Raw genomic sequence first — 70,452 nt, 5'->3', positions numbered from 1 at the left:
CAAAATTGGGTGGGCGAACCCCCAAATTGGGGGGAAGAAGACTTAAATGGAAGTGTGAAATTCCAGAATTGAATGTGGACCCCCCCCAGACCTGGGGAGGAATCCCCAAACTTGGGGGGGACCCCCAAAATTGGGGTTAAAGCCCCAGATCCCGGGGAGCTAAGCCCCAAATTAAGGGAAGGAACCTCAAACATGTGGTGAGAACCCCAACATTGGGGGAAAGAACCTTAATATTAGGGTGGCAGGCCAAGAAAGGATGGTGGGGGCCTCCAAAATTGTGGGGGGCTTGGAACTGGGGGGAATCTCCAAAATGGAGGGGGAACCCCAAAAGTGGGGGGGGGGCGAAGCACCAAATTAGGGGAAGGAACCCCAAAGTTGCGGGGAAGAACTCTGAAATGGAGAGCTGAAAACCCGAAATTGAGGGGAAACCCCCCAAAACGGCGGGAAAACCCTCCATAAACACGAAACCGGTAATGTAACAGAGCAAAAAATGGCGTCCTACGGCACGCTGCGAGGCTCAATTTTCTGGGGAGTGCTGGGAAATGTAGTTCTTGGCCACCGGGTTTCCGGGAGTCCATATTGTTTTCCCAGAGCATGCCGGGAGATGTAGTTCTCGGACACTGGGCTTCCGGGAGGCCATGTTGGTTTCCCATCTTTGCTAGACTCCGGGTGCTCTGGCTTCACAGAGAAACCCCCAAACTGAAAAATGTACCTGCTAATATATTGGGCTCTAAATGTAGCCCTGGGTTAATTGAATAACAATCCCTGGGTAAGATTGAAGTGCAGGAGGGGTTGGCTACGGTTTTAAGAGCCGGTTTGCAGAAAAGGGATTTCCCGTTAAGAAATGGCATATACTGATTGTTCTCTTCCTTGCTCTGCCAAGACCTGAAGCACATCTTGGAAGCCAGGCAGAATCCGTGGAGCCAATGGAGTTCTCAAGCTCGACTTCAGCTTCTTCCCAGCTAGAAGAAGCAAGGACACGCCGGCTGAGTTCCACAGGCAACGCGCCCGTATCTGTAGACGAGGATTTAGAGATGCTACTTTGGGAACTCTCAGACGGCGTACTGGAAGCCGAGCTCGACTTGGACCCAGGGAAGGATGAGGATGACCTCCTCCTTGAGCTTTCCAAGATGATTGATGATTGAACTGCATAGTCCTATGGTATATTAAAAAAAAAAAAAAAAAAAAAAAAGAAAACAACTCTTCTTCTTGTTGGATACCCTGAGGTGATCCTTTTTCTAACTGAGGCTTTGCAATGAGACTTAAAGCACAGTTGGAACTGGTAGAAATTGGCAGGATCTGCACTCAGTTGTCCTAAGTTTTCCTGCTGGTCAGAGTTAAGGTCTTGTGCATGGTTCCGTAACTATAGGTGGCTACCTTTGATATCAAGAGGACAAAGCACTTGTTTCTTTTGGCACAGAAAGATGTCCATCGGCACGCTGTGGTGGCTGTGAATTGACGTAGTGATGGAGCGATGCTCTGAAGGCTTAAACGGAAAGCTTCTTCCTTCCGCCCCCCTTGGCACAGCTCGATGTTGGGCACATTGTGAAGCCTGGGTGTTCTGATTTCTCGGACAGTTGATACCCAAATCCCGGAGTTACTATGTCAACTCTTGACTTTTATTTGTGTATGCCATTGTTTTGACTGTAATCTTTTCAGATGATGAAGCTGTAGGGGCGGGAGGGAGCAAAATAATTATTCTAGTGTTGTGGACCAAACATGCTGCCAGGAGTGGTGGTGGTGGGGTCAGCCCACCCGGCCTTACTTTCAATTATCAGGGATGATAAAATGGTGTGAAAAGCAGCAGCTCTGCGATACGGCTACGCTACCCCCACTCCCTTCTCTTGTGCTGTACCAAAGTTCCCCCAAGCTTTGGTTGGTGCTTTTTGCTGGTGACAGTAGGACTCCAGGGCGAGTAGTCGGGACTCTCCTGCAGTAACTGGGTCAATTAAGGGTTGGTTTAAGTGCCTCCTGGTTTTTAAAATTGCTCCCCTGAGCTGCTGGCTCTGCTGCCTGCTACAGCAAATGTTCGGGTGCCATCAGCGTCGCACTTGGGCGTGGGCACTGACCCTGCGGAGGAGAGCTGAGACTCGCGTGTATTGTGTACCCTGCCGCCAGTGATCGTTTTCCCCTAGCAGATCTATTTTGAATCATTTCCCTAAATTTTAGAGGAACTTTAGGCTCTTTGTGCTATGATTTGTGAAGCTGTAGGGGCCCTCAGGCATTTGCTGCTGGCAGAGGAAAACCGCTTGTCGAATTTGTTGTAAATACTTTCTGTTTGGACAACAACGCCTGTGTGTGTGTGTGTGTGTGTGTGTGTGTGTGTGTGCGCGTGCTTTGACGACCCCCTGCGACGCCCCAGCTCCGCGAGGGAAGCTTTGAAGCGGCTCTGGGAAAACCTCTGCGGAAGAAACCGCTGCTAGTGACTTGCGGAAAAGGGACTCCACAATCAGTGAGATTGTAAAGTAGGTATGTTTATTCAGCGCTGGGCAGCACGGGAGGTCGTGGGCATGAAGATTGATGACTCTTCCTCGTCACCGCTAGTTGACCTCTTGTCTTTGCACAGACTCAGTTGCTCCTTGGCTCTTGTCCATCTGCAGGACCAGTTTCTCCCAGTTTCTTAAGACAGGCTCACTCTCTTATGAGGAGACTGACCTTGGTAAGGGGCCCAAGGCTTCTTGCTTTAGTTAATTGGCACAATGCACCATAGTTAGCAAAGACGCTAAGTAGCATCCTAGTTTAACGCTGTCAGCGCTCTATCTCTACTTGATAAGATTCTCCTAACTCCCTCTCTCACTGGAGCCCACGCAGCCCTCCGTCCTGCCGAAGGACTTCACGGAGACTTCTGCCGGCTCCGGGTGCCCGCACACAGACAGAAATGGCTTTGAGAGAAAACAATCAGGAGGAGGAGAGCTCAGAGACTGCGGCCGGCTTCGGCCACCTTCCCCTCGCTTTCCCTCTCCGTGTTCAAACCGAGCACTGTTCTGCCGTCAACCTTCGCTGCCTCTGCCCGCGGCGCTGGGCTTTCGCGTGTGCCATTGCTCCTCTACATATTTTATCCTTCCTTTTGTAAGGAATGGTCCAGCAATTCGTGTCACTAAGGGATTTGAAGGGTTAACATCGAGGCCCGGGTCTAGGTGATAAGAGAACAAAGGGGTTTTTAGGGAAAAGTGCTGACTACTGCAGGGGATGTTGCTAGAGTTTCTGAAATCCGGCGCAGAGGCTCCCAAACGAGGAGGAAGGGGGAGCTGAAGGACAATTGAAGGACAAAAGCCTGGGAGGAAGACAACCAGCATTCAGCCCGAGCAAGCCCCGAGAGACCACCAGAGACTGGTACGCAGGCGCCCCTGGGAGGGGTTTCGGATTCCGGAAACCAATTCTAATAACCCTGCCTCTTCTCGAAGTAGTAATGAATATGTATTAGCCTGGGAGCATCAAAACCAGCCGCCTTACGTAACAGGTGTGCGTCCTGGGGGAGCAGAGACTCCCGGCGCATCCAGCGCTGCTTGCTTGCCTCTATTCGTTTAATAAATTGTAAACTTTGATTGTAATCCTATTTGGATTTATAACAGCCATTTATAACACTTTTTATATTTGTATTTTATTTAAGGCTGTCTTGCCCCCCTCCCCCCCCAGCCTCGCTGCTCGCCAATAAAGCTGGCGCAGGGGCTAAGGGATTTGAAGGGCCTGCTTGTACACCTAAGGGATTTGAGGGCCTGCTTGTACACCTTTGGGGACTGCCTCTTTTAGGGGGGGGGGGGGTGGTGTTAGGAGCTGCTTGTATACTTTTTTAGGCATTCCTCTGAGAGGGGGTTGGGAGCTTCGTGTATACTGGGGGGGGAGGGCCTCCCTCGAGGTGGAAGGGGGGGGGGGTTGGAGCGTTTCTACACTGTAGGGGCCTGCCTGTACACTTTTGGGGCCTGCCTTGGAGGGGTTGGGAACTGCTTGTACACCTTTGGGGCCTGCGTCTGCGCGGGGCGGGGGGGGTTGGGGGGTTGGAGCTGGTTTTAACCTTTCGGGCTTGCATCTGGAGGGGGTTGGGGCCTGCCTTTGCGGGGGTGGCTGTGAGCTGCTTGTATACTGTAGGGGCCTGCTTGTACACCTTTGGGGCCTGCGTCTGGGGGGGGGGTGGGAGCTGCTTGTACACTGTTAGGGCCTGCCTTGGGGGAGGGGTTGGGGCATGTGCCTTGGGGGCATGGGGTTGGGAGCTGCTTCTACGCTGTAGGGGTCTGGGTCTTGGGGGGTTGGGGCTGTTTGTACACCTTTGGGGTGTGCCTCTGGGGAGGATGGGGAGTTGCTTGTACACCTTTGGGGCCTGTGTCTGGGGGGGGGTTGGGGCCTGTGCCGGGGGGGTTGGGAGCTGCTTGTACACTCTAGGGTCCTCTGGCAGGCTTTGGGGCCTCCCTTTGAGGGGGGCAGTTGGGAGCTGGTTGTACACCTTTGGGGCCTGAGTCTGGGGTGTGGGGGCTGGGGCTGAGGCCTGGGGCCTGGGGCATGCATCTGGGTGGTGGTGGTGGGGGGTCCAGTTCATGGGGGGGGTGGGTTGGGAGCTGCTTGTGGACAGTTGGGGTCTGCATCCGGGTGTGGCTGGGGCCTGCTTGTAGACTTCTGCAGCCTGTGTCTGGTGTTTGGGGGCTTTTCTGTAGTGTTTGGGGATTGCATTTTGGCTTTGGGATGTGTCTAGAGCTTCTGGGGCCTAGCTGTAGTGCTTGGGGCCTGCGTCTGGGGCTTTTCTGTAGCATTTTGGTAGCGTGTTTGTGATTTGGGGTCTGTATCCAGGGTTTTGCCTTTTTTGTAGTTTTCAGCTTTGTGTCTGTTTCTTTGTTGGTTGCCTGGGGTTTGGGGTTTGGATCATTAGTCAGTGTCATTAGCGTCGGGGGGTTGATATGAAGGGTTAGGGTTGTGGTTAGAGTTGTTAGGGTTAAAGAGAATAAGGATTTTAGGGTAAGGGGATCAAGGTTGTGGGAATAAAAATGTTTTTGCACAGAGTTACATCGTTTAGAGGGAAGGAAGGTGGTATTGATATATGCTTGCAGTGATAAGAAAGCTTAACAGACAACCTTGTAAAATGCAGACAACCAGAATCCTTAGAGCAATTGGGTGGAAATCACGGTGTAAGAAACATTACCACCTCAAAGAGGAAAACAGTCAAGAAAAAAATAAAATTGACTAGTAACAGGCCAGCAGCTGTGTATTTTCTGTGAAGCACTGGATAGATTGTGAACATGGATTACCCAGTCAATGGGGAAACTGGGGAGGGTCCTGGTCACCGAGAGGAAAAAAAAAATTATATAAACTGTGTTATGGAACTAGTAGGTGGCTTGTGGGACGCCTGCCATTGCAATCGTGAATAAAAATGCTACCTCACTGAGATACTTGCCTGAGCCTATGGTATTGGTTACAGAGTGTTTCTAATAAGGTGTTAGGGTTTTAAGGTTTCAGGGCTAAGGCACTAGGGTTGGGTTTCAGGGTTAGGGTTTCCAGGGTTTAGGGTTAGGATTTTAAGGTTGTTAGGGTTGGAGTTATAAGGGTTAGGGTTTGGGGGTTAGTGTGTTAAGGTTTTAAAGTATTTTGTGGTTTTAGTGTTGATAGGGTTTTTAGGGTTAGGGTCTTAGGGTTTTAGTTATGGTCAGGTATTTAGGGTTAGGGTTTTAAGGTCTTATTTTTTTTTTTTTAAGGTTAGGGTCTCCAGCGTTAGGGCTTTGAGAATCTTTACGTTTTGGGTTAGGGTTTAGAGGGTCTTAATTTTTAGGGTTAGGGCTTTTAGGCGTAGGTCTAGTGTGGTAAATTTTATCGGGTTAGGACTGTAAGGGTTTTTAGGGTTAGGGTTTCTAGGGTTTTTTGGGGTAGGGCTTAGGGTTAGATCCGTGGGAGCCGTAGTGTTAGGGGTCAGGGTTCTTAGGGCTAAGGCCCAATATTAGGGTGGAAGGCCAAACTAAGGGGGGAGCCCCCCCCAAAATTGAAGGGTCGAAGCCCCAATTTAGGGGAAGAAACGTCAAAATTGTGGGGTCCCCCAAAATTGGGCGGAAGAGCTCTTAATATTGGGGGAAACCCAAAAAAGGAGGGTGGGGGACTCTAAAATTGGTTGTGTCCCCCCCAAAATTGGTTGTGTCCCCCCCCAAATTGGTTGTGTCCCCCCCAATTAGGGGAGGAACCCCCAAAATTGGGTGGGCGGACCCCCATATTGGGGGGGCAGAACACTTAAATGGAAGTGTGAAATTCCAGAATTGAATGTGGACCCCCCAGAACAGTCTTCAGGGGTTTAGTGTGGTAAATTTTATCGGGTTAGGGCTGTAAGGGTTTTTAGGGTTAGGGTTTCTAGGGTTTGTTGGGGTAGGGGTTAGGGTTAGATCCGTGGTTGCCATAGCGTTAGGGGTCAAGGTTCTTAGGGGTTAGGCCTAATATTAGGGTGGAAGGCCAAAATAAGAGGGTGGGAGCCCCCCCCAAAATTGAAGGGTTGAAGCCCCAAGTTAGGGGAAGGAACGTCAAAATTGTGGGGTCCCCCAAAATTGGGCGGAAGAACTTTTAATATTAGGGGGGAACCCAAAAAAGGAGGGTGGGGGACTCTACAATCGGTTGTGTCCCCCCCAAATTAGGGGAGGAACCCCCAAAATTGGGTGGGCGAACCCCCAAATTGGGGGGAAGAAGACTTAAATGGAAGTGTGAAATTCCAGAATTGAATGTGGACCCCCCCCAGACCTGGGGAGGAATCCCCAAACTTGGGGGGGACCCCCAAAATTGGGGTTAAAGCCCCAGATCCCGGGGAGCTAAGCCCCAAATTAAGGGAAGGAACCTCAAACATGTGGTGAGAACCCCAACATTGGGGGAAAGAACCTTAATATTAGGGTGGCAGGCCAAGAAAGGATGGTGGGGGCCTCCAAAATTGTGGGGGGCTTGGAACTGGGGGGAATCCCCAAAATGGAGGGGGAACCCCAAAAGTGGGGGGGGGGCGAAGCACCAAATTAGGGGAAGGAACCCCAAAATTGCGGGGAAGAACTCTGAAATGGAGAGCTGAAAACCCGAAATTGAGGGGAAACCCCCCAAAACGGCGGGAAAACCCTCCATAAACACGAAACCGGTAATGTAACAGAGCAAAAAATGGCGTCCTACGGCACGCTGCGAGGCTCAATTTTCTGGGGAGTGCTGGGAAATGTAGTTCTTGGCCACCGGGTTTCCGGGAGTCCATATTGTTTTCCCAGAGCATGCCGGGAGATGTAGTTCTCGGACACTGGGCTTCCGGGAGGCCATGTTGGTTTCCCATCTTTGCTAGACTCCGGGTGCTCTGGCTTCACAGAGAAACCCCCAAACTGAAAAATGTACCTGCTAATATATTGGGCTCTAAATGTAGCCCTGGGTTAATTGAATAACAATCCCTGGGTAAGATTGAAGTGCAGGAGGGGTTGGCTACGGTTTTAAGAGCCGGTTTGCAGAAAAGGGATTTCCCGTTAAGAAATGGCATATACTGATTGTTCTCTTCCTTGCTCTGCCAAGACCTGAAGCACATCTTGGAAGCCAGGCAGAATCCGTGGAGCCAATGGAGTTCTCAAGCTCGACTTCAGCTTCTTCCCAGCTAGAAGAAGCAAGGACACGCCGGCTGAGTTCCACAGGCAACGCGCCCGTATCTGTAGACGAGGATTTAGAGATGCTACTTTGGGAACTCTCAGACGGCATACTGGAAGCCGAGCTCGACTTGGACCCAGGGAAGGATGAGGATGACCTCCTCCTTGAGCTTTCCAAGATGATTGATGATTGAACTGCATAGTCCTATGGTATATTAAAAAAAAAAAAAAAAAAAAAAGAAAACAACTCTTCTTCTTGTTGGATACCCTGAGGTGATCCTTTTTCTAACTGAGGCTTTGCAATGAGACTTAAAGCACAGTTGGAACTGGTAGAAATTGGCAGGATCTGCACTCAGTTGTCCTAAGTTTTCCTGCTGGTCAGAGTTAAGGTCTTGTGCATGGTTCCGTAACTATAGGTGGCTACCTTTGATATCAAGAGGACAAAGCACTTGTTTCTTTTGGCACAGAAAGATGTCCATCGGCACGCTGTGGTGGCTGTGAATTGACGTAGTGATGGAGCGATGCTCTGAAGGCTTAAACGGAAAGCTTCTTCCTTCCGCCCCCCTTGGCACAGCTCGATGTTGGGCACATTGTGAAGCCTGGGTGTTCTGATTTCTCGGACAGTTGATACCCAAATCCCGGAGTTACTATGTCAACTCTTGACTTTTATTTGTGTATGCCATTGTTTTGACTGTAATCTTTTCAGATGATGAAGCTGTAGGGGCGGGAGGGAGCAAAATAATTATTCTAGCGTTGTGGACCAAACATGCTGCCAGGAGTGGTGGTGGTGGGGTCAGCCCACCCGGCCTTACTTTCAATTATCAGGGATGATAAAATGGTGTGAAAAGCAGCAGCTCTGCGATACGGCTACGCTACCCCCACTCCCTTCTCTTGTGCTGTACCAAAGTTCCCCCAAGCTTTGGTTGGTGCTTTTTGCTGGTGACAGTAGGACTCCAGGGCGAGTAGTCGGGACTCTCCTGCAGTAACTGGGTCAATTAAGGGTTGGTTTAAGTGCCTCCTGGTTTTTAAAATTGCTCCCCTGAGCTGCTGGCTCTGCTGCCTGCTACAGCAAATGTTCGGGTGCCATCAGCGTCGCACTTGGGCGTGGGCACTGACCCTGCGGAGGAGAGCTGAGACTCGCGTGTATTGTGTACCCTGCCGCCAGTGATCGTTTTCCCCTAGCAGATCTATTTTGAATCATTTCCCTAAATTTTAGAGGAACTTTAGGCTCTTTGTGCTATGATTTGTGAAGCTGTAGGGGCCCTCAGGCATTTGCTGCTGGCAGAGGAAAACCGCTTGTCGAATTTGTTGTAAATACTTTCTGTTTGGACAACAACGCCTGTGTGTGTGTGTGTGTGTGTGTGTGTGTGTGTGTGCGCGTGCTTTGACGACCCCCTGCGACGCCCCAGCTCCGCGAGGGAAGCTTTGAAGCGGCTCTGGGAAAACCTCTGCGGAAGAAACCGCTGCTAGTGACTTGCGGAAAAGGGACTCCACAATCAGTGAGATTGTAAAGTAGGTATGTTTATTCAGCGCTGGGCAGCACGGGAGGTCGTGGGCATGAAGATTGATGACTCTTCCTCGTCACCGCTAGTTGACCTCTTGTCTTTGCACAGACTCAGTTGCTCCTTGGCTCTTGTCCATCTGCAGGACCAGTTTCTCCCAGTTTCTTAAGACAGGCTCACTCTCTTATGAGGAGACTGACCTTGGTAAGGGGCCCAAGGCTTCTTGCTTTAGTTAATTGGCACAATGCACCATAGTTAGCAAAGACGCTAAGTAGCATCCTAGTTTAACGCTGTCAGCGCTCTATCTCTACTTGATAAGATTCTCCTAACTCCCTCTCTCACTGGAGCCCACGCAGCCCTCCGTCCTGCCGAAGGACTTCACGGAGACTTCTGCCGGCTCCGGGTGCCCGCACACAGACAGAAATGGCTTTGAGAGAAAACAATCAGGAGGAGGAGAGCTCAGAGACTGCGGCCGGCTTCGGCCACCTTCCCCTCGCTTTCCCTCTCCGTGTTCAAACCGAGCACTGTTCTGCCGTCAACCTTCGCTGCCTCTGCCCGCGGCGCTGGGCTTTCGCGTGTGCCATTGCTCCTCTACATATTTTATCCTTCCTTTTGTAAGGAATGGTCCAGCAATTCGTGTCACTAAGGGATTTGAAGGGTTAACATCGAGGCCCGGGTCTAGGTGATAAGAGAACAAAGGGGTTTTTAGGGAAAAGTGCTGACTACTGCAGGGGATGTTGCTAGAGTTTCTGAAATCCGGCGCAGAGGCTCCCAAACGAGGAGGAAGGGGGAGCTGAAGGACAATTGAAGGACAAAAGCCTGGGAGGAAGACAACCAGCATTCAGCCCGAGCAAGCCCCGAGAGACCACCAGAGACTGGTACGCAGGCGCCCCTGGGAGGGGTTTCGGATTCCGGAAACCAATTCTAATAACCCTGCCTCTTCTCGAAGTAGTAATGAATATGTATTAGCCTGGGAGCATCAAAACCAGCCGCCTTACGTAACAGGTGTGCGTCCTGGGGGAGCAGAGACTCCCGGCGCATCCAGCGCTGCTTGCTTGCCTCTATTCGTTTAATAAATTGTAAACTTTGATTGTAATCCTATTTGGATTTATAACAGCCATTTATAACACTTTTTATATTTGTATTTTATTTAAGGCTGTCTTGCCCCCCTCCCCCCCCAGCCTCGCTGCTCGCCAATAAAGCTGGCGCAGGGGCTAAGGGATTTGAAGGGCCTGCTTGTACACCTAAGGGATTTGAGGGCCTGCTTGTACACCTTTGGGGACTGCCTCTTTTAGGGGGGGGGGGGTGGTGTTAGGAGCTGCTTGTATACTTTTTTAGGCATTCCTCTGAGAGGGGGTTGGGAGCTTCGTGTATACTGGGGGGGGAGGGCCTCCCTCGAGGTGGAAGGGGGGGGGGGTTGGAGCGTTTCTACACTGTAGGGGCCTGCCTGTACACTTTTGGGGCCTGCCTTGGAGGGGTTGGGAACTGCTTGTACACCTTTGGGGCCTGCGTCTGCGCGGGGCGGGGGGGGTTGGGGGGTTGGAGCTGGTTTTAACCTTTCGGGCTTGCATCTGGAGGGGGTTGGGGCCTGCCTTTGCGGGGGTGGCTGTGAGCTGCTTGTATACTGTAGGGGCCTGCTTGTACACCTTTGGGGCCTGCGTCTGGGGGGGGGGTGGGAGCTGCTTGTACACTGTTAGGGCCTGCCTTGGGGGAGGGGTTGGGGCATGTGCCTTGGGGGCATGGGGTTGGGAGCTGCTTCTACGCTGTAGGGGTCTGGGTCTTGGGGGGTTGGGGCTGTTTGTACACCTTTGGGGTGTGCCTCTGGGGAGGATGGGGAGTTGCTTGTACACCTTTGGGGCCTGTGTCTGGGGGGGGGTTGGGGCCTGTGCCGGGGGGGTTGGGAGCTGCTTGTACGCTCTAGGGTCCTCTGGCAGGCTTTGGGGCCTCCCTTTGAGGGGGGCAGTTGGGAGCTGGTTGTACACCTTTGGGGCCTGAGTCTGGGGTGTGGGGGCTGGGGCTGAGGCCTGGGGCCTGGGGCATGCATCTGGGTGGTGGTGGTGGGGGGTCCAGTTCATGGGGGGGGTGGGTTGGGAGCTGCTTGTGGACAGTTGGGGTCTGCATCCGGGTGTGGCTGGGGCCTGCTTGTAGACTTCTGCAGCCTGTGTCTGGTGTTTGGGGGCTTTTCTGTAGTGTTTGGGGATTGCATTTTGGCTTTGGGATGTGTCTAGAGCTTCTGGGGCCTAGCTGTAGTGCTTGGGGCCTGCGTCTGGGGCTTTTCTGTAGCATTTTGGTAGCGTGTTTGTGATTTGGGGTCTGTATCCAGGGTTTTGCCTTTTTTGTAGTTTTCAGCTTTGTGTCTGTTTCTTTGTTGGTTGCCTGGGGTTTGGGGTTTGGATCATTAGTCAGTGTCATTAGCGTCGGGGGGTTGATATGAAGGGTTAGGGTTGTGGTTAGAGTTGTTAGGGTTAAAGAGAATAAGGATTTTAGGGTAAGGGGATCAAGGTTGTGGGAATAAAAATGTTTTTGCACAGAGTTACATCGTTTAGAGGGAAGGAAGGTGGTATTGATATATGCTTGCAGTGATAAGAAAGCTTAACAGACAACCTTGTAAAATGCAGACAACCAGAATCCTTAGAGCAATTGGGTGGAAATCACGGTGTAAGAAACATTACCACCTCAAAGAGGAAAACAGTCAAGAAAAAAATAAAATTGACTAGTAACAGGCCAGCAGCTGTGTATTTTCTGTGAAGCACTGGATAGATTGTGAACATGGATTACCCAGTCAATGGGGAAACTGGGGAGGGTCCTGGTCACCGAGAGGAAAAAAAAAATTATATAAACTGTGTTATGGAACTAGTAGGTGGCTTGTGGGACGCCTGCCATTGCAATCGTGAATAAAAATGCTACCTCACTGAGATACTTGCCTGAGCCTATGGTATTGGTTACAGAGTGTTTCTAATAAGGTGTTAGGGTTTTAAGGTTTCAGGGCTAAGGCACTAGGGTTGGGTTTCAGGGTTAGGGTTTCCAGGGTTTAGGGTTAGGATTTTAAGGTTGTTAGGGTTGGAGTTATAAGGGTTAGGGTTTGGGGGTTAGTGTGTTAAGGTTTTAAAGTATTTTGTGGTTTTAGTGTTGATAGGGTTTTTAGGGTTAGGGTCTTAGGGTTTTAGTTATGGTCAGGTATTTAGGGTTAGGGTTTTAAGGTCTTATTTTTTTTTTTTTAAGGTTAGGGTCTCCAGCGTTAGGGCTTTGAGAATCTTTACGTTTTGGGTTAGGGTTTAGAGGGTCTTAATTTTTAGGGTTAGGGCTTTTAGGCGTAGGTCTAGTGTGGTAAATTTTATCGGGTTAGGACTGTAAGGGTTTTTAGGGTTAGGGTTTCTAGGGTTTTTTGGGGTAGGGCTTAGGGTTAGATCCGTGGGAGCCGTAGTGTTAGGGGTCAGGGTTCTTAGGGCTAAGGCCCAATATTAGGGTGGAAGGCCAAACTAAGGGGGGAGCCCCCCCCAAAATTGAAGGGTCGAAGCCCCAATTTAGGGGAAGAAACGTCAAAATTGTGGGGTCCCCCAAAATTGGGCGGAAGAGCTCTTAATATTGGGGGAAACCCAAAAAAGGAGGGTGGGGGACTCTAAAATTGGTTGTGTCCCCCCCAAAATTGGTTGTGTCCCCCCCCAAATTGGTTGTGTCCCCCCCAATTAGGGGAGGAACCCCCAAAATTGGGTGGGCGGACCCCCATATTGGGGGGGCAGAACACTTAAATGGAAGTGTGAAATTCCAGAATTGAATGTGGACCCCCCAGAACAGTCTTCAGGGGTTTAGTGTGGTAAATTTTATCGGGTTAGGGCTGTAAGGGTTTTTAGGGTTAGGGTTTCTAGGGTTTGTTGGGGTAGGGGTTAGGGTTAGATCCGTGGTTGCCATAGCGTTAGGGGTCAAGGTTCTTAGGGGTTAGGCCTAATATTAGGGTGGAAGGCCAAAATAAGAGGGTGGGAGCCCCCCCCAAAATTGAAGGGTTGAAGCCCCAAGTTAGGGGAAGGAACGTCAAAATTGTGGGGTCCCCCAAAATTGGGCGGAAGAACTTTTAATATTAGGGGGGAACCCAAAAAAGGAGGGTGGGGGACTCTACAATCGGTTGTGTCCCCCCCAAATTAGGGGAGGAACCCCCAAAATTGGGTGGGCGAACCCCCAAATTGGGGGGAAGAAGACTTAAATGGAAGTGTGAAATTCCAGAATTGAATGTGGACCCCCCCCAGACCTGGGGAGGAATCCCCAAACTTGGGGGGGACCCCCAAAATTGGGGTTAAAGCCCCAGATCCCGGGGAGCTAAGCCCCAAATTAAGGGAAGGAACCTCAAACATGTGGTGAGAACCCCAACATTGGGGGAAAGAACCTTAATATTAGGGTGGCAGGCCAAGAAAGGATGGTGGGGGCCTCCAAAATTGTGGGGGGCTTGGAACTGGGGGGAATCCCCAAAATGGAGGGGGAACCCCAAAAGTGGGGGGGGGGCGAAGCACCAAATTAGGGGAAGGAACCCCAAAATTGCGGGGAAGAACTCTGAAATGGAGAGCTGAAAACCCGAAATTGAGGGGAAACCCCCCAAAACGGCGGGAAAACCCTCCATAAACACGAAACCGGTAATGTAACAGAGCAAAAAATGGCGTCCTACGGCACGCTGCGAGGCTCAATTTTCTGGGGAGTGCTGGGAAATGTAGTTCTTGGCCACTGGGTTTCCGGGAGTCCATATTGTTTTCCCAGAGCATGCCGGGAGATGTAGTTCTCGGACACTGGGCTTCCGGGAGGCCATGTTGGTTTCCCATCTTTGCTAGACTCCGGGTGCTCTGGCTTCACAGAGAAACCCCCAAACTGAAAAATGTACCTGCTAATATATTGGGCTCTAAATGTAGCCCTGGGTTAATTGAATAACAATCCCTGGGTAAGATTGAAGTGCAGGAGGGGTTGGCTACGGTTTTAAGAGCCGGTTTGCAGAAAAGGGATTTCCCGTTAAGAAATGGCATATACTGATTGTTCTCTTCCTTGCTCTGCCAAGACCTGAAGCACATCTTGGAAGCCAGGCAGAATCCATGGAGCCAATGGAGTTCTCAAGCTCGACTTCAGCTTCTTCCCAGCTAGAAGAAGCAAGGACACGCCGGCTGAGTTCCACAGGCAACGCGCCCGTATCTGTAGACGAGGATTTAGAGATGCTACTTTGGGAACTCTCAGACGGCATACTGGAAGCCGAGCTCGACTTGGACCCAGGGAAGGATGAGGATGACCTCCTCCTTGAGCTTTCCAAGATGATTGATGATTGAACTGCATAGTCCTATGGTATATTAAAAAAAAAAAAAAAAAAAAAAGAAAACAACTCTTCTTCTTGTTGGATACCCTGAGGTGATCCTTTTTCTAACTGAGGCTTTGCAATGAGACTTAAAGCACAGTTGGAACTGGTAGAAATTGGCAGGATCTGCACTCAGTTGTCCTAAGTTTTCCTGCTGGTCAGAGTTAAGGTCTTGTGCATGGTTCCGTAACTATAGGTGGCTACCTTTGATATCAAGAGGACAAAGCACTTGTTTCTTTTGGCACAGAAAGATGTCCATCGGCACGCTGTGGTGGCTGTGAATTGACGTAGTGATGGAGCGATGCTCTGAAGGCTTAAACGGAAAGCTTCTTCCTTCCGCCCCCCTTGGCACAGCTCGATGTTGGGCACATTGTGAAGCCTGGGTGTTCTGATTTCTCGGACAGTTGATACCCAAATCCCGGAGTTACTATGTCAACTCTTGACTTTTATTTGTGTATGCCATTGTTTTGACTGTAATCTTTTCAGATGATGAAGCTGTAGGGGCGGGAGGGAGCAAAATAATTATTCTAGCGTTGTGGACCAAACATGCTGCCAGGAGTGGTGGTGGTGGGGTCAGCCCACCCGGCCTTACTTTCAATTATCAGGGATGATAAAATGGTGTGAAAAGCAGCAGCTCTGCGATACGGCTACGCTACCCCCACTCCCTTCTCTTGTGCTGTACCAAAGTTCCCCCAAGCTTTGGTTGGTGCTTTTTGCTGGTGACAGTAGGACTCCAGGGCGAGTAGTCGGGACTCTCCTGCAGTAACTGGGTCAATTAAGGGTTGGTTTAAGTGCCTCCTGGTTTTTAAAATTGCTCCCCTGAGCTGCTGGCTCTGCTGCCTGCTACAGCAAATGTTCGGGTGCCATCAGCGTTGCACTTGGGCGTGGGCACTGACCCTGCGGAGGAGAGCTGAGACTCGCGTGTATTGTGTACCCTGCCGCCAGTGATCGTTTTCCCCTAGCAGATCTATTTTGAATCATTTCCCTAAATTTTAGAGGAACTTTAGGCTCTTTGTGCTATGATTTGTGAAGCTGTAGGGGCCCTCAGGCATTTGCTGCTGGCAGAGGAAAACCGCTTGTCGAATTTGTTGTAAATACTTTCTGTTTGGACAACAACGCCTGTGTGTGTGTGTGTGTGTGTGTGTGTGTGTGCGCGTGCTTTGACGACCCCCTGCGACGCCCCAGCTCCGCGAGGGAAGCTTTGAAGCGGCTCTGGGAAAACCTCTGCGGAAGAAACCGCTGCTAGTGACTTGCGGAAAAGGGACTCCACAATCAGTGAGATTGTAAAGTAGGTATGTTTATTCAGCGCTGGGCAGCACGGGAGGTCGTGGGCATGAAGATTGATGACTCTTCCTCGTCACCGCTAGTTGACCTCTTGTCTTTGCACAGACTCAGTTGCTCCTTGGCTCTTGTCCATCTGCAGGACCAGTTTCTCCCAGTTTCTTAAGACAGGCTCACTCTCTTATTAGGAGACTGACCTTGGTAAGGGGCCCAAGGCTTCTTGCTTTAGTTAATTGGCACAATGCACCATAGTTAGCAAAGACGCTAAGTAGCATCCTAGTTTAACGCTGTCAGCGCTCTATCTCTACTTGATAAGATTCTCCTAACTCCCTCTCTCACTGGAGCCCACGCAGCCCTCCGTCCTGCCGAAGGACTTCACGGGGACTTCTGCCGGCTCCGGGTGCCCGCACACAGACAGAAATGGCTTTGAGAGAAAACAATCAGGAGGAGGAGAGCTCAGAGACTGCGGCCGGCTTCGGCCACCTTCCCCTCGCTTTCCCTCTCCGTGTTCAAACCGAGCACTGTTCTGCCGTCAACCTTCGCTGCCTCTGCCCGCGGCGCTGGGCTTTCGCGTGTGCCATTGCTCCTCTACATATTTTATCCTTCCTTTTGTAAGGAATGGTCCAGCAATTCGTGTCACTAAGGGATTTGAAGGGTTAACATCGAGGCCCGGGTCTAGGTGATAAGAGAACAAAGGGGTTTTTAGGGAAAAGTGCTGACTACTGCAGGGGATGTTGCTAGAGTTTCTGAAATCCGGCGCAGAGGCTCCCAAACGAGGAGGAAGGGGGAGCTGAAGGACAATTGAAGGACAAAAGCCTAGGAGGAAGACAACCAGCATTCAGCCCGAGCAAGCCCCGAGAGACCACCAGAGACTGGTACGCAGGCGCCCCTGGGAGGGGTTTCGGATTCCGGAAACCAATTCTAATAACCCTGCCTCTTCTCGAAGTAGTAATGAATATGTATTAGCCTGGGAGCATCAAAACCAGCCGCCTTACGTAACAGGTGTGCGTCCTGGGGGAGCAGAGACTCCCGGCGCACCCAGCGCTGCTTGCTTGCCTCTATTCGTTTAATAAATTGTAAACTTTGATTGTAATCCTATTTGGATTTATAACAGCCATTTATAACACTTTTTATATTTGTATTTTATTTAAGGCTGTCTTGCCCCCCTCCCCCCCCAGCCTCGCTGCTCGCCAATAAAGCTGGCGCAGGGGCTAAGGGATTTGAAGGGCCTGCTTGTACACCTAAGGGATTTGAGGGCCTGCTTGTACACCTTTGGGGACTGCCTCTTTTGGGGGGGGGGGGGGGTGTTAGGAGCTGCTTGTATACTTTTTTAGGCATTCCTCTGAGAGGGGGTTGGGAGCTTCGTGTATACTGGGGGGGGAGGGCCTCCCTCGAGGTGGAAGGGGGGGGGTTGGAGCGTTTCTACACTGTAGGGGCCTGCCTGTACACTTTTGGGGCCTGCCTTGGAGGGGTTGGGAACTGCTTGTACACCTTTGGGGCCTGCGTCTGCGCGGGGCGGGGCGGGGGGGGTTGGGGGGTTGGAGCTGTTTTTAACCTTTCGGGCTTGCATCTGGAGGGGGTTGGGGCCTGCCTTTGGGGGGGTGGTTGTGAGCTGCTTGTATACTGTAGGGGCCTGCTTGTACACCTTTGGGGCCTGCGTCTGGGGGGGGGGGTGGGAGCTGCTTGTACACTTTTAGGGCCTGCCTTGGGGGAGGGGTTGGGGCATGTGCCTTGGGGGCATGGGGTTGGGAGCTGCTTCTACGCTGTAGGGGTCTGGGTCTTGGGGGGTTGGGGCTGTTTGTACACCTTTGGGGCGTGCCTCTGGGGAGGATGGGGAGTTGCTTGTACACCTTTGGGGCCTGTGTCTGGGGGGGGGTTGGGGCCTGTGCCGGGGGGGTTGGGAGCTGCTTGTACGCTCTAGGGTCCTCTGGCAGGCTTTGGGGCCTCCCTTTGAGGGGGGCAGTTGGGAGCTGGTTGTACACCTTTGGGGCCTGAGTCTGGGGTGTGGGGGCTGGGGCTGAGGCCTGGGGCCTGGGGCATGCATCTGGGTGGTGGTGGTGGGGGGTCCAGTTCATGGGGGGGGTGGGTTGGGAGCTGCTTGTGGACAGTTGGGGTCTGCATCCGGGTGTGGCTGGGGCCTGCTTGTAGACTTCTGCAGCCTGTGTCTGGTGTTTGGGGGCTTTTCTGTAGTGTTTGGGGATTGCATTTTGGCTTTGGGATGTGTCTAGAGCTTCTGGGGCCTAGCTGTAGTGCTTGGGGCCTGCGTCTGGGGCTTTTCTGTAGCATTTTGGTAGCGTGTTTGTGATTTGGGGTCTGTATCCAGGGTTTTGCCTTTTTTGTAGTTTTCAGCTTTGTGTCTGTTTCTTTGTTGGTTGCCTGGGGTTTGGGGTTTGGATCATTAGTCAGTGTCATTAGCGTCGGGGGGTTGATATGAAGGGTTAGGGTTGTGGTTAGAGTTGTTAGGGTTAAAGAGAATAAGGATTTTAGGGTAAGGGGATCAAGGTTGTGGGAATAAAAATGTTTTTGCACAGAGTTACATCGTTTAGAGGGAAGGAAGGTGGTATTGATATATGCTTGCAGTGATAAGAAAGCTTAACAGACAACCTTGTAAAATGCAGACAACCAGAATCCTTAGAGCAATTGGGTGGAAATCACGGTGTAAGAAACATTACCACCTCAAAGAGGAAAACAGTCAAGAAAAAAATAAAATTGACTAGTAACAGGCCAGCAGCTGTGTATTTTCTGTGAAGCACTGGATAGATTGTGAACATGGATTACCCAGTCAATGGGGAAACTGGGGAGGGTCCTGGTCACCGAGAGGAAAAAAAAAATTATATAAACTGTGTTATGGAACTAGTAGGTGGCTTGTGGGACGCCTGCCATTGCAATCGTGAATAAAAATGCTACCTCACTGAGATACTTGCCTGAGCCTATGGTATTGGTTACAGAGTGTTTCTAATAAGGTGTTATGGTTTTAAGGTTTCAGGGCTAAGGCACTAGGGTTGGGTTTCAGGGTTAGGGTTTCCAGGGTTTAGGGTTAGGATTTTAAGGTTGTTAGGGTTGGAGTTATAAGGGTTAGGGTTTGGGGGTTAGTGTGTTAAGGTTTTAAAGTATTTTGTGGTTTTAGTGTTGATAGGGTTTTTAGGGTTAGGGTCTTAGGGTTTTAGTTATGGTCAGGTATTTAGGGTTAGGGTTTTAAGGTCTTATTTTTTTTTTTTTTAAGGTTAGGGTCTCCAGCGTTAGGGCTTTGAGAATCTTTACGTTTTGGGTTAGGGTTTAGAGGGTCTTAATTTTTAGGGTTAGGGCTTTTAGGCGTAGGTCTAGTGTGGTAAATTTTATCGGGTTAGGACTGTAAGGGTTTTTAGGGTTAGGGTTTCTAGGGTTTTTTGGGGTAGGGGTTAGGGTTAGATCCGTGGGAGCCGTAGTGTTAGGGGTCAGGGTTCTTAGGGCTAAGGCCCAATACTAGGGTGGAAGGCCAAACTAAGGGGGGAGCCCCCCCCAAAATTGAAGGGTCGAAGCCCCAATTTAGGGGAAGAAACATCAAAATTGTGGGGTCCCCCAAAATTGGGCGGAAGAGCTCTTAATATTGGGGGAAACCCAAAAAAGGAGGGTGGGGGACTCTAAAATTGGGGGGACCCCCCAAATTGGTTGTGTCCCCCCCCAAATTGGTTGTGTCCCCCCCAAAATTGGTTGTGTCCCCCCCAATTAGGGGAGGAACCCCCAAAATTGGGTGGGCGAACCCCCATATTGGGGGGGCAGAACACTTAAATGGAAGTGTGAAATTCCAGAATTGAATGTGGACCCCCCCCAGACCTGGGGAGGAATCCCCAAACTTGGGGGGGACCCCCAAAATTGGGGTTAAAGCCCCAGATCCCGGGGAGCTAAGCCCCAAATTAAGGGAAGGAACCTCAAACATGTGGTGAGAACCCCAACATTGGGGGAAAGAACCTTAATATTAGGGTGGCAGGCCAAGAAAGGATGGTGGGGGCCTCCAAAATTGTGGGGGGCTTGGAACTGGGGGGAATCCCCAAAATGGAGGGGGAACCCCAAAAGTGGGGGGGGGGCGAAGCACCAAATTAGGGGAAGGAACCCCAAAATTGCGGGGAAGAACTCTGAAATGGAGAGCTGAAAACCCGAAATTGAGGGGAAACCCCCCAAAACGGCGGGAAAACCCTCCATAAACACGAAACCGGTAATGTAACAGAGCAAAAAATGGCGTCCTACGGCACGCTGCGAGGCTCAATTTTCTGGGGAGTGCTGGGAAATGTAGTTCTTGGCCACCGGGTTTCCGGGAGTCCATATTGTTTTCCCAGAGCATGCCGGGAGATGTAGTTCTCGGACACTGGGCTTCCGGGAGGCCATGTTGGTTTCCCATCTTTGCTAGACTCCGGGTGCTCTGGCTTCACAGAGAAACCCCCAAACTGAAAAATGTACCTGCTAATATATTGGGCTCTAAATGTAGCCCTGGGTTAATTGAATAACAATCCCTGGGTAAGATTGAAGTGCAGGAGGGGTTGGCTACGGTTTTAAGAGCCGGTTTGCAGAAAAGGGATTTCCCGTTAAGAAATGGCATATACTGATTGTTCTCTTCCTTGCTCTGCCAAGACCTGAAGCACATCTTGGAAGCCAGGCAGAATCCGTGGAGCCAATGGAGTTCTCAAGCTCGACTTCAGCTTCTTCCCAGCTAGAAGAAGCAAGGACACGCCGGCTGAGTTCCACAGGCAACGCGCCCGTATCTGTAGACGAGGATTTAGAGATGCTACTTTGGGAACTCTCAGACGGCATACTGGAAGCCGAGCTCGACTTGGACCCAGGGAAGGATGAGGATGACCTCCTCCTTGAGCTTTCCAAGATGATTGATGATTGAACTGCATAGTCCTATGGTATATTAAAAAAAAAAAAAAAAAAAAAAAAAGAAAACAACTCTTCTTCTTGTTGGATACCCTGAGGTGATCCTTTTTCTAACTGAGGCTTTGCAATGAGACTTAAAGCACAGTTGGAACTGGTAGAAATTGGCAGGATCTGCACTCAGTTGTCCTAAGTTTTCCTGCTGGTCAGAGTTAAGGTCTTGTGCATGGTTCCGTAACTATAGGTGGCTACCTTTGATATCAAGAGGACAAAGCACTTGTTTCTTTTGGCACAGAAAGATGTCCATCGGCACGCTGTGGTGGCTGTGAATTGACGTAGTGATGGAGCGATGCTCTGAAGGCTTAAACGGAAAGCTTCTTCCTTCCGCCCCCCTTGGCACAGCTCGATGTTGGGCACATTGTGAAGCCTGGGTGTTCTGATTTCTCGGACAGTTGATACCCAAATCCCGGAGTTACTATGTCAACTCTTGACTTTTATTTGTGTATGCCATTGTTTTGACTGTAATCTTTTCAGATGATGAAGCTGTAGGGGCGGGAGGGAGCAAAATAATTATTCTAGCGTTGTGGACCAAACATGCTGCCAGGAGTGGTGGTGGTGGGGTCAGCCCACCCGGCCTTACTTTCAATTATCAGGGATGATAAAATGGTGTGAAAAGCAGCAGCTCTGCGATACGGCTACGCTACCCCCACTCCCTTCTCTTGTGCTGTACCAAAGTTCCCCCAAGCTTTGGTTGGTGCTTTTTGCTGGTGACAGTAGGACTCCAGGGCGAGTAGTCGGGACTCTCCTGCAGTAACTGGGTCAATTAAGGGTTGGTTTAAGTGCCTCCTGGTTTTTAAAATTGCTCCCCTGAGCTGCTGGCTCTGCTGCCTGCTACAGCAAATGTTCGGGTGCCATCAGCGTTGCACTTGGGCGTGGGCACTGACCCTGCGGAGGAGAGCTGAGACTCGCGTGTATTGTGTACCCTGCCGCCAGTGATCGTTTTCCCCTAGCAGATCTATTTTGAATCATTTCCCTAAATTTTAGAGGAACTTTAGGCTCTTTGTGCTATGATTTGTGAAGCTGTAGGGGCCCTCAGACATTTGCTGCTGGCAGAGGAAAACCGCTTGTCGAATTTGTTGTAAATACTTTCTGTTTGGACAACAACGCCTGTGTGTGTGTGTGTGTGTGTGTGTGTGTGTGCGCGTGCTTTGACGACCCCCTGCGACGCCCCAGCTCCGCGAGGGAAGCTTTGAAGCGGCTCTGGGAAAACCTCTGCGGAAGAAACCGCTGCTAGTGACTTGCGGAAAAGGGACTCCACAATCAGTGAGATTGTAAAGTAGGTATGTTTATTCAGCGCTGGGCAGCACGGGAGGTCGTGGGCATGAAGATTGATGACTCTTCCTCGTCACCGCTAGTTGACCTCTTGTCTTTGCACAGACTCAGTTGCTCCTTGGCTCTTGTCCATCTGCAGGACCAGTTTCTCCCAGTTTCTTAAGACAGGCTCACTCTCTTATTAGGAGACTGACCTTGGTAAGGGGCCCAAGGCTTCTTGCTTTAGTTAATTGGCACAATGCACCATAGTTAGCAAAGACGCTAAGTAGCATCCTAGTTTAACGCTGTCAGCGCTCTATCTCTACTTGATAAGATTCTCCTAACTCCCTCTCTCACTGGAGCCCACGCAGCCCTCCGTCCTGCCGAAGGACTTCACGGGGACTTCTGCCGGCTCCGGGTGCCCGCACACAGACAGAAATGGCTTTGAGAGAAAACAATCAGGAGGAGGAGAGCTCAGAGACTGCGGCCGGCTTCGGCCACCTTCCCCTCGCTTTCCCTCTCCGTGTTCAAACCGAGCACTGTTCTGCCGTCAACCTTCGCTGCCTCTGCCCGCGGCGCCGGGCTTTCGCGTGTGCCATTGCTCCTCTACATATTTTATCCTTCCTTTTGTAAGGAATGGTCCAGCAATTCGTGTCACTAAGGGATTTGAAGGGTTAACATCGAGGCCCGGGTCTAGGTGATAAGAGAACAAAGGGGTTTTTAGGGAAAAGTGCTGACTACTGCAGGGGATGTTGCTAGAGTTTCTGAAATCCGGCGCAGAGGCTCCCAAACGAGGAGGAAGGGGGAGCTGAAGGACAATTGAAGGACAAAAGCCTGGGAGGAAGACAACCAGCATTCAGCCCGAGCAAGCCCCGAGAGACCACCAGAGACTGGTACGCAGGCGCCCCTGGGAGGGGTTTCGGATTCCGGAAACCAATTCTAATAACCCTGCCTCTTCTCGAAGTAGTAATGAATATGTATTAGCCTGGGAGCATCAAAACCAGCCGCCTTACGTAACAGGTGTGCGTCCTGGGGGAGCAGAGACTCCCGGCGCATCCAGCGCTGCTTGCTTGCCTCTATTCGTTTAATAAATTGTAAACTTTGATTGTAATCCTATTTGGATTTATAACAGCCATTTATAACACTTTTTATATTTGTATTTTATTTAAGGCTGTCTTGCCCCCCTCCCCCCCCAGCCTCGCTGCTCGCCAATAAAGCTGGCGCAGGGGCTAAGGGATTTGAAGGGCCTGCTTGTACACCTAAGGGATTTGAGGGCCTGCTTGTACACCTTTGGGGACTGCCTCTTTTGGGGGGGGGGGGTGGTGTTAGGAGCTGCTTGTATACTTTTTTAGGCATTCCTCTGAGAGGGGGTTGGGAGCTTCGTGTATACTGGGGGGGGAGGGCCTCCCTCGAGGTGGAAGGGGGGGGGTTGGAGCGTTTCTACACTGTAGGGGCCTGCCTGTACACTTTTGGGGCCTGCCTTGGAGGGGTTGGGAACTGCTTGTACACCTTTGGGGCCTGCGTCTGCGCGGGGCGGGGGGGGTTGGGGGGTTGGAGCTGGTTTTAACCTTTCGGGCTTGCATCTGGAGGGGGTTGGGGCCTGCCTTTGCGGGGGTGGTTGTGAGCTGCTTGTATACTGTAGGGGCCTGCTTGTACACCTTTGGGGCCTGCGTCTGGGGGGGGGGGTGGGAGCTGCTTGTACACTGTTAGGGCCTGCCTTGGGGGAGGGGTTGGGGCATGTGCCTTGGGGGCATGGGGTTGGGAGCTGCTTCTACGCTGTAGGGGTCTGGGTCTTGGGGGGTTGGGGCTGTTTGTACACCTTTGGGGTGTGCCTCTGGGGCGGATGGGGAGTTGCTTGTACACCTTTGGGGCCTGTGTCTGGGGGGGGGTTGGGGCCTGTGCCGGGGGGGTTGGGAGCTGCTTGTACGCTCTAGGGTCCTCTGGCAGGCTTTGGGGCCTCCCTTTGAGGGGGGCAGTTGGGAGCTGGTTGTACACCTTTGGGGCCTGAGTCTGGGGTGTGGGGGCTGGGGCTGAGGCCTGGGGCCTGGGGCATGCATCTGGGTGGTGGTGGTGGGGGGTCCAGTTCATGGGGGGGGTGGGTTGGGAGCTGCTTGTGGACAGTTGGGGTCTGCATCCGGGTGTGGCTGGGGCCTGCTTGTAGACTTCTGCAGCCTGTGTCTGGTGTTTGGGGGCTTTTCTGTAGTGTTTGGGGATTGCATTTTGGCTTTGGGATGTGTCTAGAGCTTCTGGGGCCTAGCTGTAGTGCTTGGGGCCTGCGTCTGGGGCTTTTCTGTAGCATTTTGGTAGCGTGTTTGTGATTTGGGGTCTGTATCCAGGGTTTTGCCTTTTTTGTAGTTTTCAGCTTTGTGTCTGTTTCTTTGTTGGTTGCCTGGGGTTTGGGGTTTGGATCATTAGTCAGTGTCATTAGCGTCGGGGGGTTGATATGAAGGGTTAGGGTTGTGGTTAGAGTTGTTAGGGTTAAAGAGAATAAGGATTTTAGGGTAAGGGGATCAAGGTTGTGGGAATAAAAATGTTTTTGCACAGAGTTACATCGTTTAGAGGGAAGGAAGGTGGTATTGATATATGCTTGCAGTGATAAGAAAGCTTAACAGACAACCTTGTAAAATGCAGACAACCAGAATCCTTAGAGCAATTGGGTGGAAATCACGGTGTAAGAAACATTACCACCTCAAAGAGGAAAACAGTCAAGAAAAAAATAAAATTGACTAGTAACAGGCCAGCAGCTGTGTATTTTCTGTGAAGCACTGGATAGATTGTGAACATGGATTACCCAGTCAATGGGGAAACTGGGGAGGGTCCTGGTCACCGAGAGGAAAAAAAAAATTATATAAACTGTGTTATGGAACTAGTAGGTGGCTTGTGGGACGCCTGCCATTGCAATCGTGAATAAAAATGCTACCTCACTGAGATACTTGCCTGAGCCTATGGTATTGGTTACAGAGTGTTTCTAATAAGGTGTTAGGGTTTTAAGGTTTCAGGGCTAAGGCACTAGGGTTGGGTTTCAGGGTTAGGGTTTCCAGGGTTTAGGGTTAGGATTTTAAGGTTGTTAGGGTTGGAGTTATAAGGGTTAGGGTTTGGGGGTTAGTGTGTTAAGGTTTTAAAGTATTTTGTGGTTTTAGTGTTGATAGGGTTTTTAGGGTTAGGGTCTTAGGGTTTTAGTTATGGTCAGGTATTTAGGGTTAGGGTTTTAAGGTCTTATTTTTTTTTTTTTAAGGTTAGGGTCTCCAGCGTTAGGGCTTTGAGAATCTTTACGTTTTGGGTTAGGGTTTAGAGGGTCTTAATTTTTAGGGTTAGGGCTTTTAGGCGTAGGTCTAGTGTGGTAAATTTTATCGGGTTAGGACTGTAAGGGTTTTTAGGGTTAGGGTTTCTAGGGTTTTTTGGGGTAGGGCTTAGGGTTAGATCCGTGGGAGCCGTAGTGTTAGGGGTCAGGGTTCTTAGGGCTAAGGCCCAATATTAGGGTGGAAGGCCAAACTAAGGGGGGAGCCCCCCCCAAAATTGAAGGGTCGAAGCCCCAATTTAGGGGAAGAAACGTCAAAATTGTGGGGTCCCCCAAAATTGGGCGGAAGAGCTCTTAATATTGGGGGAAACCCAAAAAAGGAGGGTGGGGGACTCTAAAATTGGTTGTGTCCCCCCCAAAATTGGTTGTGTCCCCCCCCAAATTGGTTGTGTCCCCCCCAATTAGGGGAGGAACCCCCAAAATTGGGTGGGCGAACCCCCATATTGGGGGGGCAGAACACTTAAATGGAAGTGTGAAATTCCAGAATTGAATGTGGACCCCCCAGAACAGTCTTCAGGGGTTTAGTGTGGTAAATTTTATCGGGTTAGGGCTGTAAGGGTTTTTAGGGTTAGGGTTTCTAGGGTTTGTTGGGGTAGGGGTTAGGGTTAGATCCGTGGTTGCCATAGCGTTAGGGGTCAAGGTTCTTAGGGGTTAGGCCTAATATTAGGGCGGAAGGCCAAAATAAGAGGGTGGGAGCCCCCCCCAAAATTGAAGGGTTGAAGCCCCAAGTTAGGGGAAGGAACGTCAAAATTGTGGGGTCCCCCAAAATTGGGCGGAAGAACTTTTAATATTAGGGGGGAACCCAAAAAAGGAGGGTGGGGGACTCTACAATCGGTTGTGTCCCCCCCAAATTAGGGGAGGAACCCCCAAAATTGGGTGGGTGAACCCCCAAATTGGGGGGAAGAAGACTTAAATGGAAGTGTGAAATTCCAGAATTGAATGTGGACCCCCCCCAGACCTGGGGAGGAATCCCCAAACTTGGGGGGGACCCTCAAAATTGGAGTTAAAGCCCCCGATCCCGGGGAGCTAAGCCCCAAATTAAGGGAAGGAACCTCAAACATGTGGTGAGAACCCCAACATTGGGGGAAAGAACCTTAATATTAGGGTGGCAGGCCAAGAAAGGATGGTGGGGGCCTCCAAAATTGTGGGGGGCTTGGAACTGGGGGGAATCCCCAAAATGGAGGGGGAACCCCAAAAGTGGGGGGGGGGCGAAGCACCAAATTAGGGGAAGGAACCCCAAAATTGCGGGGAAGAACTCTGAAATGGAGAGCTGAAAACCCGAAATTGAGGGGAAACCCCCCAAAACGGCGGGAAAACCCTCCATAAACACGAAACCGGTAATGTAACAGAGCAAAAAATGGCGTCCTACGGCACGCTGCGAGGCTCAATTTTCTGGGGAGTGCTGGGAAATGTAGTTCTTGGCCACCGGGTTTCCGGGAGTCCATATTGTTTTCCCAGAGCATGCCGGGAGATGTAGTTCTCGGACACTGGGCTTCCGGGAGGCCATGTTGGTTTCCCATCTTTGCTAGACTCCGGGTGCTCTGGCTTCACAGAGAAACCCCCAAACTGAAAAATGTACCTGCTAATATATTGGGCTCTAAATGTAGCCCTGGGTTAATTGAATAACAATCCCTGGGTAAGATTGAAGTGCAGGAGGGGTTGGCTACGGTTTTAAGAGCCGGTTTGCAGAAAAGGGATTTCCCGTTAAGAAATGGCATATACTGATTGTTCTCTTCCTTGCTCTGCCAAGACCTGAAGCACATCTTGGAAGCCAGGCAGAATCCGTGGAGCCAATGGAGTTCTCAAGCTCGACTTCAGCTTCTTCCCAGCTAGAAGAAGCAAGGACACGCCGGCTGAGTTCCACAGGCAACGCGCCCGTATCTGTAGACGAGGATTTAGAGATGCTACTTTGGGAACTCTCAGACGGCATACTGGAAGCCGAGCTCGACTTGGACCCAGGGAAGGATGAGGATGACCTCCTCCTTGAGCTTTCCAAGATGATTGATGATTGAACTGCATAGTCCTATGGTATATTAAAAAAAAAAAAAAAAAAAAAAAAGAAAACAACTCTTCTTCTTGTTGGATACCCTGAGGTGATCCTTTTTCTAACTGAGGCTTTGCAATGAGACTTAAAGCACAGTTGGAACTGGTAGAAATTGGCAGGATCTGCACTCAGTTGTCCTAAGTTTTCCTGCTGGTCAGAGTTAAGGTCTTGTGCATGGTTCCGTAACTATAGGTGGCTACCTTTGATATCAAGAGGACAAAGCACTTGTTTCTTTTGGCACAGAAAGATGTCCATCGGCACGCTGTGGTGGCTGTGAATTGACGTAGTGATGGAGCGATGCTCTGAAGGCTTAAACGGAAAGCTTCTTCCTTCCGCCCCCCTTGGCACAGCTCGATGTTGGGCACATTGTGAAGCCTGGGTGTTCTGATTTCTCGGACAGTTGATACCCAAATCCCGGAGTTACTATGTCAACTCTTGACTTTTATTTGTGTATGCCATTGTTTTGACTGTAATCTTTTCAGATGATGAAGCTGTAGGGGCGGGAGGGAGCAAAATAATTATTCTAGCGTTGTGGACCAAACATGCTGCCAGGAGTGGTGGTGGTGGGGTCAGCCCACCCGGCCTTACTTTCAATTATCAGGGATGATAAAATGGTGTGAAAAGCAGCAGCTCTGCGATACGGCTACGCTACCCCCACTCCCTTCTCTTGTGCTGTACCAAAGTTCCCCCAAGCTTTGGTTGGTGCTTTTTGCTGGTGACAGTAGGACTCCAGGGCGAGTAGTCGGGACTCTCCTGCAGTAACTGGGTCAATTAAGGGTTGGTTTAAGTGCCTCCTGGTTTTTAAAATTGCTCCCCTGAGCTGCTGGCTCTGCTGCCTGCTACAGCAAATGTTCGGGTGCCATCAGCGTTGCACTTGGGCGTGGGCACTGACCCTGCGGAGGAGAGCTGAGACTCGCGTGTATTGTGTACCCTGCCGCCAGTGATCGTTTTCCCCTAGCAGATCTATTTTGAATCATTTCCCTAAATTTTAGAGGAACTTTAGGCTCTTTGTGCTATGATTTGTGAAGCTGTAGGGGCCCTCAGACATTTGCTGCTGGCAGAGGAAAACCGCTTGTCGAATTTGTTGTAAATACTTTCTGTTTGGACAACAACGCCTGTGTGTGTGTGTGTGTGTGTGTGTGTGTGTGTGTGCGCGTGCTTTGACGACCCCCTGCGACGCCCCAGCTCCGCGAGGGAAGCTTTGAAGCGGCTCTGGGAAAACCTCTGCGGAAGAAACCGCTGCTAGTGACTTGCGGAAAAGGGACTCCACAATCAGTGAGATTGTAAAGTAGGTATGTTTATTCAGCGCTGGGCAGCACGGGAGGTCGTGGGCATGAAGATTGATGACTCTTCCTCGTCACCGCTAGTTGACCTCTTGTCTTTGCACAGACTCAGTTGCTCCTTGGCTCTTGTCCATCTGCAGGACCAGTTTCTCCCAGTTTCTTAAGACAGGCTCACTCTCTTATTAGGAGACTGACCTTGGTAAGGGGCCCAAGGCTTCTTGCTTTAGTTAATTGGCACAATGCACCATAGTTAGCAAAGACGCTAAGTAGCATCCTAGTTTAACGCTGTCAGCGCTCTATCTCTACTTGATAAGATTCTCCTAACTCCCTCTCTCACTGGAGCCCACGCAGCCCTCCGTCCTGCCGAAGGACTTCACGGGGACTTCTGCCGGCTCCGGGTGCCCGCACACAGACAGAAATGGCTTTGAGAGAAAACAATCAGGAGGAGGAGAGCTCAGAGACTGCGGCCGGCTTCGGCCACCTTCCCCTCGCTTTCCCTCTCCGTGTTCAAACCGAGCACTGTTCTGCCGTCAACCTTCGCTGCCTCTGCCCGCGGCGCTGGGCTTTCGCGTGTGCCATTGCTCCTCTACATATTTTATCCTTCCTTTTGTAAGGAATGGTCCAGCAACTCGTGTCACTAAGGGATTTGAAGGGTTAACATCGAGGCCCGGGTCTAGGTGATAAGAGAACAAAGGGGTTTTTAGGGAAAAGTGCTGACTACTGCAGGGGATGTTGCTAGAGTTTCTGAAATCCGGCGCAGAGGCTCCCAAACGAGGAGGAAGGGGGAGCTGAAGGACAATTGAAGGACAAAAGTCTGGGAGGAAGACAACCAGCATTCAGCCCGAGCAAGCCCCAAGAGACCACCAGAGACTGGTACGCAGGCGCCCCTGGGAGGGGTTTCGGATTCCGGAAACCAATTCTAATAACCCTGCCTCTTCTCGAAGTAGTAATGAATATGTATTAGCCTGGGAGCATCAAAACCAGCCGCCTTACGTAACAGGTGTGCGTCCTGGGGGAGCAGAGACTCCCGGCGCATCCAGCGCTGCTTGCTTGCCTCTATTCGTTTAATAAATTGTAAACTTTGATTGTAATCCTATTTGGATTTATAACAGCCATTTATAACACTTTTTATATTTGTATTTTATTTAAGGCTGTCTTGCCCCCCTCCCCCCCCAGCCTCGCTGCTCGCCAATAAAGCTGGCGCAGGGGCTAAGGGATTTGAAGGGCCTGCTTGTACACCTAAGGGATTTGAGGGCCTGCTTGTACACCTTTGGGGACTGCCTCTTTTGGGGGGGGGGGGTGGTGTTAGGAGCTGCTTGTATACTTTTTTAGGCATTCCTCTGAGAGGGGGTTGGGAGCTTCGTGTATACTGGGGGGGGAGGGCCTCCCTCGAGGTGGAAGGGGGGGGGTTGGAGCGTTTCTACACTGTAGGGGCCTGCCTGTACACTTTTGGGGCCTGCCTTGGAGGGGTTGGGAACTGCTTGTACACCTTTGGGGCCTGCGTCTGCGCGGGGCGGGGGGGGTTGGGGGGTTGGAGCTGGTTTTAACCTTTCGGGCTTGCATCTGGAGGGGGTTGGGGCCTGCCTTTGCGGGGGTGGTTGTGAGCTGCTTGTATACTGTAGGGGCCTGCTTGTACACCTTTGGGGCCTGCGTCTGGGGGGGGGGGTGGGAGCTGCTTGTACACTGTTAGGGCCTGCCTTGGGGGAGGGGTTGGGGCATGTGCCTTGGGGGCATGGGGTTGGGAGCTGCTTCTACGCTGTAGGGGTCTGGGTCTTGGGGGGTTGGGGCTGTTTGTACACCTTTGGGGTGTGCCTCTGGGGCGGATGGGGAGTTGCTTGTACACCTTTGGGGCCTGTGTCTGGGGGGGGTTGGGGCCTGTGCCGGGGGGGTTGGGAGCTGCTTGTACGCTCTAGGGTCCTCTGGCAGGCTTTGGGGCCTCCCTTTGAGGGGGGCAGTTGGGAGCTGGTTGTACACCTTTGGGGCCTGAGTCTGGGGTGTGGGGGCTGGGGCTGAGGCCTGGGGCCTGGGGCATGCATCTGGGTGGTGGTGGTGGGGGGTCCAGTTCATGGGGGGGGTGGGTTGGGAGCTGCTTGTGGACAGTTGGGGTCTGCATCCGGGTGTGGCTGGGGCCTGCTTGTAGACTTCTGCAGCCTGTGTCTGGTGTTTGGGGGCTTTTCTGTAGTGTTTGGGGATTGCATTTTGGCTTTGGGATGTGTCTAGAGCTTCTGGGGCCTAGCTGTAGTGCTTGGGGCCTGCGTCTGGGGCTTTTCTGTAGCATTTTGGTAGCGTGTTTGTGATTTGGGGTCTGTATCCAGGGTTTTGCCTTTTTTGTAGTTTTCAGCTTTGTGTCTGTTTCTTTGTTGGTTGCCTGGGGTTTGGGGTTTGGATCATTAGTCAGTGTCATTAGCGTCGGGGGGTTGATATGAAGGGTTAGGGTTGTGGTTAGAGTTGTTAGGGTTAAAGAGAATAAGGATTTTAGGGTAAGGGGATCAAGGTTGTGGGAATAAAAATGTTTTTGCACAGAGTTACATCGTTTAGAGGGAAGGAAGGTGGTATTGATATATGCTTGCAGTGATAAGAAAGCTTAACAGACAACCTTGTAAAATGCAGACAACCAGAATCCTTAGAGCAATTGGGTGGAAATCACGGTGTAAGAAACATTACCACCTCAAAGAGGAAAACAGTCAAGAAAAAAATAAAATTGACTAGTAACAGGCCAGCAGCTGTGTATTTTCTGTGAAGCACTGGATAGATTGTGAACATGGATTACCCAGTCAATGGGGAAACTGGGGAGGGTCCTGGTCACCGAGAGGAAAAAAAAATTATATAAACTGTGTTATGGAACTAGTAGGTGGCTTGTGGGACGCCTGCCATTGCAATCGTGAATAAAAATGCTACCTCACTGAGATACTTGCCTGAGCCTATGGTATTGGTTACAGAGTGTTTCTAATAAGGTGTTAGGGTTTTAAGGTTTCAGGGCTAAGGCACTAGGGTTGGGTTTCAGGGTTAGGGTTTCCAGGGTTTAGGGTTAGGATTTTAAGGTTGTTAGGGTTGGAGTTATAAGGGTTAGGGTTTGGGGGTTAGTGTGTTAAGGTTTTAAAGTATTTTGTGGTTTTAGTGTTGATAGGGTTTTTAGGGTTAGGGTCTTAGGGTTTTAGTTATGGTCAGGTATTTAGGGTTAGGGTTTTAAGGTCTTATTTTTTTTTTTTTAAGGTTAGGGTCTCCAGCGTTAGGGCTTTGAGAATCTTTACGTTTTGGGTTAGGATTTTAGAGGGTCTTAATTTTTAGGGTTAGGGCTTTTAGGCGTAGGTCTAGTGTGGTAAATTTTATCGGGTTAGGACTGTAAGGGTTTTTAGGGTTAGGGTTTCTAGGGTTTTTTGGGGTAGGGCTTAGGGTTAGATCCGTGGGAGCCGTAGTGTTAGGGGTCAGGGTTCTTAGGGCTAAGGCCCAATATTAGGGTGGAAGGCCAAACTAAGGGGGGAGCCCCCCCCAAAATTGAAGGGTCGAAGCCCCAATTTAGGGGAAGAAACATCAAAATTGTGGGGTCCCCCAAAATTGGGCGGAAGAGCTCTTAATATTGGGGGAAACCCAAAAAAGGAGGGTGGGGGACTCTAAAATTGGTTGTGTCCCCCCCAAAATTGGTTGTGTCCCCCCCCAAATTGGTTGTGTCCCCCCCAATTAGGGGAGGAACCCCCAAAATTGGGTGGGCGGACCCCCATATTGGGGGGGCAGAACACTTAAATGGAAGTGTGAAATTCCAGAATTGAATGTGGACCCCCCAGAACAGTCTTCAGGGGTTTAGTGTGGTAAATTTTATCGGGTTAGGGCTGTAAGGGTTTTTAGGGTTAGGGTTTCTAGGGTTTGTTGGGGTAGGGGTTAGGGTTAGATCCGTGGTTGCCATAGCGTTAGGGGTCAAGGTTCTTAGGGGTTAGGCCTAATATTAGGGCGGAAGGCCAAAATAAGAGGGTGGGAGCCCCCCCCAAAATTGAAGGGTTGAAGCCCCAAGTTAGGGGAAGGAACGTCAAAATTGTGGGGTCCCCCAAAATTGGGCGGAAGAACTTTTAATATTAGGGGGGAACCCAAAAAAGGAGGGTGGGGGACTCTACAATCGGTTGTGTCCCCCCCAAATTAGGGGAGGAACCCCCAAAATTGGGTGGGCGAACCCCCAAATTGGGGGGAAGAAGACTTAAATGGAAGTGTGAAATTCCAGAATTGAATGTGGACCCCCCCCAGACCTGGGGAGGAATCCCCAAACTTGGGGGGGACCCCCAAAATTGGGGTTAAAGCCCCAGATCCCGGGGAGCTAAGCCCCAAATTAAGGGAAGGAACCTCAAACATGTGGTGAGAACCCCAACATTGGGGGAAAGAACCTTAATATTAGGGTGGCAGGCCAAGAAAGGATGGTGGGGGCCTCCAAAATTGTGGGGGGCTTGGAACTGGGGGGAATCCCCAAAATGGAGGGGGAACCCCAAAAGTGGGGGGGGGGCGAAGCACCAAATTAGGGGAAGGAACCCCAAAATTGCGGGGAAACACTCTGAAATGGAGAGCTGAAAACCCGAAATTGAGGGGAAACCCCCCAAAACGGCGGGAAAACCCTCCATAAACACGAAACCGGTAATGTAACAGAGCAAAAAATGGCGTCCTACGGCACGCTGCGAGGCTCAATTTTCTGGGGAGTGCTGGGAAATGTAGTTCTTGGCCACCGGGTTTCCGGGAGTCCATATTGTTTTCCCAGAGCATGCCGGGAGATGTAGTTCTCGGACACTGGGCTTCCGGGAGGCCATGTTGGTTTCCCATCTTTGCTAGACTCCGGGTGCTCTGGCTTCACAGAGAAACCCCCAAACTGAAAAATGTACCTGCTAATATATTGGGCTCTAAATGTAGCCCTGGGTTAATTGAATAACAATCCCTGGGTAAGATTGAAGTGCAGGAGGGGTTGGCTACGGTTTTAAGAGCCGGTTTGCAGAAAAGGGATTTCCCGTTAAGAAATGGCATATACTGATTGTTCTCTTCCTTGCTCTGCCAAGACCTGAAGCACATCTTGGAAGCCAGGCAGAATCCGTGGAGCCAATGGAGTTCTCAAGCTCGACTTCAGCTTCTTCCCAGCTAGAAGAAGCAAGGACACGCCGGCTGAGTTCCACAGGCAACGCGCCCGTACCTGTAGACGAGGATTTAGAGATGCTACTTTGGGAACTCTCAGACGGCATACTGGAAGCCGAGCTCGACTTGGACCCAGGGAAGGATGAGGATGACCTCCTCCTTGAGCTTTCCAAGATGATTGATGATTGAACTGCATAGTCCTATGGTATATTAAAAAAAAAAAAAAAAAAAAAAAAAGAAAACAACTCTTCTTCTTGTTGGATACCCTGAGGTGATCCTTTTTCTAACTGAGGCTTTGCAATGAGACTTAAAGCACAGTTGGAACTGGTAGAAATTGGCAGGATCTGCACTCAGTTGTCCTAAGTTTTCCTGCTGGTCAGAGTTAAGGTCTTGTGCATGGTTCCGTAACTATAGGTGGCTACCTTTGATATCAAGAGGACAAAGCACTTGTTTCTTTTGGCACAGAAAGATGTCCATCGGCACGCTGTGGTGGCTGTGAATTGACGTAGTGATGGAGCGATGCTCTGAAGGCTTAAACGGAAAGCTTCTTCCTTCCGCCCCCCTTGGCACAGCTCGATGTTGGGCACATTGTGAAGCCTGGGTGTTCTGATTTCTCGGACAGTTGATACCCAAATCCCGGAGTTACTATGTCAACTCTTGACTTTTATTTGTGTATGCCATTGTTTTGACTGTAATCTTTTCAGATGATGAAGCTGTAGGGGCGGGAGGGAGCAAAATAATTATTCTAGTGTTGTGGACCAAACATGCTGCCAGGAGTGGTGGTGGTGGGGTCAGCCCACCCGGCCTTACTTTCAATTATCAGGGATGATAAAATGGTGTGAAAAGCAGCAGCTCTGCGATACGGCTACGCTACCCCCACTCCCTTCTCTTGTGCTGTACCAAAGTTCCCCCAAGCTTTGGTTGGTGCTTTTTGCTGGTGACAGTAGGACTCCAGGGCGAGTAGTCGGGACTCTCCTGCAGTAACTGGGTCAATTAAGGGTTGGTTTAAGTGCCTCCTGGTTTTTAAAATTGCTCCCCTGAGCTGCTGGCTCTGCTGCCTGCTACAGCAAATGTTCGGGTGCCATCAGCGTCGCACTTGGGCGTGGGCACTGACCCTGCGGAGGAGAGCTGAGACTCGCGTGTATTGTGTACCCTGCCGCCAGTGATCGTTTTCCCCTAGCAGATCTATTTTGAATCATTTCCCTAAATTTTAGAGGAACTTTAGGCTCTTTGTGCTATGATTTGTGAAGCTGTAGGGGCCCTCAGGCATTTGCTGCTGGCAGAGGAAAACCGCTTGTCGAATTTGTTGTAAATACTTTCTGTTTGGACAACAACGCCTGTGTGTGTGTGTGTGTGTGTGTGTGTGTGTGTGTGTGCGCGTGCTTTGACGACCCCCTGCGACGCCCCAGCTCCGCGAGGGAAGCTTTGAAGCGGCTCTGGGAAAACCTCTGCGGAAGAAACCGCTGCTAGTGACTTGCGGAAAAGGGACTCCACAATCAGTGAGATTGTAAAGTAGGTATGTTTATTCAGCGCTGGGCAGCACGGGAGGTCGTGGGCATGAAGATTGATGACTCTTCCTCGTCACCGCTAGTTGACCTCTTGTCTTTGCACAGACTCAGTTGCTCCTTGGCTCTTGTCCATCTGCAGGACCAGTTTCTCCCAGTTTCTTAAGACAGGCTCACTCTCTTATGAGGAGACTGACCTTGGTAAGGGGCCCAAGGCTTCTTGCTTTAGTTAATTGGCACAATGCACCATAGTTAGCAAAGACGCTAAGTAGCATCCTAGTTTAACGCTGTCAGCGCTCTATCTCTACTTGATAAGATTCTCCTAACTCCCTCTCTCACTGGAGCCCACGCAGCCCTCCGTCCTGCCGAAGGACTTCACGGAGACTTCTGCCGGCTCCGGGTGCCCGCACACAGACAGAAATGGCTTTGAGAGAAAACAATCAGGAGGAGGAGAGCTCAGAGACTGCGGCCGGCTTCGGCCACCTTCCCCTCGCTTTCCCTCTCCGTGTTCAAACCGAGCACTGTTCTGCCGTCAACCTTCGCTGCCTCTGCCCGCGGCGCTGGGCTTTCGCGTGTGCCATTGCTCCTCTACATATTTTATCCTTCCTTTTGTAAGGAATGGTCCAGCAATTCGTGTCACTAAGGGATTTGAAGGGTTAACATCGAGGCCCGGGTCTAGGTGATAAGAGAACAAAGGGGTTTTTAGGGAAAAGTGCTGAATACTGCAGGGGATGTTGCTAGAGTTTCTGAAATCCGGCGCAGAGGCTCCCAAACGAGGAGGAAGGGGGAGCTGAAGGACAATTGAAGGACAAAAGCCTGGGAGGAAGACAACCAGCATTCAGCCCGAGCAAGCCCCGAGAGACCACCAGAGACTGGTACGCAGGCGCCCCTGGGAGGGGTTTCGGATTCCGGAAACCAATTCTAATAACCCTGCCTCTTCTCGAAGTAGTAATGAATATGTATTAGCCTGGGAGCATCAAAACCAGCCGCCTTACGTAACAGGTGTGCGTCCTGGGGGAGCAGAGACTCCCGGCGCATCCAGCGCTGCTTGCTTGCCTCTATTCGTTTAATAAATTGTAAACTTTGATTGTAATCCTATTTGGATTTATAACAGCCATTTATAACACTTTTTATATTTGTATTTTATTTAAGGCTGTCTTGCCCCCCTCCCCCCCCAGCCTCGCTGCTCGCCAATAAAGCTGGCGCAGGGGCTAAGGGATTTGAAGGGCCTGCTTGTACACCTAAGGGATTTGAGGGCCTGCTTGTACACCTTTGGGGACTGCCTCTTTTGGGGGGGGGGGGGGTGGTGTTAGGAGCTGCTTGTATACTTTTTTAGGCATTCCTCTGAGAGGGGGTTGGGAGCTTCGTGTATACTGGGGGGGGAGGGCCTCCCTCGAGGTGGAAGGGGGGGGGTTGGAGCGTTTCTACACTGTAGGGGCCTGCCTGTACACTTTTGGGGCCTGCCTTGGAGGGGTTGGGAACTGCTTGTACACCTTTGGGGCCTGCGTCTGCGCGGGGCGGGGGGGGTTGGGGGGTTGGAGCTGGTTTTAACCTTTCGGGCTTGCATCTGGAGGGGGTTGGGGCCTGCCTTTGCGGGGGTGGTTGTGAGCTGCTTGTATACTGTAGGGGCCTGCTTGTACACCTTTGGGGCCTGCGTCTGGGGGGGGGGGTGGGAGCTGCTTGTACACTGTTAGGGCCTGCCTTGGGGGAGGGGTTGGGGCATGTGCCTTGGGGGCATGGGGTTGGGAGCTGCTTCTACGCTGTAGGGGTCTGGGTCTTGGGGGGTTGGGGCTGTTTGTACACCTTTGGGGTGTGCCTCTGGGGAGGATGGGGAGTTGCTTGTACACCTTTGGGGCCTGTGTCTGGGGGGGGGTTGGGGCCTGTGCCGGGGGGGTTGGGAGCTGCTTGTACGCTCTAGGGTCCTCTGGCAGGCTTTGGGGCCTCCCTTTGAGGGGGGCAGTTGGGAGCTGGTTGTACACCTTTGGGGCCTGAGTCTGGGGTGTGGGGGCTGGGGCTGAGGCCTGGGGCCTGGGGCATGCATCTGGGTGGTGGTGGTGGGGGGTCCAGTTCATGGGGGGGGTGGGTTGGGAGCTGCTTGTGGACAGTTGGGGTCTGCATCCGGGTGTGGCTGGGGCCTGCTTGTAGACTTCTGCAGCCTGTGTCTGGTGTTTGGGGGCTTTTCTGTAGTGTTTGGGGATTGCATTTTGGCTTTGGGATGTGTCTAGAGCTTCTGGGGCCTAGCTGTAGTGCTTGGGGCCTGCGTCTGGGGCTTTTCTGTAGCATTTTGGTAGCGTGTTTGTGATTTGGGGTCTGTATCCAGGGTTTTGCCTTTTTTGTAGTTTTCAGCTTTGTGTCTGTTTCTTTGTTGGTTGCCTGGGGTTTGGGGTTTGGATCATTAGTCAGTGTCATTAGCGTCGGGGGGTTGATATGAAGGGTTAGGGTTGTGGTTAGAGTTGTTAGGGTTAAAGAGAATAAGGATTTTAGGGTAAGGGGATCAAGGTTGTGGGAATAAAAATGTTTTTGCACAGAGTTACATCGTTTAGAGGGAAGGAAGGTGGTATTGATATATGCTTGCAGTGATAAGAAAGCTTAACAGACAACCTTGTAAAATGCAGACAACCAGAATCCTTAGAGCAATTGGGTGGAAATCACGGTGTAAGAAACATTACCACCTCAAAGAGGAAAACAGTCAAGAAAAAAATAAAATTGACTAGTAACAGGCCAGCAGCTGTGTATTTTCTGTGAAGCACTGGATAGATTGTGAACATGGATTACCCAGTCAATGGGGAAACTGGGGAGGGTCCTGGTCACCGAGAGGAAAAAAAAAATTATATAAACTGTGTTATGGAACTAGTAGGTGGCTTGTGGGACGCCTGCCATTGCAATCGTGAATAAAAATGCTACCTCACTGAGATACTTGCCTGAGCCTATGGTATTGGTTACAGAGTGTTTCTAATAAGGTGTTAGGGTTTTAAGGTTTCAGGGCTAAGGCACTAGGGTTGGGTTTCAGGGTTAGGGTTTCCAGGGTTTAGGGTTAGGATTTTAAGGTTGTTAGGGTTGGAGTTATAAGGGTTAGGGTTTGGGGGTTAGTGTGTTAAGGTTTTAAAGTATTTTGTGGTTTTAGTGTTGATAGGGTTTTTAGGGTTTTAGTTATGGTCAGGTATTTAGGGTTAGGGTTTTAAGGTCTTATTTTTTTTTTTTTAAGGTTAGGGTCTCCAGCGTTAGGGCTTTGAGAATCTTTACGTTTTGGGTTAGGATTTTAGAGGGTCTTAATTTTTAGGGTTAGGGCTTTTAGGCGTAGGTCTAGTGTGGTAAATTTTATCGGGTTAGGACTGTAAGGGTTTTTAGGGTTAGGGTTTCTAGGGTTTTTTGGGGTAGGGCTTAGGGTTAGATCCGTGGGAGCCGTAGTGTTAGGGGTCAGGGTTCTTAGGGCTAAGGCCCAATATTAGGGTGGAAGGCCAAACTAAGGGGGGAGCCCCCCCCAAAATTGAAGGGTCGAAGCCCCAATTTAGGGGAAGAAACATCAAAATTGTGGGGTCCCCCAAAATTGGGCGGAAGAGCTCTTAATATTGGGGGAAACCCAAAAAAGGAGGGTGGGGGACTCTAAAATTGGGGGGACCCCCCAAATTGGTTGTGTCCCCCCCCAAATTGGTTGTGTCCCCCCCAAAATTGGTTGTGTCCCCCCCAATTAGGGGAGGAACCCCCAAAATTGGGTGGGCGAACCCCCATATTGGGGGGGCAGAACACTTAAATGGAAGTGTGAAATTCCAGAATTGAATGTGGACCCCCCAGAACAGTCTTCAGGGGTTTAGTGTGGTAAATTTTATCGGGTTAGGGCTGTAAGGGTTTTTAGGGTTAGGGTTTCTAGGGTTTGTTGGGGTAGGGGTTAGGGTTAGATCCGTGGTTGCCATAGCGTTAGGGGTCAAGGTTCTTAGGGGTTAGGCCTAATATTAGGGCGGAAGGCCAAAATAAGAGGGTGGGAGCCCCCCCCAAAATTGAAGGGTTGAAGCCCCAAGTTAGGGGAAGGAACGTCAAAATTGTGGGGTCCCCCAAAATTGGGCGGAAGAACTTTTAATATTAGGGGGGAACCCAAAAAAGGAGGGTGGGGGACTCTACAATCGGTTGTGTCCCCCCCAAATTAGGGGAGGAACCCCCAAAATTGGGTGGGTGAACCCCCAAATTGGGGGGAAGAAGACTTAAATGGAAGTGTGAAATTCCAGAATTGAATGTGGACCCCCCCCAGACCTGGGGAGGAATCCCCAAACTTGGGGGGGACCCTCAAAATTGGAGTTAAAGCCCCCGATCCCGGGGAGCTAAGCCCCAAATTAAGGGAAGGAACCTCAAACATGTGGTGAGAACCCCAACATTGGGGGAAAGAACCTTAATATTAGGGTGGCAGGCCAAGAAAGGATGGTGGGGGCCTCCAAAATTGTGGGGGGCTTGGAATTGGGGGGAATCCCCAAAATGGAGGGGGAACCCCAAAAGTGGGGGGGGGGCGAAGCACCAAATTAGGGGAAGGAACCCCAAAATTGCGGGGAAGAACTCTGAAATGGAGAGCTGAAAACCCGAAATTGAGGGGAAACCCCCCAAAACGGCGGGAAAACCCTCCATAAACACGAAACCGGTAATGTAACAGAGCAAAAAATGGCGTCCTACGGCACGCTGCGAGGCTCAATTTTCTGGGGAGTGCTGGGAAATGTAGTTCTTGGCCACCGGGTTTCCGGGAGTCCATATTGTTTTCCCAGAGCATGCCGGGAGATGTAGTTCTCGGACACTGGGCTTCCGGGAGGCCATGTTGGTTTCCCATCTTTGCTAGACTCCGGGTGCTCTGGCTTCACAGAGAAACCCCCAAACTGAAAAATGTACCTGCTAATATATTGGGCTCTAAATGTAGCCCTGGGTTAATTGAATAACAATCCCTGGGTAAGATTGAAGTGCAGGAGGGGTTGGCTACGGTTTTAAGAGCCGGTTTGCAGAAAAGGGATTTCCCGTTAAGAAATGGCATATACTGATTGTTCTCTTCCTTGCTCTGCCAAGACCTGAAGCACATCTTGGAAGCCAGGCAGAATCCGTGGAGCCAATGGAGTTCTCAAGCTCGACTTCAGCTTCTTCCCAGCTAGAAGAAGCAAGGACACGCCGGCTGAGTTCCACAGGCAACGCGCCCGTATCTGTAGACGAGGATTTAGAGATGCTACTTTGGGAACTCTCAGACGGCATACTGGAAGCCGAGCTCGACTTGGACCCAGGGAAGGATGAGGATGACCTCCTCCTTGAGCTTTCCAAGATGATTGATGATTGAACTGCATAGTCCTATGGTATATTAAAAAAAAAAAAAAAAAAAAAAAGAAAACAACTCTTCTTCTTGTTGGATACCCTGAGGTGATCCTTTTTCTAACTGAGGCTTTGCAATGAGACTTAAAGCACAGTTGGAACTGGTAGAAATTGGCAGGATCTGCACTCAGTTGTCCTAAGTTTTCCTGCTGGTCAGAGTTAAGGTCTTGTGCATGGTTCCGTAACTATAGGTGGCTACCTTTGATATCAAGAGGACAAAGCACTTGTTTCTTTTGGCACAGAAAGATGTCCATCGGCACGCTGTGGTGGCTGTGAATTGACGTAGTGATGGAGCGATGCTCTGAAGGCTTAAACGGAAAGCTTCTTCCTTCCGCCCCCCTTGGCACAGCTCGATGTTGGGCACATTGTGAAGCCTGGGTGTTCTGATTTCTCGGACAGTTGATACCCAAATCCCGGAGTTACTATGTCAACTCTTGACTTTTATTTGTGTATGCCATTGTTTTGACTGTAATCTTTTCAGATGATGAAGCTGTAGGGGCGGGAGGGAGCAAAATAATTATTCTAGCGTTGTGGACCAAACATGCTGCCAGGAGTGGTGGTGCTGGGGTCAGCCCACCCGGCCTTACTTTCAATTATCAGGGATGATAAAATGGTGTGAAAAGCAGCAGCTCTGCGATACGGCTACGCTACCCCCACTCCCTTCTCTTGTGCTGTACCAAAGTTCCCCCAAGCTTTGGTTGGTGCTTTTTGCTGGTGACAGTAGGACTCCAGGGCGAGTAGTCGGGACTCTCCTGCAGTAACTGGGTCAATTAAGGGTTGGTTTAAGTGCCTCCTGGTTTTTAAAATTGCTCCCCTGAGCTGCTGGCTCTGCTGCCTGCTACAGCAAATGTTCGGGTGCCATCAGCGTTGCACTTGGGCGTGGGCACTGACCCTGCGGAGGAGAGCTGAGACTCGCGTGTATTGTGTACCCTGCCGCCAGTGATCGTTTTCCCCTAGCAGATCTATTTTGAATCATTTCCCTAAATTTTAGAGGAACTTTAGGCTCTTTGTGCTATGATTTGTGAAGCTGTAGGGGCCCTCAGACATTTGCTGCTGGCAGAGGAAAACCGCTTGTCGAATTTGTTGTAAATACTTTCTGTTTGGACAACAACGCCTGTGTGTGTGTGTGTGTGTGTGTGTGTGTGTGTGTGCGCGTGCTTTGACGACCCCCTGCGACGCCCCAGCTCCGCGAGGGAAGCTTTGAAGCGGCTCTGGGAAAACCTCTGCGGAAGAAACCGCTGCTAGTGACTTGCGGAAAAGGGACTCCACAATCAGTGAGATTGTAAAGTAGGTATGTTTATTCAGCGCTGGGCAGCACGGGAGGTCGTGGGCATGAAGATTGATGACTCTTCCTCGTCACCGCTAGTTGACCTCTTGTCTTTGCACAGACTCAGTTGCTCCTTGGCTCTTGTCCATCTGCAGGACCAGTTTCTCCCAGTTTCTTAAGACAGGCTCACTCTCTTATTAGGAGACTGACCTTGGTAAGGGGCCCAAGGCTTCTTGCTTTAGTTAATTGGCACAATGCACCATAGTTAGCAAAGACGCTAAGTAGCATCCTAGTTTAACGCTGTCAGCGCTCTATCTCTACTTGATAAGATTCTCCTAACTCCCTCTCTCACTGGAGCCCACGCAGCCCTCCGTCCTGCCGAAGGACTTCACGGGGACTTCTGCCGGCTCCGGGTGCCCGCACACAGACAGAAATGGCTTTGAGAGAAAACAATCAGGAGGAGGAGAGCTCAGAGACTGCGGCCGGCTTCGGCCACCTTCCCCTCGCTTTCCCTCTCCGTGTTCAAACCGAGCACTGTTCTGCCGTCAACCTTCGCTGCCTCTGCCCGCGGCGCTGGGCTTTCGCGTGTGCCATTGTTCCTCTACATATTTTATCCTTCCTTTTGTAAGGAATGGTCCAGCAACTCGTGTCACTAAGGGATTTGAAGGGTTAACATCGAGGCCCGGGTCTAGGTGATAAGAGAACAAAGGGGTTTTTAGGGAAAAGTGCTGACTACTGCAGGGGATGTTGCTAGAGTTTCTGAAATCCGGCGCAGAGGCTCCCAAACGAGGAGGAAGGGGGAGCTGAAGGACAATTGAAGGACAAAAGCCTGGGAGGAAGACAACCAGCATTCAGCCCGAGCAAGCCCCGAGAGACCACCAGAGACTGGTACGCAGGCGCCCCTGGGAGGGGTTTCGGATTCCGGAAACCAATTCTAATAACCCTGCCTCTTCTCGAAGTAGTAATGAATATGTATTAGCCTGGGAGCATCAAAACCAGCCGCCTTACGTAACAGGTGTGCGTCCTGGGGGAGCAGAGACTCCCGGCGCATCCAGCGCTGCTTGCTTGCCTCTATTCGTTTAATAAATTGTAAACTTTGATTGTAATCCTATTTGGATTTATAACAGCCATTTATAACACTTTTTATATTTGTATTTTATTTAAGGCTGTCTTGCCCCCCTCCCCCCCCAGCCTCGCTGCTCGCCAATAAAGCTGGCGCAGGGGCTAAGGGATTTGAAGGGCCTGCTTGTACACCTAAGGGATTTGAGGGCCTGCTTGTACACCTTTGGGGACTGCCTCTTTTGGGGGGGGGGGGGGTGGTGTTAGGAGCTGCTTGTATACTTTTTTAGGCATTCCTCTGAGAGGGGGTTGGGAGCTTCGTGTATACTGGGGGGGGAGGGCCTCCCTCGAGGTGGAAGGGGGGGGGTTGGAGCGTTTCTACACTGTAGGGGCCTGCCTGTACACTTTTGGGGCCTGCCTTGGAGGGGTTGGGAACTGCTTGTACACCTTTGGGGCCTGCGTCTGCGCGGGGCGGGGGGGGTTGGGGGGTTGGAGCTGGTTTTAACCTTTCGGGCTTGCATCTGGAGGGGGTTGGGGCCTGCCTTTGCGGGGGTGGTTGTGAGCTGCTTGTATACTGTAGGGGCCTGCTTGTACACCTTTGGGGCCTGCGTCTGGGGGGGGGGGTGGGAGCTGCTTGTACACTGTTAGGGCCTGCCTTGGGGGAGGGGTTGGGGCATGTGCCTTGGGGGCATGGGGTTGGGAGCTGCTTCTACGCTGTAGGGGTCTGGGTCTTGGGGGGTTGGGGCTGTTTGTACACCTTTGGGGTGTGCCTCTGGGGCGGATGGGGAGTTGCTTGTACACCTTTGGGGCCTGTGTCTGGGGGGGGTTGGGGCCTGTGCCGGGGGGGTTGGGAGCTGCTTGTACGCTCTAGGGTCCTCTGGCAGGCTTTGGGGCCTCCCTTTGAGGGGGGCAGTTGGGAGCTGGTTGTACACCTTTGGGGCCTGAGTCTGGGGTGTGGGGGCTGGGGCTGAGGCCTGGGGCCTGGGGCATGCATCTGGGTGGTGGTGGTGGGGGGTCCAGTTCATGGGGGGGGTGGGTTGGGAGCTGCTTGTGGACAGTTGGGGTCTGCATCCGGGTGTGGCTGGGGCCTGCTTGTAGACTTCTGCAGCCTGTGTCTGGTGTTTGGGGGCTTTTCTGTAGTGTTTGGGGATTGCATTTTGGCTTTGGGATGTGTCTAGAGCTTCTGGGGCCTAGCTGTAGTGCTTGGGGCCTGCGTCTGGGGCTTTTCTGTAGCATTTTGGTAGCGTGTTTGTGATTTGGGGTCTGTATCCAGGGTTTTGCCTTTTTTGTAGTTTTCAGCTTTGTGTCTGTTTCTTTGTTGGTTGCCTGGGGTTTGGGGTTTGGATCATTAGTCAGTGTCATTAGCGTCGGGGGGTTGATATGAAGGGTTAGGGTTGTGGTTAGAGTTGTTAGGGTTAAAGAGAATAAGGATTTTAGGGTAAGGGGATCAAGGTTGTGGGAATAAAAATTTTTTTGCACAGAGTTACATCGTTTAGAGGGAAGGAAGGTGGTATTGATATATGCTTGCAGTGATAAGAAAGCTTAACAGACAACCTTGTAAAATGCAGACAACCAGAATCCTTAGAGCAATTGGGTGGAAATCACGGTGTAAGAAACATTACCACCTCAAAGAGGAAAACAGTCAAGAAAAAAATAAAATTGACTAGTAACAGGCCAGCAGCTGTGTATTTTCTGTGAAGCACTGGATAGATTGTGAACATGGATTACCCAGTCAATGGGGAAACTGGGGAGGGTCCTGGTCACCGAGAGGAAAAAAAAATTATATAAACTGTGTTATGGAACTAGTAGGTGGCTTGTGGGACGCCTGCCATTGCAATCGTGAATAAAAATGCTACCTCACTGAGATACTTGCCTGAGCCTATGGTATTGGTTACAGAGTGTTTCTAATAAGGTGTTAGGGTTTTAAGGTTTCAGGGCTAAGGCACTAGGGTTGGGTTTCAGGGTTAGGGTTTCCAGGGTTTAGGGTTAGGATTTTAAGGTTGTTAGGGTTGGAGTTATAAGGGTTAGGGTTTGGGGGTTAGTGTGTTAAGGTTTTAAAGTATTTTGTGGTTTTAGTGTTGATAGGGTTTTTAGGGTTAGGGTCTTAGGGTTTTAGTTATGGTCAGGTATTTAGGGTTAGGGTTTTAAGGTCTTATTTTTTTTTTTTTAAGGTTAGGGTCTCCAGCGTTAGGGCTTTGAGAATCTTTACGTTTTGGGTTAGGATTTTAGAGGGTCTTAATTTTTAGGGTTAGGGCTTTTAGGCGTAGGTCTAGTGTGGTAAATTTTATCGGGTTAGGACTGTAAGGGTTTTTAGGGTTAGGGTTTCTAGGGTTTTTTGGGGTAGGGCTTAGGGTTAGATCCGTGGGAGCCGTAGTGTTAGGGGTCAGGGTTCTTAGGGCTAAGGCCCAATATTAGGGTGGAAGGCCAAACTAAGGGGGGAGCCCCCCCCAAAATTGAAGGGTCGAAGCCCCAATTTAGGGGAAGAAACATCAAAATTGTGGGGTCCCCCAAAATTGGGCGGAAGAGCTCTTAATATTGGGGGAAACCCAAAAAAGGAGGGTGCGGGACTCTAAAATTGTGGGGTCCCTCAAATTGGTTGTGTCCCCCCCCAAATTGGTTGTGTCCCCCCCAAAATTGCTTGTGTCCCCCCCAATTAGGGGAGGAACCCCCAAAATTGGGTGGGTGAACCCCCAAATTGGGGGGAAGAAGACTTAAATGGAAGTGTGAAATTCCAGAATTGAATGTGGACCCCCCCCCAGACCTGGGGAGGAATCCCCAAACTTGGGGGGGACCCCCAAAATTGGGGTTAAAGCCCCAGATCCCGGGGAACTAAGCCCCAAATTAAGGGAAGGAACCTCAAACATGTGGTGAGAACCCCAACATTGGGGGAAAGAACCTTAATATTAGGGTGGCAGGCCAAGAAAGGGTGGTGGGGGCCTCCAAAATTGTGGGGGGCTTGGAATTGGGGGGAATCCCCAAAATGGAGGGGGAACCCCAAAAGTGGGGGGGGGGGGGGCGAAGCACCAAATTAGGGGAAGGAACCCCAAAATTGCGGGGAAGAACTCTGAAATGGAGAGCTGAAAACCCGAAATTGAGGGGAAACCCCCCAAAACGGCGGGAAAACCCTCCATAAACACGAAACCGGTAATGTAACAGAGCAAAAAATGGCGTCCTACGGCACGCTGCGAGGCTCAATTTTCTGGGGAGTGCTGGGAAATGTAGTTCTTGGCCACCGGGTTTCCGGGAGTCCATATTGTTTTCCCAGAGCATGCCGGGAGATGTAGTTCTCGGACACTGGGCTTCCGGGAGGCCATGTTGGTTTCCCATCTTTGCTAGACTCCGGGTGCTCTGGCTTCACAGAGAAACCCCCAAACTGAAAAATGTACCTGCTAATATATTGGGCTCTAAATGTAGCCCTGGGTTAATTGAATAACAATCCCTGGGTAAGATTGAAGTGCAGGAGGGGTTGGCTACGGTTTTAAGAGCCGGTTTGCAGAAAAGGGATTTCCCGTTAAGAAATGGCATATACTGATTGTTCTCTTCCTTGCTCTGCCAAGACCTGAAGCACATCTTGGAAGCCAGGCAGAATCCGTGGAGCCAATGGAGTTCTCAAGCTCGACTTCAGCTTCTTCCCAGCTAGAAGAAGCAAGGACACGCCGGCTGAGTTCCACAGGCAACGCGCCCGTATCTGTAGACGAGGATTTAGAGATGCTACTTTGGGAACTCTCAGACGGCATACTGGAAGCCGAGCTCGACTTGGACCCAGGGAAGGATGAGGATGACCTCCTCCTTGAGCTTTCCAAGATGATTGATGATTGAACTGCATAGTCCTATGGTATATTGGAAAAAAAAAAAAAAAAAAAAAAAAAGAAAACAACTCTTCTTCTTGTTGGATACCCTGAGGTGATCCTTTTTCTAACTGAGGCTTTGCAATGAGACTTAAAGCACAGTTGGAACTGGTAGAAATTGGCAGGATCTGCACTCAGTTGTCCTAAGTTTTCCTGCTGGTCAGAGTTAAGGTCTTGTGCATGGTTCCGTAACTATAGGTGGCTACCTTTGATATCAAGAGGACAAAGCACTTGTTTCTTTTGGCACAGAAAGATGTCCATCGGCACGCTGTGGTGGCTGTGAATTGACGTAGTGATGGAGCGATGCTCTGAAGGCTTAAACGGAAAGCTTCTTCCTTCCGCCCCCCCTTGGCACAGCTCGATGTTGGGCACATTGTGAAGCCTGGGTGTTCTGATTTCTCGGACAGTTGATACCCAAATCCCGGAGTTACTATGTCAACTGTAAGGAATAGTCCAGCAATTTGTGCCACTGAGGGGTGTGAAGGGTTAACATCGAGGCCTGGGTTTAGGCGAGAAGAGAACAAAGGGATTTCTTCAGAGAAAAACTGCTGACTTTGCACGGACGTGCAGTAACTTCTGACAGCCGGCCAAGAGACCACTAGATAAGGAGGAAGAATATGAGCCTCCCTGTCCGAGCGGCCCCCGAGAAACTAACAGAGACTGATAAGCAGGCGCACCTGGGAGGACTTCGGATTCGGGAAACCAATTATAATAACCCTGCCTCTTCTAGAAGTAGTAATGAATATGTATTAGCCTAGGAGCATAAAAACCAGCCGCCTTACGTAACAGGTGTGCGTCCTGGGGGAGCAGAGACTCCCGGCGCACCCAGCGCTGTTTGCTTGCCTCTATTCATTTAATAAATTGTAAACTTTGATTGTAATCCTATTTGGGACCCAGTCATTTATAACAATTGGGGGCTCGTCCGGGATGGTCTTGGTTCCTGAATTCTGACTTGATCTAGGAGGGGCGCCCCCACCATTTGGTGGCTCCTGTTCGAGTCAGGTCGGGGCTAATGCCATCTTGAACCTGAATAAGGGCAAGCAAAGATTTAGATTTTTTTATGAGCTCCCTTTGCCGGCTGCAGCACTATATTTTGCCCGTAATTCTGCGCGCGAAGATCCGAACGAAGACGACGGAGTCGTAAGTATTTAAGGCGTATACCGTTCGGTTGGGTGGGTTTCGGTTGCCTGTGTGTGTGAGAGTGTGACTGAGACGTAACGTAGTTCCGAAGCGATTGTGGAGGTCTTCTAACCGCGGTTCCAATCTCCCGCGAGGGACTTGGCCGGTGAAGGACCGAAGCGATTCCTATAGGATTCGTGGGTGGGTGATAGGTCCTAAACCCCCTGCAAGACACTCTCACTAAGGCAACCAAGGGCTGTAGGAATTGCCACAGTAAAATTCCTAGATGGGTCAGACAAAATTGAAGACCCGGGACCAGAGAAAAGGGAGCAAATTACCAGACATACCACCAGAAAGTCCATTAGGGATAATGATTAGAAATTGGAACGATAGGGGCCCCGGAAAAGGGAAAAAGTAAATTAAAAATGGTTCAGTATTGTATGACAGAATGGCCAAAGGAGCCTTTAAGACCACATGTCTTTTGGCCCGTTTTCAGATCCTTTGAAGACTGGGTTTGCCAGGCCTTAAATATACATGTTAATTCAAAGGAACCTTTTAGCCAGGAGGAAAGTGATTATGCAGGATTATGGATCAGGATCTCACGTCCTTTTCCAGCCTCAATATTTACACTAAAAGCAGACGAGAAGTTTGACGAAGAAGAGAACAAAAAAATAAAAAATAAAAAATAAAAAAAAAAAAGGAAAAAGAAAAAGATGATGAATGGGAGTCATTGGATAACCTACCACCTCTATATCCTAACAATCCACCCCCGGTGGTGCATCTTGTAATCCTGTTTTGTTCTTAAGTGTTTTGACTGTGTCAAGGAGGAAGGTGGGAGCATTATCTAAGTAACAGTTTAGAAGTTTGGCTATATTCGCGGTGGTGTTCGGTCAGTTTCCCAAGTATCGGGGGAGAGGGGCTGACTGATTATCAAAGTGGTAGAACGGAGAGTCACTTCTTTGGTGGTTCGGGCCTGAGCCCTGGGAATTCGGTAAGAAGGGGGAGAGCGAATTTATTTAGGCCTCAATACCTTTTTAAACCCCCATCTTGACGGATACACAGGAGTGATTCCTTGTTTTGTGTAGGCTTACTAACAAAGTGCATGAGAAAAATTAGCATTTGGCTTGAAATTCGGTCTTATTGAAATGTAAATTTTGTGGAAAAGGTGTTATTGTTTGTCTAGAAGACAGAAGGCTGAGTGCTTCAGGTGTTTTTCCGAAGTCCTGCGGATTTATGATTGGAATGGGGCTCATTAATAATCTGAAATAGTAAAGTTTGTATGTGGAAAGAAGAGTTTAATCCCAGAGAATTGGGACATTTGGGAAGAAGATTAGGAAAAGATAGTAAAAACCTGCAATAAAATGGTTTGTGTGGAAATTGAAACAAGGGACAGTAACTAATATAAATAAATAAAAGGGAATGGGAAATCAAGGAAATGGGTAAAATCCAAAACAAAGACGTCCAAAAAAAAAAAAAAAGCCTCCTCGGGTGCATATTGGCACATTGGAAGGATATTGTTAGAAATGGGGGCACAGAAAGCAAGAGGACTTTCACTAAGTATTGCAATCAATGGTGGCCACTATATAAACTAAATGGCCACTTTATGGATCAATCGACTATAACAGTGTCTTGCAATTAATGTTTTTGAGGAGAGAAGGAAAATAGGATGAAATGTTGTATAGTGATATGTTGTTTCAGCATGTTGGAGGGAAAAGGTTTGGAATTAAGTTGGCCCCTGACTGAGCCTTTGGTGTTGGCATTAGAAAAGTACAGGCTGGAGAAAGATAAAGGAAGTGTTAAAAGGATTGTTGAAGGTGTTAAAGGTTGTGTGGCATGTAGTATTTAACAGAGCATTTTGATGCTGAATGAGCAGGGAAAGAGGATGTAGGAATTCTGATAGTTCCGCCTCAACCCGAGGCTGAGATCTCAAAATCACGGTGTGAGCCCTCTGGGGCGGAGGGACCATGATGGGTCCGAGAGAGTTGTCGTGGAAACAGAAAAGCAGCTAACTCTTGAAACAACCTGAGTTCCTGTGTGAGCTCAGATTGCCAATGGGACCGCTCAGGGAACTTTCAACGATTGCATTCCCCTGAGCGACCCCCTCACTGAGACCCTAATCACCCCGGAAATTATGTAAATACTAAAATCTGGTTAAATTGGCTATTGGGAATTGAGAATCTGTTCCAACAAGGTCCAAAAGAAACCCCTATGGAATTTATGGAATTTTTGAATTTCTGGACCAACTTTGAAATGCAATGAAAAAAAAAAAAAAATGGACCTGGCTTAAAAAAAAAAAAAAAAAAAAAAAAAAAAAAAAGAGAGAGAGGCAACTGGCTAACCTCTTTCCAGGGCAATCAGCCCCTGATATCAGAAAGAAATTGTCTTAGGCTGCAGGACAAACAACAGTCAGGAATGATGGGGACCTGGGGCATCTACCCTAGCAGGTCCACTAGTTGAAATAAAGCTAGGAAACGAAGACAGGCTTGAATTTTTTGTTGGTTATGGGAGCTTCTTTCTCTGTGTTAATTAGGCTGTAAATGTAATAGGAGCAACATATTCAGTGTTAAATAGTTTAAAAGGACGATTAGGAACTAAGACAACTACAATAATTGGAGCCACAGGGAAAGAGGAAGAATGGTCATTCTTACGACCCCTTGATTTGCGTTTTGGGGGTGAGGAACTAACCCATAAATTTTAGTATGTACCAGAATGCCCGATGCCACTCTTGGGACGGGATCTATTAGCCAAATTAGATGCAACAATAACCTTTGAGGATGGAGAATTAATAATGAAGGTACCTGAGTCCAAAGTAGGCCAAATCCTAATGATCAAAGATAAACCCTTTGTTAATATTCCAAGAGAAGTAGAAAATGCAGTTATAGCAACAGTACGGGAAACAGATGTACCAGGGAAGTCGAAACTGGCACAACCGGTAAAGGTGGAATTAAAGGAAGGAGCCAAACCTGTTCGAATCAAACAATATCCACTTAAGATAGAAGCTAGGCATGGGAATGGTGAAAATTATTGACAAATTTCTCAAATATCAGATTCTGGAAGAATGTAAATCGGAATACAATACTCCAATTTTTCCAGTAAAGAAGCCGAATGGCGAGTATAGATTTGTACAAGATCTTAGAGCAATAAATGAAATAACAAAGGATATTCACCCGGTAGTAGCTAATCCTTACACATTGTTAACATCTGTGAAAGGGAAATATAAATGGTTTACCGTGATAGATTTAAAGGATGCCTTCTTTTGCATACCTCTTGATAAAGATAGTAGAAAATTATTTGCCTTCAAATGGGAAAACGTATTGAAGTTTTTGGACCACATATGGTAACAACCGTTTTGGAACAAAGGGGGGGGGGGGGGCACTGGTTATCACCCAGCTGGATGATGAAATATCAGGCAATCCTAACTGAACAAGATGACATAACCTTGAAAACGACTAACCTGTTATATCCAGCAGTATTTCTAGGAACTGTTCCAGAAGAAGGACCGTTGGAACACAGTTGTGTGCAAATAATCGAACATACGCCAGCCACAAAGATTTGAAGGATGTACCCCTTGAAAGGTATTCAGTGGGAATACCACACTCCGTGGCACCCACAAAGCTCAGGGAAAGTAGAAAGGATGAATCAAACAATAAAACAACAATTGGCTAAGTTAATGATCGAGACACAGCTGCCCTGGACGAAATGCTTACCATTGGCACTTTTAAACATAAGAACTAAACCACACAGTGAGACTGGATTATCATCATATGAAATGTTATATGGTATGCCTTATTCTCAAGGGATGCCCCTAGGGAACAATGTAGTTGAGGATCATAGTATCCAGAAATACATAATTACCATTGGAAGGAGATTACAGGAGATAAGAGAAATTGGGATGATGACTCAGACACCACCTTTAGGATTTGCTATTCATAAAATACAACCAGGAGACAAGGTCTTAATAAAAACCTGGAGAGAAGAATCATTGAACCCCCGATGGGAGGGACTGTACCTTGTTTTACTTACTACTGAAACAGCTGTGAGAACAGCAAGAAGGGGTTGGACCCACGCATCCAGAATAAAAGGACCAATAACTACCGAAGCCTGGAGGGTTGAGTCCACTCCTGGGGAACTGAAACTGAGACTAAAGAGGAACTGATATCCCAGCAATGAGGTTCTGCATGAATTAAGGGCACTGGATAAAGAGGACAAGGCTGAAGGGAGGAAAGGGAGAAGGCAAGACCGGGGTAGGACCCTCCACTGCGGCGTGTATGGTCTACCGAGGGAGGCAACCCCTATGGGTATTGACCGCCGAGTGAGAGTGCCTCGACCGGACTTCTCCCACACCAAGATCAGTTTGTCCTGAGAAAAATAACATGAGAACCTTTTAAACCCATAATAAAATTGTGATTAGTTTTTCCAGGAGCTGGATCACCCTGAAGGGCTGAATGGTAACACAAGCTCTGAAAGCGGGCCCAACCCCCTGATTGAAGGCGCTTCCCACACTCTCAAGATTGGACGGCGAAAAAGGCTTATAATATGACAGGTCGCCAAAGAGAACTGAATTGTGACTGTAAGTGGAAACCCAACGTGGGAGCTTGGAAGCGTGCATATACGAGTACAAACGGGGCAGACATTGTAACAGGACCACTCGGTAACAAGGACACTCTGTATTATCACGCCCCAAAGGGTAAAGATGGATGGGATGGTCCTTTTCCAAACGGGACGTGGGCCCTAAAGGGACATTATTGGGTGTGTGGCAAACATGCTTACAAGAGGCTACCTGGAAACTGGTCGGGAATATGCTATGGGGGGTACATAAGACCCTTGTTCTTTTTATTGTCACAAACACAAGGAAATCATTTAGGAATAAGATTATATGATGACCTGAACAGAGTAAAACGATCTATTGATACTTCCTTATCCGGGGATAGTGCCCAAAAATGGGGAAAGGATGAATGGCCTCCTGAAAGAATCATACAGCATTATGGGCCAGCTACCTGGAACCCGAATGAGTTGGTATCAGGAGCCCGAGAACCTATTTATAATTTGAACCGAATAATTAGGTCGCAAGCTATCCTCGAAGTTGTAACCAATTAAACAGCGACGACCTTGGATCTTCTGGCTGATCAATCCACTCAGATGAGGAATGCTATCTTTCAACGTAGAATGGTCTTAGACTATTTACTAGCAGAAGAAGGGGGAGTGTGTGGAAAACTGAACGATTCTAATTGTTGTTTACAAATTGATGATAATGGAAAAGTGGTTAAGCAGATAACAAAAGAAATTAAAAAGCTAGCCCACGTCCCAGTACAAACTTGGAAGGGTATGGATTGGGATTTCTTTTCATGGTTGCCCGGTGGACCATGGGTTAAAAGGATGCTATTTTTATTTTTATGTGGTGTAATGACATTATTGTTTATACCTTGTATGATACCTTGCTTTACGTTGTTGATACGGCGGATAATAAATAGCACCCAGTTTGTGATGACTTTGGGAGAGAAAAGGTGATGTGTCGATAATGATGCTTAAGAAATGGACACCCCGAGAACTGACTGATGAAATCCAACTGCTACTAACAAAAGTTGAAGAAGAGACACGAATTGATGATATTAAAAAAAAAAAAAGGGAGGAATTGTAAGGAATAGTCCAGCAATTCGTGCCACTAAGGGGTGTGAAGGGTTAACATCGAGGCCTGGGTTTAGGCGAGAAGAGAACAAAGGGATTTCTTCAGAGAAAAACTGCTGACTTTGCACGGACGTGCAGTAACTTCTGACAGCCGGCCAAGAGACCACTAGATAAGGAGGAAGAATATGAGCCTCCCTGTCCGAGCGGCCCCCGAGAAACTAACAGAGACTGATAAGCAGGCGCACCTGGGAGGACTTCGGATTCGGGAAACCAATTATAATAACCCTGCCTCTTCTAGAAGTAGTAATGAATATGTATTAGCCTAGGAGCATAAAAACCAGCCGCCTTACGTAACAGGTGTGCGTCCTGGTGGAGCAGAGACTCCCGGCGCACCCAGCGCTGTTTGCTTGCCTCTATTCATTTAATAAATTGTAAACTTTGATTGTAATCCTATTTGGGACCCAGTCATTTATAACATCAACTCTTGACTTTTATTTGTGTATGCCATTGTTTTGACTGTAATCTTTTCAGATGATGAAGCTGTAGGGGCGGGAGGGAGCAAAATAATTATTCTAGCGTTGTGGACCAAACATGCTGCCAGGAGTGGTGGTGCTGGGGTCAGCCCACCCGGCCTTACTTTCAATTATCAGGGATGATAAAATGGTGTGAAAAGCAGCAGCTCTGCGATACGGCTACGCTACCCCCACTCCCTTCTCTTGTGCTGTACCAAAGTTCCCCCAAGCTTTGGTTGGTGCTTTTTGCTGGTGACAGTAGGACTCCAGGGCGAGTAGTCGGGACTCTCCTGCAGTAACTGGGTCAATTAAGGGTTGGTTTAAGTGCCTCCTGGTTTTTAAAACTGCTCCCCTGAGCTGCTGGCTCTGCTGCCTGCTACAGCAAATGTTCGGGTGCCATCAGCGTTGCACTTGGGCGTGGGCACTGACCCTGCGGAGGAGAGCTGAGACTCGCGTGTATTGTGTACCCTGCCGCCAGTGATCGTTTTCCCCTAGCAGATCTATTTTGAATCATTTCCCTAAATTTTAGAGGAACTTTAGGCTCTTTGTGCTATGATTTGTGAAGCTGTAGGGGCCCTCAGACATTTGCTGCTGGCAGAGGAAAACCGCTTGTCGAATTTGTTGTAAATACTTTCTGTTTGGACAACAACGCCTGTGTGTGTGTGTGTGCGTGTGTGTGTGTGTGCGCGTGCGTGCTTTGACGACCCCCTGCGACGCCCCAGCTCCGCGAGGGAAGCTTTGAAGCGGCTCTGGGAAAACCTCTGCGGAAGAAACCGCTGCTAGTGACTTGCGGAAAAGGGACTCCACAATCAGTGAGATTGTAAAGTAGGTATGTTTATTCAGCGCTGGGCAGCACGGGAGGTCGTGGGCATGAAGATTGATGACTCTTCCTCGTCACCGCTAGTTGACCTCTTGTCTTTGCACAGACTCAGTTGCTCCTTGGCTCTTGTCCATCTGCAGGACCAGTTTCTCCCAGTTTCTTAAGATAGGCTCACTCTCTTATTAGGAGACTGACCTTGGTAAGGGGCCCAAGGCTTCTTGCTTTAGTTAATTGGCACAATGCACCATAGTTAGCAAAGACGCTAAGTAGCATCCTAGTTTAACGCTGTCAGCGCTCTATCTCTACTTGATAAGATTCTCCTAACTCCCTCTCTCACTGGAGCCCACGCAGCCCTCCGTCCTGCCGAAGGACTTCACGGGGACTTCTGCCGGCTCCGGGTGCCCGCACACAGACAGAAATGGCTTTGAGAGAAAACAATCAGGAGGAGGAGAGCTCAGAGACTGCGGCCGGCTTCGGCCACCTTCCCCTCGCTTTCCCTCTCCGTGTTCAAACCGAGCACTGTTCTGCCGTCAACCTTCGCTGCCTCTGCCCGCGGCGCTGGGCTTTCGCGTGTGCCATTGCTCCTCTACATATTTTATCCTTCCTTTTGTAAGGAATGGTCCAGCAATTCGTGTCACTAAGGGATTTGAAGGGTTAACATCGAGGCCCGGGTCTAGGTGATAAGAGAACAAAGGGGTTTTTAGGGAAAAGTGCTGACTACTGCAGGGGATGTTGCTAGAGTTTCTGAAATCCGGCACAGAGGCTCCCAAACGAGGAGGAAGGGGGAGATGAAGGACAATTGAAGGACAAAAGCCTGAGAGGAAGACAACCAGCATTCAGCCCGAGCAAGCCCCGAGAGACCACCAGAGACTGGTACGCAGGCGCCCCTGGGAGGGGTTTCGGATTCCGGAAACCAATTCTAATAACCCTGCCTCTTCTCGAAGTAGTAATGAATATGTATTAGCCTGGGAGCATCAAAACCAGCCGCCTAACGTAACAGGTGTGCGTCCTGGGGGAGCAGAGACTCCCGGTGATTAGGGAAGCTGAGGCGATTCCAGATAAGAAAGGGTTAAGAATGAAACTATTAAAGGAGAACAGAACATTAGGTGTAGGGCAGGAAACAGATGTACGGACAATGTATCTCGAAATAGGACATATATGGGCAATATATCTCGAACAAGACATTGGAATCCAAGATAAGAAAATAATGAGCAGAAGATTCGAAGAAAAAACAGTCCTTGCGGTTAGGAAGAAAGCTAAATCAGCAGAATCCTGACCAAGGGTGAAAAGTACACTGTGAGGAAGACTTATGGCCTTCCTCTCTGAGACCACCGACCACAGCTCGACGACCCCTGCCCAAGACCACTGAGAGGATCTGCGCAGGCGCAGGACACAAAAAACTGATTAGCATGAGAAGCGAGAGTAGGCGGGGTTAGATAATGAATATGTATAGGCGTTAATAAAATATTAATCACTGTGATGTATAAATTTGGGACGGCTTTTCACTTCGGGATGCACGATAGGCGGAAAGATCCCCCGTGCATCCGGCGCCGTCAATAAAGAATAAATCACTTAAAGAAATTGGATTTATGATCTTTGAATCAATCTGGCGACCCAGATGGGACTTCTTCTCTGTCGGACCGCAGGACCCGCTGGGAACAGGACTCCCTAGGGTACCCCCGGGATTTCCCGGAGGGACTCCTCGACTCAACGGATCACTGCGGAGGCAGACACGGACCCCATCATTGTAAGTGATTATATTCTTTATTTTGGTTTATTTGGTTGACCGGTCAATTGGGGTCGTCTGTAAGTCGGAAAGTAAAAGTTTTCTGCAGGACGGCATTTGGTTTTTTGGAAAGCACTCAGTTGCTGTTGGGAAACAAATAACCTTTGCATGCGAGGTTAGTGTTACGTTGTGTTTAAATGTGGAACTTGACCTTGGCTATTGTCTTTGGGATTTTGATTGTACACTTTATAACGTTACTAGGATCTTGGTGTTATTGTGGAAAGCTGCCGGCTTGTATTGTGTAACAAGAAACATTCTGAACTGTAACATGGGGGGGCAGCAGAGTAGTGGGATTCCAAAGAAAAGCCCGTTGGGATGTATCTTGAGTCATTGGAAAAATATAGGGGGATCCCCCGGTGGAACTGAAAATAAGAAAACGTTGATAAAATATTGTAATCAATGGTGGCCACTTTATAAGTTGGATTGTGAGGGAAATGGCCACTGAATGGAACCTTAAATTATAATACTTTACTACAGTTAATGTTGTTTCTAAGGAGAGAGGGAAAGTGGGATGAGGTGTCATACGCAGATATGTTTTTCACTTTGAGAAACCACCCGGAATGGCAGAAGGAGTGTGGAATTAACTTAGCCCCACAGGATCCTTTGATCCTGGCAATAGAAAAGGATATGAAGAAGGAAGGGGCAGGAAAAATGAAAAGATGTTGTTCGGCGTGCAGTATCGGGCAGAGATGTTTGAAATTGAATGAGTCAGAGGAGAGAATGGAGGATTATGTCCTCCCGCCCCAGATAATAGAACAAGGCGTGGGGGCGAGACCAGGAAACGGCAGAATAGATAAGAAAAATGAGAGTTGGGGGAATGGAGACTTTACCCCGATCACGGCTCAAACCCGAAGTAAGGTCGGGCCCGTTATTCAAGCCCCGTTACGACAGGCTATGGGGGCTAACGGACCAGCTCGGATAAAAGTACCTTTCACAACTGCCGAGTTAGATTCACGGAAGGAAGCTGTGAAAGGATACCGGGATGATCCAGAATCAGTGGCCCGGAGGTTTGAGCTGATTGGAAAGAATTTAGATCCCGATTGGAAAGATATAGAGATAATGCTGGCAGCATTATCGGAAACTGGAAAAGCAACTGGTAATTAAGAATGCACAAACTCAAGTACAGACCCAGGTAACGTCAGTTTTACCTGGAACTGTGGAGGTATATGTGCCCAGAGTGGACCCAAACTGGGACTATAATGATGAGGGTGATTATAGGTTATTAAAAAGATATCAGGAATGGATTAGGATCGCCTTGGAAAGTGCGATACCAAAGTCTGTAAACTGGTCTAGGTTATATACCATAAAACAGGGGCAAACTGAGACCCCGTCAGAATTTCTCGATCGGCTAAGGACAGCAATGCAAAAATTTACAACGATAGACCCCTCTTCTGAGGAAGGTAAAGTCCAGCTAGTATCATTGTTCTTGGGTCAGTCTGCGGACGATATAAGGCAGAAGCTTCAGAAAATGAAAGAGCCGGATGTGAGAGATTTAGAAAGGCTGGTGGAAGAGGCATGGAGGGTATTTAGGAATCGAGAAGGGAATGAGAAACAAAGGCTGGGTAGGGCTATTGCTGCGGCAACTGTTGCGGCCTTACAGAGGCAAGAAGAACCTTTTCGGGGAAAAGGAAGAGGGAATGGGATAAGGGGAAGGTCAGTAAAGCCTCCCCTGAGACCGAATCAGTGTGCATATTGTAGGGAAGTGGGTCATTGGAAAAGGGAATGTCGGAAACAATGGGAGAAGAACAGGTTGATGGTAGCTAGTGTATCTCCCGACCAATGAAGTGGACCGGGGGATTCTACCCTAGCAGATCCGCTGGTTAAAATTAAGCTAGGGAAATCAGGACAGGAAGTGGAGTTTTTAATTGACACAGGAGCGACTTATTCTGTGTTAAACCAGAAATTGATACCAGAGGATGAGGATTTTGTGACGGTGATAGGAGCTACAGGCCAGCACGAGAAAGCCTTTTTCCTAAGGCCTTTAAAATATAAGTTAGGGAAACAGATGGGAATACATAGGTTTTTATATTTACCAGGATCCCCGAAGTCTTTGCTGGGGCGAGATTTACTAGAACAATTAGAAGCGGAAATTGTCTTTGAAAAAGGGAAGGTGGGGTTAAAGGTGAGAGAAGAAAAGCTGATAACCGCGCTAAGCTTAACGCTGATACAAGCAGACCCCATCGGTAAAGTACCTTCGGAGATTTTAGACCAAGTTTACCCAGGAGTCTGGGCTACTGACATCCCTGGGCGAGCCAAAAATGCAGCCCCGATAGTGGTGAGATTAAAGCCAGGGGAAAGGCCAGTTAAGATTAAGCAATATCCCCTAAGATTAGAAGACAGGAAAGGAATTAAGGGGATAGTGGATAAGTTTTTAAAACATGGACTGCTGGTTGAGTGTGAATCTGAAATATAATACTCCTATACTACCAATTAAGAAGCCAGATGGGAAGAACTATAGATTAGTGCAGGATTTAAGAGCTATAAATAAGATCACTGAAGATATACACCCTGTGGTAGCCAACCCGTACACATTACTGACTAAATTAAAAGATAATTTAGTTTGGTTTACCGTACTGGATTTAAAAGATGCCTTCTTCTGCCTGACTTTAGCCCCAGAAAGTCAGAAGCTTTTTGCTTTTGAATGGGAAAATCCAGACTCAGGACGAAAGGCTCAATTGACCTGGACCGTATTGCCGCAGGGATTCAAAAACAGCCCCACGATTTTTGGGAATCAACTAGCAAAAGAGCTTGAGGTTTGGGAGGCCCCAAACACCGAAGGAGTTCTGCTGCAATACGTTGATGACCTTTTGATAGCCACTGAGAATAGGAGCAGCTGCATGCAATGGACGATAAGTCTCCTTAATTTTCTGGGTTTGAATGGGTATCGAGTCTCTCAACAGAAGGCTCAGCTGATTCAGTCACGTGTAACTTACTTGGGGTTTGAGATTTCAGGGGGACAAAGGGAGTTAGGAACAGAACGGAAAGAAACTATCTGCCGTACCCCAGAACCACAGACCATTAAGGAATTACAAACTTTTCTAGGGATGACAGGTTGGTGCCGTCTATGGATTAATAATTATGGACTAATTGTAAAACCCCTATATGACCTCATCAAGAATAACCAATCGAAATTGGTCTGGACGGGGGAAGCACGGGCTGCCTTTAAGAAGCTTAAATTGGAGTTAATGCGAGCACCAGCTTTGGGTCTACCGGACTTGTCTAAACCCTTTTGGTTGTACTCCTATGAGAGACAAGGGATGGCTCTAGGGGTGCTGGCACAGAAGCTGGGCCCCTACAGGAGAGCTGTGGCCTACTTCTCTAAACAACTGGATGAAGTAAGTAAAGGTTGGCCGGGTTGCCTTCGAGCGGTGGCCGCTGTCATCATGAATATACAGGAGGCTCGGAAGTTCACTATGGGACAGAAGATAACCGTGCTGGTATCACACACTGTCTCGGCAGTCTTGGAGCAGAAAGGGGCACACTGGTTATCCCCTCAAAGATTTTTAAAATACCAAGCAATACTGGTGGAGCAAGATGACGTAGAAAGTGTGGTTACTAACATTGTGAACCCAGCTTCTTTCCTTAGTAACGCTCCTGACGAGCCAGTGGTCCACGATTGTATCGAAACTATGGAAACTGTGTATTCTAGCCGACCAGATCTCAAGGAGGAGCCCTTGGAAGACGCGGACGAATCATGGTATACTGATGGAAGCAGCTTTGTGAAACAAGGACAACGCAAAGCAGGGTATGCGGTGACGACCACTCAACAGGTAATTGAGTCGAAACCATTACCCCTTGGGACGTCTGCTCAGAAAGCAGAAATAATTGCCCTTACGCGGGCATTGGAACTAGCAGCAGGAAAGAAAGTAAATATCTGGACAGACTCTAAGTATGCATTTGGTGTGGTGCATGCACATGGGGCTATCTGGAAGGAACGAGGATTATTAACGGCCCAAGGAAAACAAATAAAATATGCTGAGGAGATTTTGAAGTTGTTGGAAGCGGTAAAGCACCCAGAGAAGGTGGCTGTTATACATTGCCGGGGACACCAAAAAGGAACCGCTGACTTCGAGGTAGGGAACCGATTGGCTGACCAAGAAGCAAAAAGGGTGGCCGGATTGGCTGAGGCAGAAGCGCTCACTTTAATACCAGACGGTAAAATACAAACTTTAGGTGAAGGACAGGAACCTAGGTACACACGGGAAGATCAAAAGTTAATTGGGGACCTGGGAGGAAAAGCAAGGAGTGATGGATGGGTATACCTGAAAGATAATAGGGTTGTACTACCCTCTAATTTAATATGGCCTATGGTCATGGCAGAACATAATAAGACTCATTGGGGAGCAGACACCTTATATAAAAATCTGAGTCGAGTCTTGGTGGGAAGAAATCTGTATACTACGGTAAAACAAGTAACCCAGCAATGCAGTATTTGTTTGCATCATAACCCTAATACAGAAAATAGGGTAAAGTTCGGAATAATCAGTAAAGGAAACTATCCAGGACAACAATGGCAGATAGATTTTTCAGAACTGCCAAGAAAAGGGGGGTATCGATACTTGTTGGTTTTGACAGATACTTTTTCCGGGTGGCCGGAGGCTTTTCCCTGTCGAACCAACAAGGCAAGAGAAGTGGTTAAGGTTTTACTGAATGAGATAATACCGCGTTTCGGAATTCCGGCAGCAATGTCCTCAGATAGAGGCTCTCATTTTTGTGCGCAAATAGTTCAAGAAGTAAGTAAGGTCTTAGGGGTAGACTGGCAACTCCATACCCCTTACAGACCACAGGCAAGCGGACAAGTGGAAAAGATGAATCATCTAATCAAACAACAAATAGCCAAAATAGGGCAAGAGACTAATTTATCATGGCCTCAGTCTCTCCCTTTGGCTTTACTTAGAATTAGAGTAAAACCACGGACAAAGGAAAATCTAAGCCCTTTTGAAATATTATACGGAAGACCCTATCAGTTTTTGTTCAGCGGGGAGGACCTGACGCAACTGGGGTCGGGATACTTGTATAATTATTTAATAGGACTCCAAAAACAGTTGGATCAAATATCTAAAGTTGTCTCAGGAACCAGGGCTAGAGGGCTGGACCAACCAATCCACCCCTTTAAACCTGGGGATTATGTGTATGTAAAAGCATTTGCAGGTCGCCCTTTGGAAGAAAAGTGGACGGGACCATACCAGGTGCTGCTGACAACACATACCGCCATCAAGATTAAGGAGCAAACGGCCTGGATCCATTATTCGAGAGTGAAGAAAGCTCCAAAAGCCCCCTGGAAAGTAACGCTGGGTGACGGTGAACTGAAACTAAAGTTCAGTCAAGCGAAATGAAGACACTATGGTCAGGAGTATTTAGTAATGTAGTTAGCAGAAATTTAGTTAACAGAATTGTTTTATTTCTGTGGCTTATAGTTGTAATTGTGATTCAAGAATTGGAAGGTGCTTCTATGATGATAGAGAATGGTGGGTGGCCTTGGTCTGAAGCCGTAACCACAGAGGATAAGAGCATTAATGGAAAGTTAGCTGTTGTGGTTATTTGGCGAACAAATGGTGATCATTTACATGCATTATCAGAATGGCGAAATTTAGGGGAAGGGTGGATACACCAAAGAACTGTAGGGGACGAAATTGAAATAGGGTGCCGTATGATTAATGGAACAGCCCACGAGAAAGCAACGGGGATTTTAGTAAAACCGACTTCCAAAAGTGGCCAACAAGAAGGTTGTATCCGCCCAGGTAAATTAGATTGTTGGTATAATTTTATATTAACACAGACTGTAGCAGTTAACTGTTTTTGGACTAATAATGGTCAAAAGCTCGAGATCAAGGAAGGCGAGAGCCTCATGATAAATTTTACAATATATGCTATACTTCCTACAACAGTGAGACCCCCTATTGCACTTCCTTCCCCTACAACCTATGCCCAAGCCCCAGTCAAGCTGGAACCCAAAATTTATGAAACAGGCCCATATGTAGTAAGGAACACAGGCCAACAACAATTGTTATTTAATCCAGAATGGTCTCTCAAGCGTGTTGAATTGCTAATACAAATTAACATCTCAGCAGTTCAACCAGCCTGTTCTCCTTTCCTAAAGACATCATTAGAAGGCTGGACAATATGGTCACAAAAGCAAGTACACCTCAGGGGCAGAACACAAAGAGACTTAACTGGAATGCTAGGAACAGGATTAGGAGTTTTAAATGGAATTGATTCAGAAATACTAATGAATAAGCTAGCCACAGCAACAAGCGATTTGACAAAACTAAAACAGCCCCTGCAATCATCCTTACTGGCATTGGGAACTAGCCAATGGCAAGTTTCAAAGGTGTTACCAATATGGGAAAAGGCTGAAGACCAGGACCACAGACTAATAATAGATGCACTTAGTATGGCGCAAGATAATGTATCTTTAGCTCTTAGTTGTATACAGGTACAGTTATGGATGCAGGCAACGGCTGCCTTGATCATTAGGGAAGGAAGTGAAGGCATTTTTCCGGCTGAAGTCCGAAAGATTGTTTGGGACAATGCCAATGATTTTGAAAAGAAGTTCCAATCTTGGTGGACTCTGGTAAATTTTACCTATGATCCCATTATTAACATGGCTACTGCCTTTGTGCTTACTATACGTAATGCTACAGTTTATGTTATCCACCCCATTGTTGCACTAGGGTTAAATCATGAGGAAACAGTGCTCTATCCTTCGGAGCATAGAACCTGGGCCCGGATGAAGAACGGGAAATGGCAGTCTGTGAATCTAGAATCATGTGTTACCCGGGAACAACAAGGATTTATTTGTGAGAGCAACACAATTGATGCTCAGGATGTCTGTCTTGACACTGAGCAAGGTGTTTGCCACTTTGAAATTCATCCAAATACTAGTCAAAAGACTGTGCTTGTATATATTGGTCAAGGCTGTGTGTGTTTAAGGACTGCTTGTGCTTTTGTAGAAGTAGATGAGGAAAACATAACTCTACCTAGCAAAAATCACTCTAACTTTTGTATTTGTAACTTTGTTAGAATCATCGGGTGTGATTTTTTATATTCAGCACCAGTGGTATCCCACCAGTTGATCAAGTCCAACAACACAATGTATCACAAGTTATTACCCACACCTATTGGGATGAACCTCACGCTAGTGAAGCAATTACTTAAACACCAAGACCTGATCAAAATTTTAAAAGGCATTCAGGAAGATGGAGAGAAGACTTTAATCACTGTCCACCATGATACAAAAGAAATAAACAGAGTTTTGCAAAGAGTAAAACAAGACACAGATCATAGCTGGTGGGACAAACTCTTTGGATGGTCGCCAACTGCAACTGGGATTTTGAACACATTGTGTCACCCAATTATTGTTCTATTGATGTTAGTTGGTATAAGTTTAATATTATCTTTTGTAATACTTGTTTGGAATTGGAAATTGTTACAACGAATGGCAATATTAGCTTCCCTGACGAGAGTACATGGCAAGGTATTGAGGGATACATATCGTAGAGGCTGGGAAGAAGAATTTTTGTATTCGGAAAGGTCTCTACCGACATAGAGGAAATATAGAAACAAACAAAGGTTCTGTATAAGATTAGTAAGGATAACATTTCATGGGGCTTTGAGGAAATATGGAATAAGTTAACCTCATGGTTACCCAATTTTCAATAGTTAGAACAAGTTTTTACTGATCTGGTTATGTTATTGGCAGTAGGAATATTTGTATGTATGTTACTGCGATACTGCTAATGATAAGGGCATGCAATGCAAAAGAATTTGCATGGGGAAAAGAAAAGGGGGGATTGATTAGGGAAGCTGAGGCGATTCCAGATAAGAAAGGGTTAAGAATGAAACTATTAAAGGAGAACAGAACATTAGGTGTAGGGCAGGAAACAGATGTACGGACAATGTATCTCGAAATAGGACATATACGGGCAATATATCTCGAACAAGACATTGGAATCCAAGATAAGAAAATAATGAGCAGAAGATTCGAAGAAAAAACAGTCCTTGCGGTTAGGAAGAAAGCTAAATCAGCAGAATCCTGACCAAGGGTGAAAAGTACACTGTGAGGAAGACTTATGGCCTTCCTCTCTGAGACCACCGACCACAGCTCGACGACCCCTGCCCAAGACCACTGAGAGGATCTGCGCAGGCACAGGACACAAAAAACTGATTAGCATGAGAAGCGAGAGTAGGCGGGGTTAGATAATGAATATGTATAGGCATTAATAAAATATTAATCACTGTGATGTATAAATTTGGGACGGCTTTTCACTTCGGGATGCACGATAGGCGGAAAGATCCCCCGTGCATCCGGCGCCGTCAATAAAGAATAAATCACTTAAAGAAATTGGATTTATGATCTTTGAATCACCGGCGCATCCAGCGCTGCTTGCTTGCCTCTATTCGTTTAATAAATTGTAAACTTTGATTGTAATCCTATTTGGATTTATAACAGCCATTTATAACACTTTCTATATTTGTATTTTATTTAAGGCTGTCTTGCCCCCCTCCCCCCCCAGCCTCGCTGCTCGCCAATAAAGCTGGCGCAGGGGCTAAAGGATTTGAAGGGCCTGCTTGTACACCTAAGGGATTTGAGGGCCTGCTTGTACACCTTTGGGGACTGCCTCTTTTGGGGGGGGGGGTGGTGTTAGGAGCTGCTTGTATACTTTTTTAGGCATTCCTCTGAGAGGGGGTTGGGAGCTTCGTGTATACTGGGGGGGGAGGGCCTCCCTCGAGGTGGAAGGGGAGGGGTTGGAGCGTTTCTACACTGTAGGGGCCTGCCTGTACACTTTTGGGGCCTGCCTTGGAGGGGTTGGGAACTGCTTGTACACCTTTGGGGCCTGCGTCTGCGCGGGGCGGGGGGGGTTGGGGGGTTGGAGCTGGTTTTAACCTTTCGGGCTTGCATCTGGAGGGGGTTGGGGCCTGCCTTTGGGGGGGTGGTTGTGAGCTGCTTGTATACTGTAGGGGCCTGCTTGTACACCTTTGGGGCCTGCGTCTGGGGGGGGGTGGGAGCTGCTTGTACACTGTTAGGGCCTGCCTTGGGGGAGGGGTTGGGGCATGTGCCTTGGGGGCATGGGGTTGGGAGCTGCTTCTACGCTGTAGGGGTCTGGGTCTTGGGGGGTTGGGGCTGTTTGTACACCTTTGGGGCGTGCCTCTGGGGAGGATGGGGAGTTGCTTGTACACCTTTGGGGCCTGTGTCTGGGGGGGGGGGTTGGGGCCTGTGCCGGGGGGGTTGGGAGCTGCTTGTACGCTCTAGGGTCCTCTGGCAGGCTTTGGGGCCTCCCTTTGAGGGGGGCAGTTGGGAGCTGGTTGTACACCTTTGGGGCCTGAGTCTGGGGTGTGGGGGCTGGGGCTGAGGCCTGGGGCCTGGGGCATGCATCTGGGTGGTGGTGGTGGGGGGTCCAGTTCATGGGGGGGGTGGGTTGGGAGCTGCTTGTGGACAGTTGGGGTCTGCATCCGGGTGTGGCTGGGGCCTGCTTGTAGACTTCTGCAGCCTGTGTCTGGTGTTTGGGGGCTTTTCTGTAGTGTTTGGGGATTGCATTTTGGCTTTGGGATGTGTCTAGAGCTTCTGGGGCCTAGCTGTAGTGCTTGGGGCCTGCGTCTGGGGCTTTTCTGTAGCATTTTGGTAGCGTGTTTGTGATTTGGGGTCTGTATCCAGGGTTTTGCCTTTTTTGTAGTTTTCAGCTTTGTGTCGGTTTCTTTGTTGGTTGCCTGGGGTTTGGGGTTTGGATCATTAGTCAGTGTCATTAGCGTCGGGGGGTTGATATGAAGGGTTAGGGTTGTGGTTAGAGTTGTTAGGGTTAAAGAGAATAAGGATTTTAGGGTAAGGGGATCAAGGTTGTGGGAATAAAAATGTTTTTGCACAGAGTTACATCGTTTAGAGGGAAGGAAGGTGGTATTGATATATGCTTGCAGTGATAAGAAAGCTTAACAGACAACCTTGTAAAATGCAGACAACCAGAATCCTTAGAGCAATTGGGTGGAAATCACGGTGTAAGAAACATTACCACCTCAAAGAGGAAAACAGTCAAGAAAAAAATAAAATTGACTAGTAACAGGCCAGCAGCTGTGTATTTTCTGTGAAGCACTGGATAGATTGTGAACATGGATTACCCAGTCAATGGGGAAACTGGGGAGGGTCCTGGTCACCGAGAGGAAAAAAAAAATTATATAAACTGTGTTATGGAACTAGTAGGTGGCTTGTGGGACGCCTGCCATTGCAATCGTGAATAAAAATGCTACCTCACTGAGATACTTGCCTGAGCCTATGGTATTGGTTACAGAGTGTTTCTAATAAGGTGTTAGGGTTTTAAGGTTTCAGGGCTAAGGCACTAGGGTTGGGTTTCAGGGTTAGGGTTTCCAGGGTTTAGGGTTAGGATTTTAAGGTTGTTAGGGTTGGAGTTATAAGGGTTAGGGTTTGGGGGTTAGTGTGTTAAGGTTTTAAAGTATTTTGTGGTTTTAGTGTTGATAGGGTTTTTAGGGTTAGGGTCTTAGGGTTTTAGTTATGGTCAGGTATTTAGGGTTAGGGTTTTAAGGTCTTATTTTTTTTTTTTAAGGTTAGGGTCTCCAGCGTTAGGGCTTTGAGAATCTTTACGTTTTGGGTTAGGGTTTAGAGGGTCTTAATTTTTAGGGTTAGGGCTTTTAGGCGTAGGTCTAGTGTGGTAAATTTTATCGGGTTAGGACTGTAAGGGTTTTTAGGGTTAGGGTTTCTAGGGTTTTTTGGGGTAGGGGTTAGGGTTAGATCCGTGGGAGCCGTAGTGTTAGGGGTCAGGGTTCTTAGGGCTAAGGCCCAATATTAGGGTGGAAGGCCAAACTAAGGGGGGAGCCCCCCCCAAAATTGAAGGGTCGAAGCCCCAATTTAGGGGAAGAAACGTCAAAATTGTGGGGTCCCCCAAAATTGGGCGGAAGAGCTCTTAATATTGGGGGAAACCCAAAAAAGGAGGGTGGGGGACTCTAAAATTGGGGGGACCCCCCAAATTGGTTGTGTCCCCCCCCAAATTGGTTGTGTCCCCCCCAAAATTGGTTGTGTCCCCCCCAATTAGGGGAGGAACCCCCAAAATTGGGTGGGCGAACCCCCATATTGGGGGGGCAGAACACTTAAACGGAAGTGTGAAATTCCAGAATTGAATGTGGACCCCCCAGAACAGTCTTCAGGGGTTTAGTGTGGTAAATTTTATCGGGTTAGGGCTGTAAGGGTTTTTAGGGTTAGGGTTTCTAGGGTTTGTTGGGGTAGGGGTTAGGGTTAGATCCGTGGTTGCCATAGCGTTAGGGGTCAAGGTTCTTAGGGGTTAGGCCTAATATTAGGGCGGAAGGCCAAAATAAGAGGGTGGGAGCCCCCCCCCAAAATTGAAGGGTTGAAGCCCCAAGTTAGGGGAAGGAACGTCAAAATTGTGGGGTCCCCCAAAATTGGGCGGAAGAACTTTTAATATTAGGGGGGAACCCAAAAAAGGAGGGTGGGGGACTCTACAATCGGTTGTGTCCCCCCCAAATTAGGGGAGGAACCCCCAAAATTGGGTGGGCGAACCCCCATATTGGGGGGGAAGAAGACTTAAATGGAAGTGTGAAATTCCAGAATTGAATGTGGACCCCCCCCAGACCTGGGGAGGAATCCCCAAACTTGGGGGGGACCCCCAAAATTGGGGTTAAAGCCCCAGATCCCGGGGAGCTAAGCCCCAAATTAAGGGAAGGAACCTCAAACATGTGGTGAGAACCCCAACATTGGGGGAAAGAACCTTAATATTAGGGTGGCAGGCCAAGAAAGGATGGTGGGGGCCTCCAAAATTGTGGGGGGCTTGGAACTGGGGGGAATCCCCAAAATGGAGGGGGAACCCCAAAAGTGGGGGGGGGGGCGAAGCACCAAATTAGGGGAAGGAACCCCAAAATTGCGGGGAAGAACTCTGAAATGGAGAGCTGAAAACCCGAAATTGAGGGGAAACCCGCCAAAACGGCGGGAAAACCCTCCATAAACACGAAACCGGTAATGTAACAGAGCAAAAAATGGCGTCCTACGGCACGCTGCGAGGCTCAATTTTCTGGGGAGTGCTGGGAAATGTAGTTCTTGGCCACCGGGTTTCCGGGAGTCCATATTGTTTTCCCAGAGCATGCCGGGAGATGTAGTTCTCGGACACTGGGCTTCCGGGAGGCCATGTTGGTTTCCCATCTTTGCTAGACTCCGGGTGCTCTGGCTTCACAGAGAAACCCCCAAACTGAAAAATGTACCTGCTAATATATTGGGCTCTAAATGTCGCCCTGGGTTAATTGAATAACAATCCCTGGGTAAGACTGAAGTGCAGGAGGGGTTGGCTACGGTTTTAAGAGCCGGTTTGCAGAAAAGGGATTTCCCGTTAAGAAATGGCATATACTGATTGTTCTCTTCCTTGCTCTGCCAAGACCTGAAGCACATCTTGGAAGCCAGGCAGAATCCATGGAGCCAATGGAGTTCTCAAGCTCGACTTCAGCTTCTTCCCAGCTAGAAGAAGCAAGGACACGCCGGCTGAGTTCCACAGGCAACGCGCCCGTATCTGTAGACAAGGATTTAGAGATGCTACTTTGGGAACTCTCAGACGGCATACTGGAAGCCGAGCTCGACTTGGACCCAGGGAAGGATGAGGATGACCTCCTCCTTGAGCTTTCCAAGATGATTGATGATTGAACTGCATAGTCCTATGGTATATTGAAAAAAAAAAAAAAACAAAAAAAGAAAACAACTCTTCTTCTTGTTGGATACCCTGAGGTGATCCTTTTTCTAACTGAGGCTTTGCAATGAGACTTAAAGCACAGTTGGAACTGGTAGAAATTGGCAGGATCTGCACTCAGTTGTCCTAAGTTTTCCTGCTGGTCAGAGTTAAGGTCTTGTGCATGGTTCCGTAACTATAGGTGGCTACCTTTGATATCAAGAGGACAAAGCACTTGTTTCTTTTGGCACAGAAAGATGTCCATCGGCACGCTGTGGTGGCTGTGAATTGACGTAGTGATGGAGCGATGCTCTGAAGGCTTAAACGGAAAGCTTCTTCCTTCCGCCCCCCCTTGGCACAGCTTGATGTTGGGCACATTGTGAAGCCTGGGTGTTCTGATTTCTCGGACAGTTGATACCCAAATCCTGGAGTTACTATGTCAACTCTTGACTTTTATTTGTGTATGCCATTGTTTTGACTGTAATCTTTTCAGATGATGAAGCTGTAGGGGCGGGAGGGAGCAAAATAATTATTCTAGCGTTGTGGACCAAACATGCTGCCAGGAGTGGTGGTGGTGGGGTCAGCCCACCCGGCCTTACTTTCAATTATCAGGGATGATAAAATGGTGTGAAAAGCAGCAGCTCTGCGATACGGCTACGCTACCCCCACTCCCTTCTCTTGTGCTGTACCAAAGTTCCCCCAAGCTTTGGTTGGTGCTTTTTGCTGGTGACAGTAGGACTCCAGGGCGAGTAGTCAGGACTCTCCTGCAGTAACTGGGTCAATTAAGGGTTGGTTTAAGTGCCTCCTGGTTTTTAAAATTGCTCCCCTGAGCTGCTGGCTCTGCTGCCTGCTACAGCAAATGTTCGGGTGCCATCAGCGTCGCACTTGGGCGTGGGCACTGACCCTGCGGAGGAGAGCTGAGACTCGCGTGTATTGTGTACCCTGCCGCCAGTGATCGTTTTCCCCTAGCAGATCTATTTTGAATCATTTCCCTAAATTTTAGAGGAACTTTAGGCTCTTTGTGCTATGATTTGTGAAGCTGTAGGGGCCCTCAGGCATTTGCTGCTGGCAGAGGAAAACCGCTTGTCGAATTTGTTGTAAATACTTTCTGTTTGGACAACAACGCCTGTGTGTGTGTGTGTGCGTGTGTGTGTGTGTGCGCGTGCGTGCTTTGACGACCCCCTGCGATGCCCCAGCTCCGCGAGGGAAGCTTTGAAGCGGCTCTGGGAAAACCTCTGCGGAAGAAACCGCTGCTAGTGACTTGCGGAAAAGGGACTCCACAATCAGTGAGATTGTAAAGTAGGTATGTTTATTCAGCGCTGGGCAGCATGGGAGGTCGTGGGCATGAAGATTGATGACT

The 70,452-nt window shown here is 49.1% G+C and overlaps 2 long non-coding RNA genes across 2 annotated transcripts; both read left to right on the top strand.

Moving 5' to 3' along the window:
- The first annotated feature begins 45,918 nt into the window (after window positions 1-45,918).
- LOC310891567 lies at window positions 45,919-53,751 on the top strand. The gene is made up of 2 exons (XR_014577631.1): window positions 45,919-47,699; window positions 51,146-53,751. It is a non-coding gene; the product is annotated as an uncharacterized lncRNA (long non-coding RNA).
- Window positions 53,752-54,826: 1,075 nt separating this feature from the next.
- LOC310891566 lies at window positions 54,827-64,172 on the top strand. Its single transcript, XR_014577630.1, has 2 exons — window positions 54,827-56,536; window positions 61,564-64,172. It is a non-coding gene; the product is annotated as an uncharacterized lncRNA (long non-coding RNA).
- Window positions 64,173-70,452: the final 6,280 nt, after the last annotated feature.

Source organism: Anser anser, assembly GCF_964211835.1.
Source record: "Anser anser genome assembly, contig: HAP1_SCAFFOLD_152, whole genome shotgun sequence".
Taxonomy (NCBI): domain Eukaryota; kingdom Metazoa; phylum Chordata; class Aves; order Anseriformes; family Anatidae; genus Anser; species Anser anser.
Note: the sequence above shows the minus strand (reverse complement) of the source record. Positions and strands in the feature narration are given on the sequence as shown.